Here is a 72,089-nt window from a genome sequence, read left to right on the forward strand (position 1 = left end):
TGCTTTAAAGAACTAGCCATAAACTTAAACTTCTGTGCTTATTTAAAAATTCTGTGTTTTTAAATACATTTAAACTCGATGATAAATGATCAACTGTACTGTGAATCTATGTATTTTTTTTTTCTAAAATTTTTAATTACTGTTAAGAACTAGCAGTAAACTACTTGAACTTCTGTGCTAATTTATAAATTTTCTGTTTACATATACAAACAAACTAGATGAGAAATGATCAAATGTACTGCGTATCAATGTATTTTTTAATTTTTTTTAAATTGCTCTAAAGAACTAGCCATAAACTTGAACTTCTGTACTTATTTATAATTTCTGTGTTTATAAATGAAAGTAAACTCGATGAGAAATAATCTAAGGTGCAAACGTACAAGAGAGAACAACTTCTTGTATCTGTCTCTCCTCTCTTTTCGGCCCCACGTAACTTTTACTGTTACTCACATTCATATAAACAAAAAACCTCTTCATTGGTATTTGAAGTTATCAATAAACAGCCGCACAAGTCATGAGTGGAAAAATAGCGTCTCATTGCCATAAAAATAATATTGAATTCGGTGGGAAGTTCATTTTCCACGGCGTTATGAAGTATTAAACATAATGTTCCATAATCACTGCCCGTAATGCATATTTTCAGACCTTCTTTATGCATATTTTTAGATTATTTACTTTCGGAAATCAGCTAGTCCGTCTGTTTAATTAAGTAGAATTTCAAGTACTCTGATGTTTAGAATCGTACAGTCATGACAATATGTAATAAACACTTTTTTTGCTGAAGTTAGAGTCGATTTAATTTCTGTCTCTTACATGCTCGTATGGTATCGTGGGAATAGCGAATTCGTTATTAAAATGTTAAGTACAATATATGCTAACACTAAAAAATGAAAGAAAAGAAACAAGCTAGTTTTCTAAACGGCATTTTTGATGGATATAAAATTAAAATTGCAACTTTGTAAATATCAACTTATGTGCTATTATTAACTATGCGAGTCAATGAATTTCATTTGTGTTTTTTCGCAAAAACGAAACGAACTTTAGCAGTTATAAATTCCTTTAAGTTAAAACAGTAAACAATACCTTTTAAAGAAAAAATAAACTTTGCTGTTTTTCCATATCAGAAAATGTTTTAATCTAAAACAATGGTTTTCATTAATTTGAAGCCACGTAGCGTTGGAAAGAGGTGGTTTTTTATATACCAACACTTAAAAATGTGCAAACTGCTAAAAAAAAAACACGATTTAAATCGGTACTTTTTTTGTTCTCGAGTTATTAGCGAACACACAACCAGACTGACTATCGCTTTTATATATATATATATATATATATATATATATATATATATATATATACAGTAAAACCTGTCTATAACGATACAGTAGGGACCTAAATAAAATATTGTTATAGGCAGGTTATCGTTATAGACAGGTTTGAAATTTAAAAGTATACGTTTAAAACTAATGATAAATTAAATTTCTTTTATAGGCTCCAAATGAAAATTTTACTTAGAATTATGAAACAGCACACAAGAAAATTTACTTACAATTTTATGAATCAAAACAGAAATTATTTAGAAAAATAATCGGTTAGTTTTGTTTGCTTATTTTTGGAAGCAATTGCCATTTCCATGCACATAGATTTCAGTCCATCTAATGAATTCAAATGAACATCAGTTACATTTGGTAATGTTGCAACAAAATCTTGCAATGTGTTAATTAGCAATATGGCATTCTCGGGTGAAATTCGGGTGTCACCCGTTTTTCTGACGAAGCTCTCTCCCTCCTACAATACCCCTTCATCCATTTCTACTGCTCTAATTTCCCCTAAAAGTGGCTTTTTTTCCTCAGAAACAACGAAAGAATATTACATACAAAGGAGATGAAAAAAAAAAAAAAAACATTTTGTTATCTCACATTTAGGCTCGATGGGGAGTCGTTTTCCAAATCAGAATAGAACTATCAACTATCAAAAGAGGAAAAATTATCGTTGTAGACATGTTTAACTGAAAAGTGGTTATCGCTATAAACAGGTTAAAAATACATTGAGTAAATAGGAATTTCACCGGGACCTCAAGGAAATATCGCTATAGACAGGTTTATCGTTATAGACAGTATCGTTATTGTAGTGTGCGGACATCTTCGCCAGAGGGCGCTTCGCACACTCACCTCCGAAAAAAGTAATTAATCAGAAAGAGAGAGAAGCATTCTCGGGACTGACTTGCGAAGTCAGACAAGAACATGTCACTAATTTACCTTTTCTTTTTATATTATATTTACATATGTTAATAATAAACAGTGTTGTCTATATAAGTGATAGTTATTTATGAGAACCAACCACATAATATTCGTGAAGGAATATTACATTGGCGCAGTAGGCGCCAGGATACGAACTGAATCACGTGAGTAACTTTTCTTCATATTTTTATGGAAAATGGCTTTCCTAGCGAAAGGTAGGAAAGAGGATTTGCAGTTTATTGCTGCTGAATTGGGTGTTGAGAACACCCAAGATTTAAAACTTTATGAGTTAAAAACAGCGATTGTTCAGAACACTAATTACGAAGAACAGTTTGTTAGAGAAATGTTATCTTCAATAATGGATAGACGAAAAGAAGAAAATGAAGAAATGAAACGAAAAGAAAATATGGAGTTAGAATTGCGAAAAGCAACTTTAGAATCAGAAAAGGCGAAGCTCGATTTGGAATCCCAGTTAGAACGCGAGAAAATAATTTTAGAGAAAACAAAACTTGAGAAAGAATCACTTTTGGAATTAGAGCGTATTAATTTAGAGAAAGTTAAATTAGAGAGTACGCTTAAGAACCCAAATAGCGTAATGATCTCCGAAAATATAAATATAAATTCAGTCGAGAATTTCATACATAGCGTTCGCACTTTAACTCTGCCGATTCCTAAGAGAACAGAAGGGTGGAATTTATTTTTTTCATCCCTAGAGAGAGCTTTTAATACAAAAAAGGTACCCGAAGAATTAAAGGGAGAAATTTTGTTAAATTTAATGGGGGAGAAAGCTGCCAATATTTTGATTTACATTAAGGATGAGGATATAAAAGATTATCAAAAAATAAAAGACACTATTCTTAGAGAATTTGAACCAACGCCGGGAGCATGTTTGCTAAATTTTCAGAGAGCAAAACGTTTACCGAATGAAACCCATGTCCAATTTGCGTCACGTTTGGCTACCGGTTTTGAGCAGTATTGTAAATTGCGAAACGTTTCTGATTTCGAAACATTAAAAGAACTAATAGTTAGTGACAAATTATATCAAACACTCGATCAGGAAACCGCGACGCACATAAACATAAAACAGGAAAGAAATTGGTTTAAGCCTTTGATTTTGGGTAAGGAGTGCGATTTATATTTTACATCAAAAAATAAATCTTTTTACGAAGTGCATTCACCTAACGCTAGATTTATCACAAACGAATATAATTCGCGAGACGAAAGGAAATATATTCCTCCTCAAAAGCGGAGAGAGGAATTGAAATTAAAAGAAAATAAAATAAACAAAAAACTAGAATGCTACATATGCGGAGATAACCATTTAGCAAAACATTGTGGGAATAAATTTTCAAAAGTGAAAGTAAAAGAAAATGCTGTCATTGCAAAAATCTCCTCCGAACATTTTTATCCATCTGTTGACCTTCACCCTTTGAAGTATGTATCAGTGTATGTGGGAGGGGGGAAGAAATTGAAATGTGTAATAGATTCTGGAACTCAAATTTTTGTTTGTAATTCGAATTTGATTCCTGGCGCCGCTGATGAGGAATATGGAAAGATTATTTTGAGTTCGGCGTTCGGTGAGCATGTTGAGGCTAAGTTAATAAAAACAATGGTCTCATTGAATAGAGATTCGGCATTAAATTATCCCGTAGAATGCATAATTGCACTGACAGATAAATTAAATGTAGATGCGTTGATACCACCGTTTTTGTATGAGAAACTGATTTCGTCAGACTTGGAGAGTTCTTGCGAGGGGGAAAGCAGTGAAAATCGGTGCGTATTGCAAAAAGAATCAGCACACGTGTTATTACAACAAATTAATGAAAAGGATATTTTGTCAGAGGGGGAAGAGAGCGGTTGCTCATTGAGTGGGAGTGAGACGAATATTTTAAATGAAGATTCTAAATTTTTTTCGGATTATTATAAATTAAAAGCAGAGCAAACTAATTGTATTTCATTAGAGAAAGTTCGCGCGGAATTAAAACAAAACAAAGGCAATTTTATTTTAATGGATGGATTAATTTACCATAAGGATAAAATTCTTAATGAATCAGTTATACAGTTAGTTTTACCAAAATGTAGGCACAATAAAGTTTTAAAATTGGCACACGAATCCGTTTTTGGGGGTCATATGGGGGTTAGGAAAACAAAAGAGCGAATAAAATATAGTTTTTACTGGCCGAATATGAGGAAAGATATAACGGAATTTGTCCAAACTTGTGAAGGGTGCCAACTTAGAAAAACTGAGAAAATTGGCGATAGAGCGCCCATAACTCCTGTGGTTCGTCCCGAACTTCCTTTCGAAATTGTGAATGTGGATGTCATTGGTCCTATAGACCCACCATCTAGCAGAGGACACAAATATGTACTTTGTCTTGTTGATCAAAATACTCGCTGGCCTGAAGCTGTGCCGTTGAAATCGCTATCTGCTAAAACAACTTGCGATGCTTTACTTACAATTTTTACAAGAACTGGTATACCCAACGTTATAGCTAGTGATCAGGGGACTAATTTTAAGTCTGCCCTAACTCAAGAATTTCAAAAGCGTATTGGTTCGAGTCCCAGATTCTCCTGTCCAGGTTATGCTGCTGCGAATGGACTAGTGGAAAGGTGGAACCGAGTACTTAAAGATATGTTGCATCACGTAATACGTGAGGATCCAAGAGGTTGGGACCTGCAACTCCCGTTTCTGCTATTCTCGTACCGAGAGGTTCCAAACACCACTACTGGAGTATCTCCTTTCAAGCTACTCTATGGTAGAGAGGCCCGAGGTCCATTGTCTATCCTTAAATCATCTTGGTCTGGTGAAATTAGAATCCCTACCACTTTGTCTCAGTCAGCTGTTGACTATCTTCAAGAACTGAAAGTCAGACTGGAAAAGGCTGCTGAAAGTGCTTCATTGATGGCTGCTGACAAACAGAAAGCATACAGTGACTATTTTAATAAAAGATCTTCAGTACGAAATTTTAGTGTCGGTGAACATGTAGTACTTTTAATCCCTGATTCTGCCGATAAAATATATGCCCGATGGACTGGTCCAGGTGAAATTGTCAAGCACTGTTCCCCACATTCTTACATGGTAAAATTACCAGATGGGAGAGTGAAACAAGTGCATGTAAACAAGATAAGGAGATTTCATGCTAGAGTTAATTCAATTGGTGTGATATTTGAAAATGAGGACGAATTTGGTGAAATTATTACAGTACCTGAAACGAACATTGGAAAAGTTATGTTTGATTCACGATTGGACTTAGAACATTTGAGTGATAATCAGAAAGGAAAATTAATTTCTTTGCTGAGTAAACATCAAGAACTTATGACTGGAAAATTAAAGAAAGCAAATGTTGAAGAGCATAAGATTCGACTCATACCTAACAGTGAGAGGAAGAGGCCTTATATCTACCGTATTCCGGATGCTTTGAAAGGAAAAGTAGATGAACAGATAGAAGAGCTTTTAGATGCTGGTTTAATAGAAGAGAGTTCAGCTGAAATTGCTTATCCAGTGGTGTGCGTTAGTAAAAAAGATGGAGGGATGCGGATGTGCATCGACTATCGAGCGTTGAATGCTGTGACTATAACGGACGATTTTCCTATGGAAGATACTACTGAGTTAATACATACTATAGGGAAAGCTAATGTAATCTCAAACCTAGATCTGCTAAAAGGTTACTATGCTATTCCCATGGAGGAAGCAAGTTACGATTTAACTTCCTTTAAAACTCACAATTCTCAGTACAGATTTCGAGTTATGCCGTTTGGACTCCGGAATGCTGCAGCAACGTTTCAGAGAGTGATGAACAAGGCCCTAGCACCATTTAAAAGGTTTTCACGAGCATATATAGACGATATTGGTATATTTTCTAATAGTTTTGAGGAACATCTGGTACATTTGGAGTTGATTCTGAAAAGATTAGAAGAACTCAATTTCACTGTTAACCTGAAGAAATGTTCTTTTGCTAAACCAAGTATCAAGTTTTTGGGACATATCATCGGTTCGGGTGAACTCCAGCCCGATCCAGAAAAAGTTCGAGTCATTCAACAACTTCCAAGACCAAATACTAAGAAAGAATTGAAAAGTGTACTTGGATTATGTGGTTTTTACCGAGAATATATTCCGAAATATGCTGAATTAGTGTATCCTCTAACAGAATTGACAAAAAAGCGAGTGCCGGAAGAAATTCCCTGGAGTGAGGTGCATGACTCTGTGTTCTCACGTCTCAAACGAGCCCTTGTGGAAGCCCCATCACTTTACACACCAGTGCCCGGTAATCCTTACATTATTTACTCAGATGCATCACAGATTGGAATAGGAGCCTGTCTTTCTCAGCGAATAGGGGATAAAACTTTCCCAGTGTCTTACGCTAGTCAAAAATTGACCAAAACACAACAAGCCTGGTCAACTATAGAACGAGAAGCTTACGCTATTGTGTGGTCATTAAAGAAATTTGAGTCGTTGATATTTGGCTCTAAAATAGAATTTTACACTGACCACAACCCTTTACCGTATTTAACGAAGTGTGCTCCTCAGTCATCTCGGTTACAGCGATGGGTGTTCGCTCTTCAAAAGTATAATATAATTTTGAAACATTGCCCTGGTTCCAAAATGCCACATGCGGATGCATTATCTCGTCTGTTTCCAAATACTCTGACTTAAATATTGACTGTTTACATTTTGATAATTTAAATTTTTTTTTTTGATTTATATATTATTTTGATTTTATAAGCAAGTTATAAATTTTAATAGTTTAATGCTACGTTATGTTAAATAATTGAGTGCATTACCTGATTATTGAAAATGTTTTATTATTTGAATTTAACTACATTATTTGCATTATTTGAAATATTCATTAATATTAGTGATGAATGTTAATTGTCATTTTAGTTTATATATTTACGATATTGTTGTTTACTATCAATTTATATGTTTTGTCAGATTAAGTATCAAGGGAGATACTTCAATCTTGCGTGGGGGGTGTAGTGTGCGGACATCTTCGCCAGAGGGCGCTTCGCACACTCACCTCCGAAAAAAGTAATTAATCAGAAAGAGAGAGAAGCATTCTCGGGACTGACTTGCGAAGTCAGACAAGATCATGTCACTAATTTACCTTTTCTTTTTATATTATATTTACATATGTTAATAATAAACAGTGTTGTCTATATAAGTGATAGTTATTTATGAGAACCAACCACATAATATTCGTGAAGGAATATTACAGTTATACACAGGTTTCACTATATATATATATATATATATATATATATATATATATATATATATATATATATATATATATATATATATATATATATATATATATATATATATGTGGGACTCCAACCTCAGCTGCAGCAGCGCCACCCCTCATTAGACTTTTCTGTCCAGACGGAGCGGTTGTTTCCTATCTCCTGTTATTTTTTTTATTAAATTTGTTTATTACTAAAGCGTAGTCATTGGCTCTGGTCATGAACTTGGTTTTGTGAAATATAATTAACACAGACGGTGTTAATTAACCAAAAGATAATTTAGCACAGACGATATTTACCTAACTTACCAGACGGGTACTTGAACCGTATCAATTATTATACAATGACATCTCTTAACGATATTGAGTCAGTTGCAAATTTCCTAAGAACAGGTAATATAAAAACTGTGAAATTGCTGAATAGAATTGTATTTAACGATGTGTAACTCACAAAAGAATTTGCGATCCTTTTCTTTTTCCCCTGACGTAAACATTGAAGAAAGAAAAAAGTTAATAGCTGATACTTTTTCAGAAAACGAATTAATATGTGTGTTAAATTTGGACGTTGAAGGGAAAAAGCCTGGCTTAATTGATAGAATTTATCAATCGCTTATGAACTTTAAAGAACTAAAAGCTTTTAATACATAATTGAGCGAAGAAGATGATGAAGACGAAACTGAATGACCCTGAAGCCGCACCCAAATTCTTATCGGGTAGTAGCAAAACAAAGAATGAAGAATTTGATTCTTCGAATTACTTTCTTTTAAAAGAAATATCAACTTCAATGAGACATTTCAATGCTTCTGATTCATATGGCATACATTTGCTTTTTAACGATGTTGAGGACGCATTTAATTTTATTCCGCATTTGAGACATACGCAGAAATAATATTTTGTAAAACTTTACTTGATGGTCAAGCAAAAACTTTTATTTTTACACAACGTAATTTGAAATCGTGGTTATTGTTTAAAAATGTTTTATTAAATGAGTTTAGTCACCAATTAAATGCCACCGAAATTCATCGTCTATTAAGTAATCGTAAAAAAAATCCACGCGAATCTTTTATGGAATATTTTTTTGCCGTGCGGACTCGCGTGTAATTGTAAAACCCCAATAGACGATTTTTCTTTATTTGATTCTACAGTTGACGGTATTCCCGATTCCCCCGCTAATAAATCCTCTTTGTATGGCGCGAAATCTATTCCTGAATTACAGGATAAATTGCGTATTTATGAAAAAATAGTTAATGATAGAAACAAAAAATCTTTTTTCCGTACAAATCCTCGCTTCCCCCGTGAATTTCTCAAACGTGAGCGTAGTAATTTAGTACGTGACAATGTACGAGGATATGATTTTCAAAATGATATTAAGTTTGATAAACAGAAAAACTTGTTATAATTGTGGTGTGACTGGACCTATTTCTTCTAAGTGTAATAATAAACCTATTAAACAAACTGATAACTGACAAACTGTGTATATATATATATATATATATATATATATATATATATATATATATATATATATATATATATATATATATATATATATATATATATATATAATACAAAAATTAAATACTTTTGCATTAATAAAAGAATTAAAGCTCTTTCGTTTTCATAAAATGTCTTTGTTAAAGAATAAGCGTAGAGAGATTCTATTTTGGGAATTCAAGGCTGAAAACATACCATTGAAATATAAATAGATTTATATTTCAAAGGAAGAGTTATTTTTAGAATCGTTCCCTTTTTCACTTCCATATAAGGAAGCAGTAAATGATTTTCCTTAATGCGTAAGGTTACAAGGGATGTACGAAGTGTGCCTTTTTACCTCAAATCTGTGTTGGTATAAAACGTAAGAACGCATAGTTTTGCGTGTCCTTTTCATCATGATGTGATCCTGATAAGCTGAGCCGGAATTGTCCGGAGTCTTGTCCCCGCCCCCTCCTTTGCAGGAGTGGGGACGTGAACTGTTATTAATACCAGCCTACCTTTAAATAAACCTGTTTAGAACGTATGATGGCTTAAGACTGCAATTATTTTATGCCAAATACAACACTGATAACAGGGTTGTAGCCCTGTTATTACATATATATATATATATATATATATATATATATATATATATATATATATATATATATATATATATATATATATATATATATATATATATATAATGATTTGAAGTTTTGCTTTAACAGCTCATGTATTGAAATAAAAGTTCAAATTAAGATTACAAAATAGCAAATTATATCATTTCAAGAATTTTTTCTTTGTCAGAATTTCTTGCGATTTATTTAGTTTCATCCAAATTATTTATTTCAACAAGTATAAATTTATCACATTTTTATGAAGAATGAAGAGTTTTAGAATACATTTTAAATCACAATTTGAAAACAAAAACTCGAGTCGAATAAATAGAGTTTTTAACTTTTTGGACATTTTGGTTTTCCTCGGACCGGTTTAGTAGTTTTGTGTCCCTTTTTGTTGACGCACCAACAGAATCCAGTTGATCCATGGCACTGAACTTGTTTGTAATTACCTTTTTTATCACAAGCTGGAATGAAGTTGCCAACTATACCTGAAATGATAAAATTGCATTAATTAGTAAACTAAAATTGAGGGCAGAAACAATATTTTGTAGCATCGAATTTGGAAATAAGTTTGGAAGTTCTTAAAGTTTTAAGTTTTCATGATTCTTTTAAATTTGATTTCTCTGAATCACTTTATGTGTAAGCAATAGGATAGCTCGATCTACTTTTGTGATTTTAATTTTTATGTTAGAAAAATAAATACATTTTATTTCAACGCTTTCAATCTAAAGAGTCAACTGTTTGATTTTTTTATAAAACCACTCTAAAAAACTTTTTTCGAACTTTTGAAACATAGCGCAGCCCATCGTTTCAATTAATTAATAAAAATCAAATTTATTGAGGCCGAATAGTTGGAACAATAGAAAAAGAAGTAATAAATACATTTAAAATGCTTTTATTTTTCTGAGCTCAGTCTGTTTGTTTTAATATAAAGTAATTATTATAAATTATTAAATTTTGAGAAAAGGAAAAAAAGGGTATTGTTGGAACTATTTCATTTTTTTTAAATACATTACGAATGGCTGTTTTCTATTACTTCTGTAGTATTTCGATTTGTAACACAGAAAAAAATAGCTAAGAAAATTTATAGTAAAGGAAAATCATTGTTTTTTATTTCGCCATATAGGTTGTGTGGCCAAAATTTAAAGGGGTTCAAAATATATGTTTTCATCTGGTCAGAGCAGATGGGAAAGTTTGACTTTGACGCAGAAACCACGAAGCCATGATACCAACTTGGCAACAATGTAATGTATGTACTAATCTGGTGGTGGTTCCATATTGATTTGGCTGTTTTTTCATGGTATGGACTGAGCCGTATGGTCCAATAGCACTGATCATTGGACTGAAAATGATTCTATTCAGCTACTAGGAGACCACTTGCAGTCATTCGTGGACTTCATGTACTTCTTAAGCAACAATGGGATTTTTATGGATGACGATGCACCCCGACTTAGGATATTATTTTTTCATGACAGGTTTGAAGAACATTTCGGACAAATCCAGCGAATGATTTTCCAACCTACATCTAACAACATGAATCTCATCGAACTTTTGTGGGATATAATCGAGAGGTCAGTTCCTCGACTTTCGCAATCATGTACATCTATTTAGGCTGCATGGTTGAATATTCTTGCAAGAGACCTCTAACTACTTGTTAAATCATCGTTGAGCTAAAAGAGGTCAGCCATGATATTAAGAAATATCCTATGACTTTTGAAACGGCATACGATTTAGGCTGCACGTCAAACGATTTAGGCTGCATGGTTGAATATTCTTGCAAGAGACCTCTAACTACTTGTTAAATCATCGTTGAGCTAAAAGAGGTCAGCCATGATATTAAGAAATATCCTATGACTTCGTCAGTGTAGTTCTCGTGCTTATGGAAAGATTGTATTCTATCTTACGGCAGACATGAATATTCTTTCAAGAGACTTTTAACTACTTGTTGAGTCCATATCACGTCGAGTTGCATCACTTTGCAGAGATAGAGGAGGTCCGACACGATAATAAGAAATATCTCATGACTTTTGACACCTCAGTGTAGTTCCCATACTTATGGAAGGATTGTGCTCAAACTTGCGTCAGAATTCTACCGGCACTGTTCTCACCAGGTTAGGACCTTGTGGTTGTTGGTAACAATAGCTGAATCTATCTGTAAGGTGCAATCACCTGAAAGTTCGACGATTCTGCATTTGTTGGGAAATCGTTTCATGTACAACCTTTGCGTTGCTCTCCCATTTCCTTTCGCAGCTCCATACGCCTGTCTATATGCTCTTTAGCGTTGAATGCTGTAGAACAGCTTTGTATGACGCATTCCTTTATATTCGTACCCTCTTAGACAGAATTTTTTCTGATCAATTTTTATATTTGTAAGCCACTGAAACTAATCTTAGAATTTGAAAACAAATATACTAAAGCCCACATGTATCTTTGGCATGAGGGTTTTCAAGTACTTTATTTTAAAGTTATAAAATAAAATATTTTAGAAAACTGTTAAAATGGTAAGTATATGCATAGCATGGTAAATATAATAAAATATGTACGTACCCTTTTCACTCTTTTTCAATTCTTTTTTTCGATGTTTTTCGCATTTTGTCGAGCCAACTACAACAGCAATGAGGGATAACAACAAAACCAAAATAATGATGAACTTCATGTTTATTTTCCTCTGAAAAAATAAGAATAATTTTTTTGTTGAGAAATTACGTTTATAGGAACCATATTTTGATAGAAGAAGAAATCTTCAAAGTACGAAATGCAGGGGTTGGACAAAATAATGGAAACATTTCTATACTAGCACATTTTTTTCCATATTTCTCAAGAAATAATTAGAGGATTATATTAAAACATTAGAAGTGTTTAAGTCATGCGATTTATCATACATATCAATAAAGTTTAAAGGTTTTAGAGCTTTGAAGGACCAGCAATAAAATACGTAAGAAAAAGAATGTTTTTTGAACACCCTATGCCAAACAGTATAGCGACATCATCTTTATCTTCGTGCTCTTCTGCAAATACTGCCAGCTCTGGCCCACATCCCAGTGAAACTATTTTCAAGTAAAAAAAAAAAGGAATACAAAATATTTAAATCTATAATAACAGAACTTCCTTTGAAAGAAATGCGCAAAGCAGCAGAATTTTCATAAAAAAGAATAATTGAAGCAATGAAGAAAAAAGAAAACAATGGAAACAAATATACGGCCACCGAAGCTGGCGTCTTCAGGGGGTACCAGCTCTGGAAGCCATAAAAACAAAACCTTTTCTATTGAGGGAGCCAGACAAATGTCAAAAAATAGCTCTCTTATTACCCCAAAGGTTTTGCAATAGTCCTGAAAGAAATACATAAAATCAAATCAGAAGAAAAATTTTAAACAAAATCATGAGAATATAAAAACTCACAGTAAACTAGTCAAACATCAAATTTATGAAACTAACTCAATGTAAAAGAAACATTTGAAGTAAAAGAAAACAACGCCCCCTATTAAAATGAGCAGTAGGAAGAAAAAAGGATAGGAAAGGTAGAGATTGCGTAACAGATTAATATAATGCTTAACTGGGGCTGCTCTGACAAGACTTGAATTTTGCCCATTTAAAAGAAAGAAATAATAAACTAATATTTCTCAATCGTTTTACTAGGGAAAAATTTAACATTACAGTAATTAAAAGGAAAATCATTATTTCTCAAATTTCTCAAAAAATTATTAGTTGCCTCCTGAAAACGCTCAACGTTATTGCAAATTCTTTTAATTCGAAACAATTGAGAAAAAACTAAATTTTTGAAAATTTTACTGCACAAATTAGTATTAAAATTACAGAAAAAAATAATTTTAAATTTAAAAGCCTTTTGTTTATCGAAAATACCAATTTTAATATTTTATTTTTATCAACAATATCAATTTTAAAATCTAAACATTCAACTTTCAAGCAATTCTCATTAGTTTTTTCCAAAACAAAATCTTTAGGATAAATACTAAAATTAAAATCATAATTATCACAATTAAATAAAATTAAATCATTAAAATATCTAAAAGCTTTAAAATCATTAAACTCAAGAAATTTAGCTTCAAAAAAATGTAAAAAAAATATTAGCAAAAGCACTAGAAAAGGAATTACCTGGCGGAATTCCAATAATTTGTTTATAAGAATCCAGACCATTAAAAAGTACATTCTCAGAAAGATTAAACCAACAAATATCTAACCAATAAGATTTATCAATATTTTCATTAAATAAATATTTGTCAAAAATGACACTACTAATTTCAATAATCTGTGCCTGTGGAATACTAGTGTACAGATTTTCAAAATCAAAAGTATTAATTCCAGAAGTTACATTATATATGCTCTTCAATAAAGTTTCTAATGTTAAAAAGGTTTTTTGTACGATTAATTTTCATGATAAAAATTTTCAAATTGCTAAGTTGCCGCAAATTTTTCATTATTGAATTTAAATAAAAGTGATTTCTTGAAATTCACAAATAATCCATATAAATGATCATTTCCTTTAAATGTCAAAGAAGCTTATAGATAATTTACTATTTATTGGTAATTAAATTAGGCTTTTGCCGTTGCTATTAATTTTCAGGACTGGTCTAATAGCTCCTGAAAATATTAAGCAAATCGCGGACCAGTTTTATACGTAACGAAATTGATTTCTATTGTATTCCAGTCTTTACTCAACTGTATTCTAAGTCATGATTCTAACTTCTCTTCTATTCTGATCCTATTAATGTCTTTGATATGCTTAACCTTTTCGTGATCCATTTATTTTTCTTTTGAATTTCTTTCACAGCGTTTTGTGCATTACTAACAACTCAAACTAATATTTAAGGAGTTAAACAAATAACATATTTAAGGAAACATAGATCATTTTGCCGAATTTTGGGTTTTTGTACGAATTTTACTTTCACATTCCACCAATTATTTATGTTATAATATTAGGTAGTTACTGGCACAAAATGTAATATATATATGCACACAAAATAAGAAAATGTTATTACAATGAAAACAATGTTTTACTCACTTTTGCAATGGAAGAGTTGATCAATACAAATGTTACACCAAAGCAGGCGTCATGAAACAAATCTCAAGGAAGTTTGAAAACCTTCAAAACAAATGTGCTAATTCTGTTCAATCAATTGCACAATAGATGGCCAATCTTTCTAATTTTAGACCTTGTTAATTTTAAACCTACCAAAACTTTCAATATCAAAAACACTAAAATCGTTTATCAACTCGAAAACGAATCAAAAAAGTCTAAAATATAAGTTTCACTCTGATTAGCTGGAAGTACTTAGTTTTAAGAAGTAATTAATTCATTTGAATCTGTAGTGCATTCGCGGAAAAGATAGACCAAAAGTAAACAAATAGGTTTCCAGAATTTTGATCAGATTTGCCACTTTTGGATATTTTTTCCACACTTTTCCCTTTTACAGAATTATGCATTTAATATTTATATCCAACAACATGTAATCTCGTTCAAATTTCTTGTTTTGTTTAACATCTGCTCGAGTGTGAGTTTATAAGTCTTCTTTTAATAATGAAAAATAGTTTATATCTAAATAAATTAAAGCTGAAAAAGTTCGCGAAAAATCACATAATTCAACAATAACTTTCGAACGTTTTGAAATTGTTTTAAAAATAAAAATTTAAAATAAAGGGCTCTTTTAGTTTGTCAAATTTTAAATCCGAAGTTGCATACTTCAGCAAATTACAGATCGGTCGAACATAATCCCCTACGAGTTTTATAGTTTATTAATTTTTTTAACTATTATATAAATAATATATATGTTATTATATAAATAATAATTTTATTTTATTTCGCAGTACTTTTTGTACTGTTTTTAACACACCTTTGTAAATTCAAGTTTCTAAATTAATGAGTTTTTTCACAGCAAAGCAAAATATAATGTTAAGTTGAACTCCCAAAGCAGCGACTGCCGTTGCGATATTTTAATATAGATATGAACGTATCATTACGATAAGTACAGTAATAACTGTTTATCAATAGTGTAAAAATGCAGAACAAACGAACAATAAATAAAAACAGAACTTTTCTTGTCCTCCCCAACCCCAGTAGTGGTTGAGAGTTCGGATGCCACGGTACGAAGAATTCCCGTGTGGTGACTAAATGGTGACTGGTGCACGTTAAATCTGTCGGGGTCACAAAGTCCTCTAAGTTCCCATAATAAATTAATAACTCTGGAATTCTCTGGTTCAGTTTACGAAGTGTGGAAGAATGAATTGACTATGATTGGGTCATCCCTGTAAAACGGGCTATGACACGTTTGCGATTGACAAATGCGCCTTTAATATCCAGTGAGGTGGCTGCGACATGTTTAAAGTTGTTTTTGAGATGTTTTACATTATCTAGAAAATTTTGAAGTGCATAATTTATAGATTTGCCGAAGCGAAAAAAACAATTTTTTTGCCTGATAAAATGTTGTATTTTTCTATGTAATAGTTAATTCTCTTGATAATAAGTTTTTCTAGAAATTTGTCTAAACAAGGGAGTAGTGTAATTGGCCTGTATGATGATAATAGTTTTGGTTTTTTATTAGTTTTCAGAAATAGCAGAACTTGCCCTTCTTCAAAATGATCTGGAAAGCAATTGAGTGAGAGGTACTTGTTGAAATATTTTAGAATTAGATTACCAAAAAATAGAAAAAGTTTTTTGACTTATGTTATCAATACCGTCAATGACAGGGGCTTTATTATTATTTAGAGTTTTAATTAAATTAACTAATTCATTGTATGTAAAAGGTGGGTTAAGATTAGAATTTGGTTAATGGAAATTGTCTATTGGGATTATGTTATCGTCCGGGAAAAGATTCTCTAAGATATGTGAACCTTCTTTTATAGGTGAGTTAGTGTTATATATATCTATAAATATGGAGGGATGAGGATTTGTCTTAAAAGATGTTTTATAGTGCTTTTCAAATGTATTGTTGGTGTTTTCACATAAAAATTTCCAACTATTATATTCAGCTTTGAGAATTTCTTTTTTAAAATGGGCTCTTTTAAGTTTATAGATGATTTTGTATTTGTTAATTTCATCTTCTATTTTTGAACGTTGGTATCTTTTCCTAGTCGCTTTCAGTTCTTTTTGGAGTATCAACAATTTATTATTCCATCGTGTGGGATTTGATTGCTTGCTAAATGCTTTCATTTTATACGAAAGCTTACAAGAATTAAAAATTTTATAGATTAAGTCGTCTGTGAAATCGTTTAGTTGAAATGGGGTGACTATGTTATCCAAATTAATATTTAATTCATTATGAAATTTTGAAAATTTTTTCTTAAATTTGCTATGATTACCGTATTTTGTTTTAAATCTCATAAGGGATGAGAAAGAAAAAGAATTGTTTAGTTGGATTTTAATGTATTTATGATTAGAGTTTGTTTCTGTGACCAAAACTTCCCAATTCGAATAGTTGAGGAGCTCCTGACTATTTGTTAGCTTTAAATCTGAAAAGGAGGAAATATCGAGTACCGTCAAATGGGGTGACTTTGTGCAACGAGGGGTGACTGGTTTTAAATGCAGAACTATAACATATTTTTGTAAGACGAAACGCTTTCTTCACGTTCTCAACTGATTTTTTAAAACCTAATAAAATATTACTTAAACTTTTTTTAAAGTCTTCTAATGGAAAAATGATCAAACGTGCTTTCTTTATATTCTGAAATTGATTTTTTTAAACTTAATAAAATATTACTTAAATTTTTTTAGCGTAGCTCATCTTTCGGATAAATGATCAAACGTGCTTTCTTTATATTCTGAAACTGATTTTTTTAAACTTAATTAAATATTACTTAAATTTTTTTAGCGTAGCTCATCTTTCGGATAAATGATCAAACGTGCCTTCTTTATATTCTGAAACTGATTTTTTTCAAACTTAATAAAATATTACTTAAATTCTTTTAGCGTAGCTCATCTTTCGGATAAATGATCAAACGTGCTTTCATTATATTCTGAAACTGATTTATTTTAAACTTAATAAAATATTACTTAAATTTCTTTAGCGCAGCTCATCTTTCGGATAAATGATCAAACGTGCTTTCTTTATATTCTGAAACTGATTTTTTTAAACTTAATAAAATATTACTTAATTTTTTTTAGCGTAGATCAACTTTCAATTAAATGATCAAACGTGCTTTCTTTATATTCTGAAACTGATTTATTTTAAACTTAATAAAATATTACTTAAATTTTTTTAGCGTAGCTCATCTTTCGGATAAATGATCAAACGTGCTTTCTTTATATTCTGAAACTGATTTATTTTAAACTTAATAAAATATTACTTAAATTTCTTTAGCGTAGCTCATCTTTCGGATAAATGATCAAACGTGCTTTCTTTATATTCTGAAACTGATTTTTTTAAACTTAATAAAATATTACTTAATTTTTTTTAGCGTAGATCAACTTTCAATTAAATGATCAAACGTGCTTTCTTTATATTCTGAAACTGATTTATTTTAAACTTAATAAAATATTACTTAAATTTTTTTAGCGTAGCTCATCTTTCGGATAAATGATCAAACATGCTTTCTTTATATTCTGAAACTGATTTTTTTAAACTTAATAAAATATTACTTACATTTTTTTAGCGTAGCTCAACTTTCGGATAAATGATCAAACGTGCTTTCTTTATATTCTGAAACTGATTTATTTTAAACTTAATAAAATATTACTCAAATTTTTTTAGCGTAGCTCATCTTTCGGATAAATGATCAAACGTGCTTTTTTTTATATTCTGAAACTGATTTTTTTAAAACTTAATAAAATATTACTTAAATATTTTTAGCGCAGCTCATCTTTCGGATAAATGATGAAACGTGCTTTCTTTATATTCTGAAACTGATTTTCCTAAACTTATTACGGTATTACTTAAATTTCATTTTAGCGTAGCTCTTCTGTTGAGTAAGCGTTCTGAGCAGCGTCATTTAATTTCGTTATTAGTTTTATAAAAAAATATTGTTTGGATACTTTTAAAGTAGTTATTCATTCACCATTCTTTTAAATTTTTGATATATTCTTTATTGAAATTAAACTGTTTATTTTAACGATTTCTAACAGTTTGGTTTTCCTCGGGCAGATTTGGTGAGTTGGTTTCCATCTTTGTCAGCGCACCAGCAGTATCCAGTTGATCCGTGGCACTGTACTTGGCTGTAGCTACCATCTGCATCACATTTCGGAATGAAGTTGCCAACAACGTCTGAAATTTTTTTAAAATTAATGTTTATATAAAATTAAAATTTCTTGGTACAAAAACTTTTTAAACATGAAATTTAGATAATTCCTAGTATTGAAATATTATTATTGTGGATTTCAAAATATTAATATTGTATATTTTAAATTAAAAATATTTATCATAAGCAATATTGATTCATTTCTGAGAAATTCACAGGGATTATCTATGGTAATTTTTTTTACTGAACAATCATAATGTTTTTATTTTATTTAAAAAATATTTCCCAAGTAAGTAAGGTTAATGTAGCATGTGAAAAATGAAAAGTTACAACCCATGAAGTTTTTGTCTGCATTTAAAATCAATACGGGTTATAAATGGCCGGGTGACGTAAATTTTATAAATGCGAATTTTTTTTTTATTGACCAATTGGAATTTTCTGCTGTTTGTAATAAACATAAAGCCAATATGGCTAATTCAATGTGAAAAAAACATTATCTTGATCGTTATACTAAAAAAAAAAGATGCATACGAAAAATCTAAATTCTTATTATTCTTACGATACTTTTGTAATTTATATATGCCATTCAATTATATAATATTTCGTATTGTAATTATAATTGAATCGAATAATCCTAAGGAAATTCAATCCTAATATGCTATTCTATTAAATGAGCTTTCGTGTTGTAATTATAATTGAATCAATCTTAAGAAAACTCAATCCTAATATGCCATTCCATTATATGAGCGTATATATTTTATTTATAATTGAATTGTATAATCTTAAGAAACTCAATCAGAAAATGTATTTGAAAAAAGAAAAACTTCATTAAATTCGGACAAAAGTATAAGACAATAAAATTGGTCTTATTGTGTAAATACATAAGAACAGCACGCCTGTCCCTATTCTTAAATTTTTGCCTGTTCTTTAGGATATTTTCATCTTTAAGATATTTTCTTCTTGATATGAAGCGTCGCATTCAAGTGCTCAAAACATGCCAATATTTCTTTTTTTTCAATCATGAATCAAATAAAAAAATTTTTTAATTTTCAAATTTGTAATTAAAATTTCTGCATTAGTTAAAATAAATTCATGCTTTATTTAATTTTCTTAAAAAAAGTGATTTTATACGAGTCATTTTGGATGTAGTTTAAGGTATGATAATATAACGGAAATGTCGAAATTCCAACTTTTAGTATTTGGCTTTAAGTCTCTATTCAAATTTTTTTTTCATTTTATTGCCAATAGTTTAGGTTAAAATAAATAGTTTCAATTTGGAATCAAATATAAACTTATTTAGTACTTTAGCAACGCCTCGTTTGTTTTATAATATTTAAAAAAATGTTTGCGTATTCATCTAAAAAAAATTTGGTTTTAACTGACTGGTATTATATTCCAATTTAAATAAATAACTTAATTACGTAGGCTGTCTAAATTCAAGTAAATATGGTGGTCTCTTTATTAAGAGTATGCCATATTATATTGGGGGAGAATAATTGATTTTGGTTTACTTCAAATTAAATTAAATAATTGAATGCTGTAGAAAATCTAAATTCATGTAAATATTATAGAACCGTAATAAGAAGTTAGACCCATGATACATTTTTTATTTCATTTGTAATAATGGAATGGGCTCTGGTTTACGAACAGCCACCCCCGATGAATGTAGGTAATACGTGCAGATTTTAAAATCATGAAAGGATGTATGAATGAAGGATAAAGTATATGAACGGCTTTCTATCCATATGTGCAGGCTCTGACTTTTAAATAAGTCACTCTATGAAAGATGGGATGCCAATTGAATGGTTTATTCCTTATTTAAGTTTGTTATATAAACTACAACGACTGCCAATTTTGAATGTCTTTTTTTAAAATAAATTTTAAAAAAATTATTTCTTTATTTAACATTTTTGATTACATTTTTCTTCTTATTATGGGTTTCGTTAAATAGTTTTTTCCAAATAATTTTTATAACTAGATTTTTCTCATAGATGGCAGCACTGAGATGTTATTTGCTAAATTTTTTTTCCGACCAAATATATTTTTAATATTATTATGTACGATTCGAGCTATTAGCACAACTTTTATTTTTTTTCTTCTTCGCGAAATTTGATAGTTAACTTAGTATTTCTACTTTTAAACCATTTCTTACTTTGCTACACGCGTGTAAAATTGGTTTCTGCTTTCTTTTATTTAATATTCTTTTTCAACTGAATTTTTATTTTTAGCGATATAGTGACATTATAAAGAATAATTTTTATCGTAGAATATTTATTCTTTTTTCAGAAATATCGCATTTATTTATAGTAAAGGATATGCCCTGATGAAGACCTTTACTTTTTCCCATGAAAAAGTTTTCTGTTTCTTACTATTTTATTCTTCTTCTCTGTGTTTATATATATATTTACGGGGGAAAATCCTTTTCATACTTCAATTTTAATAAAATTAAGCAATAGCGTATGCAATCTAAATCCATGCACAAAAAAAAAAAAAAAGAAAAAAAGATGGAAACTTTATTAATAGTATGTTATATGTATACTATACATAGGAAAATACAATGTACAAAGAAATAAGTGTTGGAAGTGCTGTTAATAACTTTAAAGCATATAAACGTTTACGATAATCTCATTCTCATAAGAAATTAAATATGAAATGGAAAGAAAGCTTGAAATAAACTTAGAACTTTTGTAAAAAGACGACTACAGTAATTGAAATCGGAAATCGTAACAAATTGTCAGTTACTAGAAATTCAAATTACGGAGCATTTGTGATTAAAATATTATAAAATTCATAGAAATTTTCGGTACAATCGTAGATTTTTATATTTTGATGAAGTTGAAGTTTTACTGTTCAACATTTTATATTTAATTTTGACTCAAAATTTAATACAATATTTTGATTACTAGTAATACTCATAAAATTAAGGTCTCGAAGGGACTCTTACAAAATGGATAAATTGTCATTTCGGAAAGGAAAAACACGAAAGAAAATATTCAGGAAAAAAGTTACTCAAAATTCCTGTAACGTTTGAACAAATTAATATTAAAAACAAAAATCGTGTTAACAATGAAAAAAAAAGCCTTTCAGCAAGACAAATTTTAATTCAGCAGCTGCATTTCTATAAGATGTACAGTGGTTCGCATGGTAATTTTTACAAGTTTAACAGATTCTCGAACAAAATATCTAATGTTAAATTTTATTTATTATATCGTACGTCCTGTACATTTCTTACATACTCGTGTAAATTTATTCTCGCAAATTATTTATTTTAAATTATTCAATATTCATTTTATTCTCGTAAATTTATCTATGCACATTTAATTTTTCATATTTATTCGTATTTTTAAATTAGAAGATATTGAATCTGTTGATAATTCATGCAAAGTGAATTAAATTATGTATAAAGCTTTAATGTTGATATTAAAAAACCATCTCTTTAAGAATATTTTTTTAAAAAAATTTCAAATTAAATGAAATTAAATTTTTGTTGCTATTTTCTGGTTTTGGATTACTCGGTGAAGCTTTTAAAAAGTTAAGACAGTCGAACAAATCTCTTCAAAGAAATGTGTCAAAAATTTATTTGTTTTTGATTCCTGGAAAGAATTAAGACATCAACAATTCCCTTTTTTTCGCCAAATTTAAATGTAATATTTATAGTATATATAAATCTTACTTTTAGCCTGTTCTTGTTGTCTTTGCAATTGGCATGCAGTTTGAGCTCCAATTACCATAGCAACGAGACAGGAGAATAAAGCCAAGACAGCGAAAACCTTCATGATTTATTTTTCTGGAAAAAAACATGTTCTGTATTTTGTTGTTATAAAGAAAATATTTTGAAATACTGAAGTAAAATCTATATTTTAAACAAACTTTACTTCGTAAATGCTTATAAGAAAATTTTTTAATCAATCATATTAAAACTAGAGAAGGACATATTCACTGTTCAATCATATTCTATGATCAATATACAAGGGATTCCGTTTACTGAAAAAGTATAGTGAAAGCTACAAAATTTCGTCATTAACGTGTTTCTTGCTCTATGGGAACACCAAAAAACCATAGAGTTATAAATAAGAAGGAGTGGGCATTCCTCTCCTTCCCTGTTGGCGCGAGTGAAGTAACTGTCAAGTAGCGGCGGCTATGTTGGTATAACCAGAAACTTCGCGGAGCAGCTCAGGTTTCACGAGGAAGAGTTAGGTTTTTTTTTGACATTTTCTCTTATGATTGGAAAATTTCGAAAACGAGATTGAAATAGTTTTGTTGTTAATACATAACACCTTTTTTCATTCAATTTTTCAACATTAGTTTCTTTTCTTCTTCCCAAAAAATAACGTTTTAAGATAGCTCTATTTTACAACTGAATTAAAAAAAGAGCTTTACAGCAGTTTTCTGGAACTTAGGTTCCTTTATATTTTATGTAGGCATTAAAAGTAATATATTATTGTTATTTAAGGGGGCAGCTTTCCAATTAAAAATTTATTCAAAGAATATCACATTAAAACCACACTATTTTGAATATAAACAAAATAATATGAAACGCACTTTTCTTTAAAGTTAGAATATTTAATGGGAAAAATGTTGGTTTGTGCTAAAACAATAGCAATAATCAACATTAAGCTATTGATCGTATCAATTGATACCTTTGAGCATGGTATAAGGCCTATTTTTCGGTTAAATTTGCTTTACAGTTTTGCATTTTTCACTGAATGTGTGGTGATAAAAAATATAATTTCTAAAACCAAAGTTTTCGGTAAACCATTACCATACGAACAGAAAAAACTATCAAATAAATAGTTTAAATCCCATCTATTTTGGTTTTAATACCAGAATTATGTTTTTTCTTTTGACCAGAAATATCATTACTATGCAGTACGTTTATACCAGAATATTTTTCTGCGTATAATGATTGCCCTTATATTTTCAGAATCCTTTTTAATAATAAAGTATACTCATTAGGGGCTGCAAATTAATGCTTGATCCAGGAAAATAAGAAAAAGAATAGAAGTATCGAAATCTACCAAATCACTAAGTAGGAAGACGTAACTGAAAATTTTTAAAACTTGTTTGATTTGCCGGAGAAACTGAGAGGAGTTGAAGGGTGGTTATTAGAAACATCTCCATGTTTTGTTAGTCAATGACACGGGTTTTGATGTTCATCAGACTTTGAAATTAGTCACCATTCATAGATAAACTATTTGTACGAATTTTATTGCAAGAAAAATAATTTGCAGGGTGTTCCGCAATGACCACCATTAATATATAATCTTAAAATCCTTCTAAAAACTTGAGTAAAAAAATTACATATATGAAAAAACTATAGCATTTCAGAGAGAAAAAAATGAAAATGCTTTTGAAATGTGTTGGATCACTAGCGAGAAAGGTGGGACGAATGCATCATTCGAATGCATCAAATCGAACTAGTTATACAGCATATTCCATTATTTTTTTCTTCTCAGCTCAAATATTATTTACTAATTAGAATAGAACTTTTTTGCTAAACATTTCAAAAATATATACTAAGAGCAGCTATTTATAAAACACACCCTAAGTGTCAACAATTACCGTTTTACCTATGTCATATGTTCTTTTTCAGATGATTTGTTTTCTTGAAGGTTAAAAGAGAGAAAAAAGAAGGAAAAAAAACAGAAAATCTATTCAAAATTTATTTATAGATAAGCTTGAAAACAAACATAGTCATTCATTTCCTTAAAGTATTATAATTCATACAATTAAAAATAGTTCATACAAATTACAAAAGTAATATAATTCATAATAATAAAAACACTTATATATAAGATTTAACTAAATTTTAGTTCAGAAACAAAATCAAAAACGTATACGGTAAGTTACAATTTGATAAAACATCTAGATTTTTGACATATTAGAAAAATTGGAGCCATGAATGCTAAGGTTGACAGTATTAGGGACAGTAAATAACATAAAGAAAACAATAACAGATAATATGCACAAAAATGATTATAATTTTTTTAACATGCAGTGTGATTATAAAGTAACTTTGTCAACGAATGACCCAATGAAGATCATACCATTTAAGTAAACGGAATAAAATTTTGTGCATGAGTATTATGATCTATGTGCTCGATATTGATGTTTGAAACGATTGCGAAACGACGATTGCAGTTACAGTGACAAAATTTTGAAATTGCCAAACGACAACACCCACTTTTTCTTAATCGAAATGTAATCCATATAGTAAGAAACCTAACGATATTTTTAACAAAAGTAACTGCAACTATAGGCTTTTGCCAGGCGCTACCATTTTCGCATATTTTGGGTTAATTACCAGAAATGTCTTTACAAAACAAGAGTGGTAATTTTACCAAAATTCATTTCTGTGTGTAGAGAGGCTATTTTTTTATATCTCTGTGTGCGTGCAATGTATTCTAATTTAAATTTTAACAAAATAGCTATTTAAGTTTGTTCATTATCAATGATTTGTATACTTAAATTTTGATAAAAATTTATCAAATATTTTAATATGGGGTAAAGTTTCAATATAGTATAACGACTTACCAAAATGAGCGATAAAACGTTATAAAAGATTTTTTATGCACTGCTTGAAATGTGATGTGAATTGAAACTTTTCTGAGACTTTATATATTCACTGAAATATTTATAATTCGTCATTTTAAATGCTAATAAAAATATTATTATTACACTGAATAGTCATTATTATTTTACTAGCATAATTTTTATCATATTGCCTTTATTAGCGTCTGTAAGACTTAGGAATGTGCTTTTTCTTGTTTATTCATCTGATTGACTCATAAGAAATATCAATCATTTTGATTTATTAACGTTTGTAAAGAAACTTTATGAAGCAGATAAATTTTTTTACGACAAAAAAGAATGATTTTCCCAAAATCGAGTTTTATTTTTCGTGTAAAGACTATTTACGATTTCATTTATTTCAATTAAAAGTTACTAATAGAGAAATTAATAATTGATATTGAAAATTTCTTTAAAATTTTAAGATTTTAAAACTAAATGAAGGGTTAGTCAGACCGCTTTTGTCTAGAAAAATAACATAATTCAATGCAAGTAAATGCGAAATATCTACAAACATTTATATTTTTTCCAGGAACATACGTTTCCTTCATATTTTATAAGTCTTCTTGTATTTTCAGATATCATTGAATACTATTGATATATCAATTAACCCTTTATAGAACGACTCTTTTTAAAGCAATGCTTGGTTAAAATAATTTTTGGTTTGATATTTATTTGTAAAAAGTGATTAGTTTAATTTTTTACTTAAAATTAATTTCATTTTTTGGTGGGAAGGTGGTTGAAGAATTTTTAAAATTTTACCAACTGCGAAAGAACTGGTCGCAAACTTGAATTTCTGGGATTTTTTATACATTCTTTCCTTATAAATACAAATTAACGCGAAGAGAACTGATCAAATGTACTATGTATCCTTGTATTTTTTAAAATTTTACTTACTGTAAAGAACTGGCTATAAACTTGAACTTCTGCTCTTATTTATAAATTCTGCTTTTATAAATACATCTAAATTCGATGAGAAACGATCGAAAGTACTGTGTATAAATTTTTTTTTGTCGTATGCCTGTTTAGGCAGTGGGGATGCGATTGTTCCTTTTTTTCAGTGGTGCCATCTATGACCAGGAATTCGACTTCTGCCACGTCGTTCACACAACCACAATCCGTTTATAGGGCGGATCACATTCACACACAAAGGAGAAGGACATAGAACACACATAGAGAGAAAGAAACATTCATGCCTTGCCCGGGATTCGAACCCAGGACCTTTCTAATGCAAGGACAGTTTCCTGCCCCCTGTACAGGCCGGTCGGCACTGTGTATCAATGCATTTTTCTACAAGTTTTACTTACTGTTAAGAACTAGACATAAACTTGAACTTCTATGCTCATTTATAATTTCAGTGCTTATAAATACAAATAAATTCGATGAGAAATAATCTAAGGTGCAAACGTACAAAAGAGAACAGCTTCTTGTCTCCGTCTCTCCTCTCTTCTTGGTCCCACGTAACTTCATAAAAGCAAAATATTTATCTAAACAAAACATTTATACTCACATTCATATAAGCAAAAGACCTATTCATTGATATTTGAAGTCATTAATAGATAGCTGCATAAGTCATGAGTGGGAAAATAGCGTCTCATTAACATTAAAAAATTCGTGAATTCGGAGCGAAATCTATTTCTCACCCCCTTTCGAAGTTTCGAAGTTCGCCCTTAATGTCTATTTTTAGACCTCCTTCATGCCTATTTTCAGATTATTTACTTTCGGAAATCAGCTGGTCCATCTTTTTAAATAAGTAGGATTTCAAGTATTCTGAGATTTAAAATCGTACTATCTAAAAGAAAGACAATATGTAAGTACAATAAACTCTTATCGTTTAAGTGAGAGTGGATTTAATTTTTGTCTCTTACGTGCTCGTATAGTATCGGGAGAATGGTGAATTCGTTATTAAAATGTTTAGTACAATATATGCTAACACTAAAAAATGAAAGAAAAAAAATAAGCTGGTTATCTAATGTATCTAATAACTTTTGATGGATAATGAATAAAATTAGCAACTTAGTAAAAATCAAACTGGGTACTTATTTGCTATTATTAACTATGCAGGCCAATGAACTTTATTTTCGATTTTTGGCACAAACGAAACGAACTGAAACAGTTGTAAATTTCTTTAAGTTAAAACACAGTAAACAATACATTTTAAAGAAAGAAAATAAACTTGGCTGTTTTTCCATGTAAGAAAATGTTTTAATCTAAAACAATAATTTTCAATAATGAAATTTCGTATTTCGAAACTATGTTCGAGCCACATAGCGCCAGAAAGAGGTGGTCGTTTATATACCACCACTTAAAAATGTGCAAACTGCTTAAAACATGATATATATATATAAAAGATTACAAAATAGCAAGATTTGTCTCTTTGTCAGAATCTCTTGCGATTTATTTAGTTTCGTTCAAATTATTTATTTCAACAAGTATAAATTTATCACATTTTTATGAAGAAGGAAGAGTTTTAGAATACATTTTAAGCTACAATTTGAAAGCAAAAATTCGAGTCGATATAAATTCTCTTTAAAAACCATAGAGTTTTTAACTTTTTGTACAGTTTGGTTGTCCTTGGAGGACAGATTCAGCAGTTTTGTGACCTTTTTTGTCGACGCACCAACAGAATCCAGTTGCTTCATTGCATTGAACTTGTTTGTAATGACCTTTTTCATCACAATCTGGAATGAAGTTGCCAATTAATCCTGAAATGATCAAATTGCATTAATTAGTAAACTAAAATTGAGGGCAGAAACAGTATTTTGTAGCATCTAATTTGAAAATGAATATGTAAGTTCTTAAAGTTTTAAGTTTTCATGATTCTTTTAAATTTGATTTCTCTAAATCACTTCATGTGTAAGCAATAGGATAGCTCGATCTACTTTTGTGATTTTAATTTTTATGTTAAAAAAATAAATAAATTTTGTTTCAAAGAGCTAAAGAGCTAACTGTTTTATTTTTTTATTTTTATAAAACCACTCTAAAAAACTGTTTTCGAACTTTTGAAACATCGCTCAGACCGTCGCTTCAATTAATTGACAAAAATCAAATTTACTTAAGTCGAATAGTTGGAACAATAAAAAAGGAAGATATAAATATGTTTAAAATGTCTTTATTTTTCTACGCTCTGTTTGTTTGTCTTAATATAAATTAATTATTATAAATTATTAAATTTTGAGAAAGGAGGAAGAACAGTATTGTTGGAACTATTTCATTTGTTTAAATACAATAAGAAAGACTGTTTACTTTTACTATTTGATTTGTAACTAAAAAAAAATAACTAAGAAAGTTTATAGTAAAGGAAAATCATTGTCTTTTATTTCACCAAATAGGTTGATCCAAAAATGTGTGGTCAAAAATTTAAAGGGGTTACAGGGGACGAATATAGAAGGACTCAGAATAAATGATTTCAGGTGGTCAGAGTTGATGGCGAAGTTTGAATGTGACACAGAAAACAAGAAGCCATGGTACCAACTTGGCAACAATATAATGTATGTATTATTATGGTGGTGGTTCCATATTGGTTGGGCTATTTTTTCATGGTATGGACTGAACCGTATGGTCCAATAGCACTGATCATTGGACTGAAAATGATTCTATTCAGGTACTTGGAGACCACTTGTAGCCATTCGTGGACTTGATGTACTTGAACAACGATAGGATTTTAATGGATGACGATGCGCCACGACACAGGACATTATTTTTTCACGACAGGTTTGAAGACCATTCAGAACATATCCAGCGAATGATTTAACAACATTGATCTAACAACGCGAATCTCATCGAACTTTTATGGGATATAATCGAAAGGTCAGTTCTAGGACTTTCGAGATCTTGGAGATCTAGTTAGACCGAATGGTTAAATATTCTTACAAGAGACTTCTAACTACTTGTTGAGTCCATACTACGTCGCGTTGCAGCACTTCGTAAAGCAAAAGGAGGTCCACCATGATATAATGAAATATCCCATGACTTTTGTCACCTTAGTGTAGTTCTCGTGATTGTGGAAGGATTGTGTTCAATCTTACGTCAGAGATGAATATTCTTGCAAGAGACTTCTAACTACTTGTTGAGTCCATACCACGTCGAGTTACAGCACTTCGTAGAGCATAATAAGGTCCGCCATGATATTAAGAAATATCCTATGACTTTTGTCGCATCAGTATAGTTCTCATGCTATTGGAAGGATTGTGTTCAACCTTACGCAAGACATTTTCTTCTGGCACCGTTCTCACCGAGTTAGGATCTCATATCTGTTGTTAATGATTGCTGATTCTATCTGTGAGGCGCAATCACTTGAAATTTTGACAATTTCGTATTTCATTGTTGGGAAATCGTTCCATGTACAACCTTTGCGTTGCTCTCCCATTTCCATTCGCAGCTCCATACATCAGCATATAAGCTCTTTAGCGTTAAATGCTGTATAAAATTACTAGAACAGCTTCCGGCTTACTTTGACAGCCCTACACAGCGCCCTTTCACACAGCGTTACCGGACACGCATTGTATGACGCATTCTTTTATCTTCGTCTCCTCTTAGACAGAATTTTTTTCTGATTAATCTGTATATTTGTAAACTACTGAAACTAATCTTAGAATTTGAAAACAAATATACTAAAGCCCACATGTATCTTTGGCATGAGGGTTTTCAAGTACTTTATTTTATAATTGTAAAATAAAATATTTTTTAAAACTGTTAAAATGGTAAATATATGCTTAACATGGTAAATAAAATAAACTATGTACGTACCCTTTTCCCTCTTTTTCATTTCTTTTTTTCTTTTTTTGTGGCATTTTTTGTGGCTAAATACAACAGCAATGAAGCATAAGAACAAAAACAAAATAGTGATGAACTTCATGTTTATTTTCCTCTGAAAAAAATAAGAATAATTTTATTGATGAGAAATTACGATTATGGGAACCATATTTTGATAGAAGAAGAAACCTTCAAAGCACGACATTCAGGGGCAGGACAAAATAATGGAAGCATATCTATACTCACTAATTTTTTTCATTTCTCACAAGAAATACTTATAGGGTTATTTTAAAAACATTAGAAGTGTCATTACTCATACATATCAATAAAGTTTTAAAATTTTAAAGGTTTGAACGACCGGCAATAAATTATGAACGAAAAAGAATGTTTTATGAACACCCTATACCAATCAGTATAGTAATAAGCTTCTAATTATAGTCAATTACGTGGGTTATTATATACACCAACTCCACCAAAGTTTCGTAAGCGTGGTTTAAATATTCATGAAGATATAGAATTTTTTTTTACTTAAAACCAATTTTTCTGACATGCGCTTTCTTACTATAGCTGTTAATTTATTGCCAATCTCTTAAGACTCTCAACTTTAACTTTATTGATATATTAGAGAAATAGCGTGATCTGAACACTTCTAAAGTTTTCTTTGTATTTCTTTAGAAAGATCGGAATCAAGCGTATTAATACAATTCGAAATGGCGGTATTGTTATACAACTGATTAGTGAAAACGATATCGAAAAACTGAAGACAGAAATAGAAGAAAGTAAAATAGTTAACTACATCTGCAGCAAACCAAAAACCATTAGTCCCAGGGTCATCCTGTCCGACGTTCCAGAGGATATATTACCTGTGAGAACCTGATGGAGAAAATGAGGGAGCAGAATAAGAATCTTCAGGATTCAGACATGACTATAAAATTCCCATCAAGAGCGACATCGCGAACTAATGGACTCTTGAGGCGGAACCCGTAACTTTCCATAAGCTCATGCTTCTTGGTAAACTTGACATAGGGTGGAGTCGTTTACGACTGAAGGAATTCAGAGTAACGCAATGCTTTAAGAGTTACCGTTTTGGTCATATATCGAAATTTTGTAAGAAGGAGGAGGTTTGTGTCAATTGCTGCCAAAAAGGTCATAAGATTGACGACTGTAAGTCAAAAAGAAGGTGCATTAATTGCAAAAACAACAACAAAAAATAATCTCTAAGTATTAACCATAGTATTCCTTATAAATTCTGCGAGTCTTATCAATGAGAACGAATTAATTATGTATAAGAAGCAAGAACAAATTTTTATCTCTTATGCTAATTTAAATCACACGATATATGTTAATTCATTGCATGCAGCAGACCTTACTAGATATAATCCTTGGATCGATTAATGAACCGTATTACAATACAGACAATTATATCACGGGATTCAAAACAGATATTCAAATAATCGCAAGTAAAGACAGACCGAGAAGCGCAGTAATTTTTAAAAAAGGGCCATTGAAACCATTAAAAGACTCACACTCCAGTCTTCAAGCCCTTAGCAACACAAACACGAAGGATTACCTAGTCAAAATGATAAAAAAATACTTACAACAATATTACTAAATTCCACTAGATTAAAGTTCACAAAGGATCTGAGGGCAATGAGGAAGCTGACAGACAGGCCAAATTTGCATGTCAAAAATCAACAATAGATCTATGTGACCCACCATCTAAACCGTCAACAAGAACAGAACTTATGAAGAATAACCTTTCAACATGGCAGCGAAGATGGGATAGTGATGATACAAAAGACCGACACACCTACAAATTTATCCCAAGAGTCAGCAATCGAAAAATCTACTCCAACTTCTATATCAATCAATTTCTAACTAACTATGGAGCTCAGAATAGTTATCAGTCAAAAATGTTCGGAAAAGACCCGAACTGTGAAGTTTGCAAGAGTTATGAAGATATTGAGCACATAATTCCTATCGGCCCAGTTTATGATTATTTAAGAATTATGTTTGCACCGAAAAACTCCAACTTTGATACCATTAAAAGAAACTGGAACCAAAAGAAAATAAACAATGGAATTGAAGAGATATTTGAAAGACTTTTTGGGAAAGAGAATTGAGGATTTGGCCTAAACTGATCCTTCAATAGTATTCCCTGGATTTCCCCAATGGGGGGCGGGACAGGATTAAAGCCGAGCTATTTCTTTAGAAGTATGAAAAATGAGTTAATATAAAATGTTTCCATTATTTTTTCCAACCCCTGTAGTTCATTAGTTTTTAGTTGGTCCTAAATGCAAATCAATAGTGTCAAACATTAAATAAAAGTGATTTTTTTAAATTTCGCAAACAATCCATATAAATGATCACTTCCTTTAAATGTCAAAAGAGCTTATACATAATTAACGCTTCATTGGTAATTAAATTAGACTTTTGCCGGATACGCCATCTACAGGCCAAGATGAGTGGCCACAAAGTGTGGCTATTAATTTTCAGGACTGGTCAAATAGCTCTTGAAAAAATGCGAATCACGGACCCGGTTAATACGTAACGAAGTTAATTTCTATTGTACTCAACTATCTTTTAAATCATCATTTTAAATTCTCTTGAATTCTGATCTTATTAATGTCTTTGACATGCTTAATCTTGTCATAGTCCATTTATTTTTCTTTCAAATTTCTTCCACAGTCTTTCATGTATTATTAGCAACTCAAACTTACATTTAAGAAGCTAAACAAATCAAACATTTATCATTTTGCCGAATTATATGTTTTTGTACGAATTTTACGTTTATAGCACTCTCACATTCCACCTACTATTTATGTTACAATATTCGATAGTTACTGGCACAAAATGTAATATATATATATATGTACACAAAATAAGAAAGTGTTATTACAATAAAAACAATGTTTTACTCACTTTTGCAGTAGAAGCGTTGATCAATACAAATGTTACATCAAAGCAGGCGTCATGGAACAAATCTCACGGAAGTTTGAAAACTTTCAAAACAAATGTGCTAATTCTGTTCAATCAATGGCACAATAGATGGCAGCACAACCTGAAGCGGGAATTATTGTTCCAATCGTTATAATAGCAAGATCTGTAAATTACAACGGGTTTCGCGCTTCCCACAGGTGTATTTTCTAAAATCCTGTAGTTGGGAAGTATTCTACCCAAGCCCAATCTTTCTAATTTTAAACCTTGTTAATTTGTTTTAACAGAGGAGTTAGTCTGTTAATTATAAATTATGCTTTTTTTAGAAGACTAAACGTTGAACTTTTTTCGTTCTCTCAGAACGAATACGTTGTTTTCGTTGTTGGAATCAGAATGAACAAATCACAATAAAAATGTAACAAATATTTACCATCTGCCTAGCGTCGAAGCCAAACGCGTGATAAACACTATCAAATGACGTATATTTTTTTAATTATATATATAGCACAATAAATAAATACAAAAAGAGAAAAACGAAGAAAATACGTTTTATGGTTTTTCCTTTATTTTTTATTTTCTGTTTTAATGGGATATTTATTACTTAATGTGTTCCATTTAGTTTAAAAAAAATTTTTTTTTTTTTGAGTGCTCCTGAAACTATTGTATTGATGTATTTTGCTTTGGATATATTGATACAACATTTTCCAGAATTTTATTAATATTTATTTTCGGATTTTTATTAATTATTTTATTTTTTATTTTTAATTATTTTTTTCTTCTCTTTTTTCATTATTCTGTAATTTTTTCCATGTTTTCTCCACATTCTGAACTTAGATATTAGTACAATGTCGTATACCTACTTGTATTATATTTGAATAATTTTTTTGCCGTTTAAAATGATTTAAATTTGTGCTGCTATCAGGAATGAATCATTCTAGCTAGTCGGAAAGTGTTCCAAATTTTAACAACAAGATTTTATTGTTAGAGACACAAAATCTAGCAATTAAAAACGTTATAAAAATGCTCTGTAGCATTTGGGTACCTGGAGTGTACTATTTAAGGACTGGTTGAATGCGATAAAAATGCCCTAAATGCGACAGTACTTTTTATCGTGATCCATTTTATTGGGTGCTTTTTTTTGCGACAGTGCATAATCTTTGCTTAGGTTACAGATAATAATTCAATTTCAATTTGTTTAGAAGTGAAGGCTCAACATTTTGGCTATTTTCGGTGAACATGTCCAATAAAATGTCAAATTTGACTTAATTCTGAGAAACTCATCTGAAGTCGTTTCGCATTTAGTAACACTGCCCTGATATGTATTTTCGCATCAGTAGATTTATTCGATTTTTTAACAAATTGATTGAAAATATTCTTAATGAACACATTTTAAATATGTCATTATTATAAACTAAATATTCGTAACTTTATGTTCGAAGTAAGCTAACTACAGTTTTATTTTAAGGACAAAGTCTATATTTTAATCGAATAATAAGTCATAACACCTGAGTTTAATTTTAAAAAAGTTTGTAATTTCACTTATAATTATATCCCTTTTATTAATTAGGATCTAAATTTAGGTTTGTGACATGTCAGTTACAAAAGGTATAAGGTATTTGTAATCATTAATCAGTTTATAACTCATACTGAAAAAAATTGTGCTTGATCTCTAGCGATTAGTGCATTGCAATGTACTAACCATTCTAAATCAGTTATATCATTTTTTACTCGGTAAAGTGATTAATTTCGCTATTTCCGATAAAAGTTGATCAGAAAACTTTTTATATACTTGGTAAATAAAACCCAAACGATATTGACAATAAGACATAAAATTTTTTTTGTTTAAAATATATATCATTATTCAGCTTTGTCTGATTCTGTAAAATAACTAAAAGAAGGTGAAAATTGGAAAAGTAAGTAATTAAAGTTAAATTTATAATTTAACTTTAATTACTTACTTTTCCAATTATACGATGATGAATTTTACCAAAATTATACGATGATGAAAGCAAAATGCGAATTATCAAATTTATAAAATTCTATAGAAGATATGGTAAAAACTACTAGAATATGGTAAAATTTACTGAGTTAGTGTCACCAAAAAGTTAGGTGATTTTTATTGGAGTGCTTTGGTAATTGCGTTTGGTAAAATTAGCAATTACTTAAGTTTTTTTTATGACCATGCTGTTTCGTGTAAATGGGGTAAAATTTGTTAATTAAAAGATAACGATAGATACTCCACTGGCATAAGATTAATAGTGACCGACCGGGGCTCCAAGAGAAGTTTTCGGAAAAGGGTTTCACCAGTTGCCACGTGGGAACCAAACACTACAAAATTGCAGTAAAGCAAAATTTAAGCTAATAAAGATTGATACACATTAGAAAATATCAGAATATCGATTATGTGTAAATTTAAAACTATAAATCAAGTATTTTAAACCATGTAGGAAAGTAAAAAATAACAAGTAGATAAATGAACGCAAAATGTGCCCGTGCAAGAACAGATAGTTCAGAATAGCCAATGAGATTTATAAAATGTATAATCAATCATAATAATTCCAAAAGGGACTTATAGTTAAAGCCAACATAAAATTTCGGAGTGAGGCATCAAAGTGTATGGCTATCACAAAAGAGATCACCAATGACCAAAAGTTCTCCATGGAAGGGAAAGGCCCTGGAACAGCAACCAATCTAAGTGCCTTGCTTAAAATAAAAGATCAAAGGGATATTAAAGAGAACCAGAATTCTTAAAAACAAGTCAAAAGCGCTTAAAACATCTGAAAAAGTAAAATTAACGAAAAATAAAAGTGACAAAAATACAGTTAAAAAACGTTTTTTGAGTGAAGTCTGATAAAACATCAAATAGTGAAAACAGGAAAAATCCCATCAAAAACATATAAGATCTAAAATAAAATTAACTAAATAATTGAAATAGTAGACTAATAGTTCAAAAGTTTTAGTATCCACTTTTCAAGACAAACTGCCTCTAGGATTAAAAATATTCTGATGTATACCAAAGTTTCTCTTAAAAGGATAAAAATTCAAAAATGACACTAGGTAAGACTGAGGGTGGTGAAGTTCAATAAGATCCAGAATATCCATTCGAATGTCCTATGTATGATGAGGATTTTCAGTCCAAGAGGAGGACAAAGTCACCAGAGTACGGTTAAAACAAGGTAAAGTACTAAAAAGCAAATATTAAAACCAGGAAATCTAAAGGCCAAAAGTTTAAAACTAGATTAAATTAGTCAGGTGTACTCTCAAGGACAAGCAGATCTTCTAAGCTATACTTAGGAATTTCAATGATTTTTCTCCTATATTATTTTTCTTCCTTTTTCCCTAAAGCATGGCATTAAACCAATTATTCAGTTTCAAAAAAATTTCAGTTTTGTTTTTTATATAATTTTAAGAACTATCATTTTGAAAATCAAAATTTCTGGTAAGCCGTTACCATACGAACAGATAAACTACCAAATGAATTTTTAATTATTGTATATTTTGGTTTTATTATAGAATTTGTTTTTTTTTATCACACTAGAAGGCTGAACCTGAGATTTTTCGACTCGCCAACTATCGCAATTATTTTTTAAACTTTTTCTCTTTAAACGTAAATATTTTTCATAAAAAGGAAAAATATTTTGTTTTCAAATTATACAAATATTGAAACTTCATTTGTCAGGTGTTGTGTTCATTTGTGAAGTTCATTGTGTTAGTGGTGACGAAATAAGCGATTACCTGGATGACTTGGGAAAGAAAGCTTAACCTAAAGAATTCACATTCCGTGACTGAATACGTAGAAATAAACAAGTTATTTTGCACGTTGACGTCATTCGAATAGCTATAATAGCAATTCCAATAAAAACGGTTTTTATCGCTCCCTATTAAGGATTTTTTTTTATTTTGAAAACTTTATACACTATAAATGTTAAGATTTATATCCAACAACATGTAATCTCTCTCAAACTTCTACTTTTGTTTAACATGTGCTCGAGTGTGAGTTTATAAGTCTTCTTTAACAATGGAAAACTAGTTTATATCTAAATAAATTAAAGCTGAGAAGTTCACGAAAAATCACATAAATTAGCAATAACTTTCGAACATTTGAAATTTTTTGTAAGTAAAAATTCAAAATAAAGGGCTTTTTTAGCTTGTCGAATTTTAAATCCGAAGTTGTATACTTCAACAAATTGCAGATCGGTCGAACATGGTATTTTTCCCCTACAAGTTTCACAGTTAATTATTTTTTCTTAACTATTATATAAATAATATATATATTATTATATAAATAATATTTTTTTATATTTCGCAGTATTTTCTGTACTGTTTTTAACACACCTTTGTAATTTCAAGTTTTTTCACAGCAAAGCAAAATATAATGTTAAGTTCAACTTCCAAAACAGCTGCTGCCGTTGCGATTTTTTATTATAGAATAGATAGACGCATCATTACCATAGGGTAATAGCTGTTCATCAGTAGTGTAAAAATGTAGAACAAACGAACAGGTAGGGAGGAGAGGGAGTGCAAACCCTTTTCAAGAACTTCTGCTACTATGCTCCTAAATGTTGTTTTTTCCTTTATGCACAGGGACCGCGCCAAACCTTTGGAGATTGGCTTACATTATGTCTCAGGAAGCTAGCCTTCTTCCCCTATTTATATTCTTCAGTAGAACGTTTGGCTCGTGCTTATGAAAATATGAGTTCGAATGCCATCGTACGAAGAATCCCCGTGTATTAAATGGTGACTGGTACACCTTAAATCTGTCGAGGTCACAAAATCCTCTAAGTTCCCTGAAAATCAATAGCTCTGGAATTCTCTGGTTCAGTTTACGATGTGTGGATGAATGAATTAACTTTGATTGGGTCATCCGTGTAAAAAGGGCTAAGACATGCGTGCAACTGATGTCGTATTCTTGAAAATAGATAGCTCCACTGAACCAGAAATACACTTTGCCTTAAAATTAACTTGATTTCAAGAAGGTTTCCTGGTATTGTCAAGTGGCATGAATTACAAAAAGAACGACAAATTTACCAGAATTTCTTTTCCAGTATGGGAATGCAGTAGTGATTTTTATACTTTGATTCATTACATTTAATTTATTTTTGGTAACTTATTCGCCACTTAAAATTTAAATTTTTAAAAATGGAGACGTAAACTTTAGAACTTATATTATCAATACAAGAATAGAAATTTTGGGGAGTGTTGAACCATAATATCATGCAAATTCGTTGCAATCTCAATATGAACTTTAGTTCGACAGTATAAACTCACAGATTAAACTTGATTATATTTTACTGTGCTTCATATTGAGCAAAATCATGGTTGACTTAAGATCCTGTAAAAGTTGCAACAAATTTTCAATGTAAAGTAGCTTCAAAGTACCTATATCGAAGTTTAGCATTGAATAAGATTTTCTCAGTCTTATATCTATATTATTATTAAAAAAAGAAAAAAAACCAGTTAAATCTTCAGTTAATCAGATCAAAATCCAATGTTTTCAGTTTGGATAATTCACGATGGGTTTACAATTTTTTATTATATTCCTGTTGGTTTACCATTATTATCATTTTACGGTTGGTTTACTGTTATTATTATATTTGCGGTTACTTAACCATTATTCTTTAATTTTGAAAAACATTGCACTTAACAATCAATTATAAAAGCCAAAAATATTTTTAAATAATTTAGTTAAAGTATATTTTAAATAGTAAGTTCAAATAATAAAAAAAAAGGAATTCGAATTTTCACTCACAGAAATCCACCAAGCCTTGAGAATGTTTTTAATGTTTTATTCAATTGTTCAGTTCATTCAAAAACTATTTTTTCGAAGTTTATATAACAAATGAACTAATACATGATTACGCTTAAAATGATACTAAAATCTTTATTTCATTAATAAATTTAGAAAGTGCTCTTCTTTGTTGGTTCATATGCTGTTATAGTAATTATGCTTTTAAGAAAAGACATAATGATAATGACTTAATTATGAGGAGTTGTTTGATATTTGAGCTTTCATTTGACAATTATGTTACAATTTAATTAAACTGTTGTTTTATTGTTTATATAGGAAACAGTAAAATTTTGTATTGTTCTCTAATTTTTTCAGTAATTGCCTGAAGTTTACAATTATAAAAAGAAAGATACAATATGAAAAGAAAGCACAATTAATTGTTAAGTAAAATTTATTATATCGATCACTGAAACAAAATATCCAATTTTTATTACTTCTAACAGTTTGGTTTACCTCCGCTACATGTGTGAGTTGGTTTGGTTTGCTATATTAATACTGAGAAACCACTTTAATCTATTTTAAATCATTGCCAAAAGTTTATTTAATTTATACGCTAAATGTACAGCACACAATACACGCGAAAATTACGACTCACCGCACGACCCGTAGCGAGTCAAAATATAATTAGCATCTTAAATTTAGAAAACAACCGGTCACTTTTTTCATGTTTTTTCTTTCTTTCTGAAAATTGTTTAATGATAAAAGTTTATCAATACAGTAAATAAAAAAAAACAAAACAGTAGTTTAAGTGACTTACACTTGAAACAATGCGATGATTCTAAACTTGATTGTTAATCTTGCCGTGAAGAACTATCCGAGCATTAGAACAGACAAATAACTAAAATATTTTAAATTTTATTAAACTTTTTTTAAAAAATTGCCAATTCGGAGACATTTTTCCAACTAGATGAAATTTATCAAAATCGCCGCCTTATTTTACGGTTTTTGCACATTTTTATGAGCCCAGGCTCTGCAACATTGTAGTAAGTTTTTAAATATTAAAAAATTAGACAACAAGCGTTTCTTTTATTTTGACAGAACTGAGTTTTTTCACCATATTGACGTTTTGCTCCATTTTCAAAATAATCGTAGAGGGCGCTCTCTTTAAATAGGCCAAACTTGACCCAACAGTCATGAGTAACGATTGCAAACTCACAGCAATTATAAAAATAGCATATTATTCGCATAAGAAGCATCATTTCAATTACAACGGAGCCTTCCAAAAACAGCCTTAAATGCGTATTGCTTCCCCAAATAGTTTTTTTAAAAGCAGTTCTTTAAAATCAGTGTGTTTAACAAAATTTTTATCATAATTATGTAATTTTTATCGTTGAATTAACTTACTTTTTATAGCCGTAGAATATTTCTAACATGATTGTTTTTTAAAAAATATAATTTTATGCGAGCAAAAAAAAAAAAAAAAAAAAAAAAAAAAAAAAAAAAAAAATCGTTTGCATAGAATAGCTATTAAATGAAAGTGACAATGGTCACCGACTCATTATGTCTGAGGATAAAATGGCTACTACGATGTAGGATATTAGAATCTGCCGGCTACTGGCTACTGACTGAAAATTGATTTTTAACTACTACTAACATATTTTTGACTGCTAACTAATAATTAATTATTTTGTAACTAAAATCTACTATGCAACACTACTTATCTGTTAATATATCACTGAATTTCAAAACAATTGATAAATTTATGTGAGTATTTTTGCATCTTATAAATTAGAATAAAAGTTCATGAGAATGTTATTAATAATTTTATATAATATTAGATATTATGAGAAGTATTATTATCATCTAATCTAGAATATTATTAATAATATTAATCTTTGAACATTTGAATAAAAGTAATGATTTAAAAAGAAGCTAGCAAATAGGTAATCGTGCTGAAAGTTTATTGTATTTATTGGTAAAATATGTTCTTTTTTTTTGGAATTTCCATCTGTATAGTTTTTATCAATATACTAACTAAATACCCGTTCTTCACACGGGGTGAATAAAAAATAAGCAAAGTGTCAATAAATCACAGTAGAGAAACACTACAAAATCATGCTCATAACTGAAAAGCTTATAATGACACATTTAAAGAGCTTAGTGGAAGAACCAGGTAAGTGACATTTTTAAGGAAATTAATGAATCACTGGTTTTGCTTTTCTCTAAATCTTAACATAACTAATCACATGCATTTTTAGTATGCTAGTATGATTTTTTATTTCAAATTAGGCAATAAGGTTTTATTTTTTAGGTAGTTAGGTTTTATTTAAAATTAGGAACAATAAAGCGAAGAATTATTACTCCCGTTTTCTATTAAATTGGTAATAAAATAGGTCGGATACAACTTTTTTTTTTCATTCTGAAAATGTCCCATACCTGCTTCTTCCACTAAGTTTTTCAATTAATATAGCTAAAATAATTTCCTTTTTCTTATTTTATATTATTTGCTGCAATTTACGGTGGCTTTACGTTATTGAAGTAAGTAAAACTTGTTTCTTGCTGTTCATCTCATTAGAATAAAGAGAAAATGTATTTAGCGTCACTTGGTATGATGCTATTACTCGCGGCTAAACCATAATAGTCAAAATTTACCATTATCAAATAATTTTCTCCGGTACATATCCTTTTCGAGGGGTCTTTCCAAAGTATCGGTATTTAAACTGCTTAGTATTGGTTCTGTTTCAATCATAACGAAATACATCATTAAAATATTTCATATCTATATTAGCATATTTGATACTTTATTACATAACTCTTCGACATTTAAGTTTTGTGAAAAATAAATTTGTCAGTGACAGCCAACTAAAGCCGAAATTTTTTTTAGAATTTTTTTAAAATTCTTATTAGAACTTGATGAAGATTTTGGAGAATGGCCATTTCTCTATCTAACCTTTAATTTACTAGTAAAATATTTAGTAGTGGAAGAACAAAGTTCTTTTGTTCTCATTCATTAAAATATTAATAAACTATCTTTGCTACCACAGGAAAAATATTCCCTGAAACCACGGAAAACCCGTTGTAAAATTCTTATCAAAATTGCACGAATTAGTATAATACCAGTAGTACAAATTGTCGTCAGTGACATATGAATTAAGCATCATCTGTGAATGGTGCTTTTCTACGGTTTTCATGAACAGATTTTTTATTAACCTTTTCTACTTTAACTTTTGCTTTTTAGCGCATAGCTTACATTATTTTATTTCAATTAATACACATTATCAATGTTAATAAAGCATTAGTGTCAATAATAATATGTCAATTCAAAATGAATAAGTATCTTTTCTCCAATATTTTTTCAATAATTTTGATCAGTTTCTTATGTCAATTTACAAACATTAATTAAGCATCATTGTCGTCATTGAGAATATGACGATTTCTTATGGTTCTTCTAGACAAATAAATAGATTAACTCCATTTCTTTCTAGTACAAAGCTTATTTCCTTCATTTCAATATGCATATATTATTTAAATTAATTAAGCATCATTGGCATCAATAATAATGTGGCGATTTTTTTTACGTTTAACCTAAGCAAATAAATACAACAATCCCATTAATTTTGCTTTTAAATACATAAATATTTTAAATAAATAGTTGTTTAGAAAAAGGTTTTAAGAGAAATTTATATAAAAAAAATACGTGGTATCAGAAAACTTTAAAAGTATAAATTTGATGAAGTAGCTCTCGCGTGTTACCACATCATGTTACTCATTGAATTTATCTGACATAGCGAAAATTGAAAAAAATAGCGCGTGGAGTCCCTCCGAGCGGAAGAAGTTAAACTTCGTAACCTGCGACGTTAATTGTAGAAGAATCAGCAGTCGGAGAAGGATCACTAGTTTTATTCAACGACTCTATTTCCTGCCCCTCTCGCTTCCGTGCTCTGTAATAACGGTAATATTGTACATTTTTCCCTCGTGGACCTCTTGAACCAGTGGAAGTGCTTGTGGTTGCCTCATCGTCTCGCCATGGAAAATGTATTTGTATTAATAATGTATGTGAATATGCGTCATATCGTAATTTCATAAGAGAAAACCTAACAATCAATTGATATTCACAAGAGACGTACCTTGACATAACCTTAAATCCGTCGCATTGTCCGTAGGATTGCTATCACTCATTTTTTACAATTGTTATCCACTAAATTTGAAAATAAAAAATACTATCCTATTAAATTATATGTGTATCAAATCAAACTAAAAAAATATTTATAGAAAAACAATTCGCGATCGCAACGCTCGAGTACGCCGTCTAGCGGGAGCCTGTAAATATCGGACATTAATTTATCACGTTTTCATTTAGTTCCATCAAAGTCATTGACTGAATCAGACGCCATTTTTTAGCAGCAAATAAGAAACAAAATTTCCCTAAGGAAAAGGCCGAAGAACTTGAAAAAAATCTCCAGAATATTAGTAAATCTTTCAGGAACAGAACACGCCAAACATTTGAAGAAAAATTCCTCAATAATTTTTAATTTCTGTTATCAACAAACTTGCAACTGATGAGTTCCGATTTCGGATACTGTTACAGATGTGTGTATTAAGGTAAAATGCATTTCTTCTGTCTTCAATTCATTACGAATTAAAGTGAAGTCAACATTGCTTTCGTCATTCCAGTGAATAAATATGAATTCAGAACATACAGAATTGTAATAGTTATAGCATATTCTTCTTCGTTATAGAATATTATATATTTCTGTATCCATATAATTCGGAAAACAACAATAAAAAATTATCCAAGTTACTTGAAATAGTGCCATTTGTGCTGATTCTTAATTAATTTAAATCGTTTTCTTGGTAAGTTTTTTTTTATTTTGAAAGAATAAGTTCAACTAGAATTCAGCTATTCTGTTTTTAGCTACATATTCAAATTCATATCAATTATAAAATTTTGCTGTGTAGTATGTTATCTAAAAGTAATGAAGGTATAAACTATGTATCTATTATTTGAGAATAAAGTTTTCAAACAAGGAACTTTTCATTTTGGAATTCTCCGGGAATCATAAATCAGGTAAGTGCAATGATTTTTACAATGAAAAATTTGCTTGTAAATATTTTTTTTTTCATTTGATGATGGTTCTCTACAGAATGGTTTTTTACGTCTGATTAAGAACTATAAGAATAATAAAAAAAAGAAACAATATGAAAGTTTTTATTTCAATGTTAAGAATTCTTAAAATCGTTTTTTTTATCCTAAGAATTCTTTATTTTCCGTTTTTTAGTTTATAATTTTTTGATAAAAATTGTTCTCAAAATACTTTTTTTGAAAAATTAAATGGTATAACACCATGTGTTTATGTATACTTCTTGTATATTCCAATGTTTGAAGTAATATGATTCAGAAAAGTATGGAATAAAAATTCGGTACTTACTTATTAACGCCACCGCCGCTACAGATTTGGCGGTTTTTAAGTGCCGCTAATCTACACTTAAAATTCTTGCGACAATTCATAAAATAAAACACTTTATTTAAAATCAAAATAGTTAATCGGATTTCGGTGGAAAATGAGCCGATATAGAGTTTAGCATAGATTCAAAACAATCATATCGCCATATGAACTCTAATGAATAAGATTCCAAATGAAATAACATTTCCAAAACGTACGTTTACCAAGATAAAGTTTTATGTTGTGGGAATTGGTACATTTTCGTTTTTTCGGTAAAATATTTCCCTCCTGAAAAAATAAAATTGCATCTTGTTTTGTTTTTGGCAAATCCCAAAGACGAATATTCGTAGCACTAAAAATGGCGACAAAAAAGAATTGTTTTTTTTTTTTGTTTTTGTTTCGTCAGCATTCTTTATTTTACGTTTCTTAGTTTCTAAATAATGATTTTTATTGAAACTTGAAATTTTTTGATAAAAATTGTTGTCAAAAAACGTTGTTTACAAAATTAAATTTCATAAAATTATGAGGCTTATGTATACTTTTTGTTCATTTTAATTTTTGAACTAATATGATTCTTAAAACTATATAGAATGTAAAGTTTAAATGGGCCTTTCATGTTATATCATTACATTTAGTAATACTATTTCTCGGGCATTAGGCTTTAACTCTTATAAGAATATACATATTTTTTTCTGTTAATGTACAAATATTTTTCCGATGTGTTTTGGATATTCCTTCTCTAATAAAAAGAGATACCATTTTGTTTTCGGTTGTACAAGAAAGAAGATCAAGCATTTTTCTTTTTTAAATTTAATAAGCCACATTAAAGAAGGAACGTTGCAATGCTACACGCTACATTAACGACGTCTCCAGAGTAACTGAATGACGGTTCATATGGAAATCGCAGGTAAGCGTCTCATACAACAACGCCCCCTATAGTTCGTTGCGATCGCGAATACTTTTATGACGTTTATTATTTTTATGCTAGTGAGAACCAAAACAATATGGAAATGAATGAGGGAAAACTGGATCCTACCACGTGATTTCCCGGCCAGTAAAAATGTAGCGTTAAACGTTTAACGCAACCTTGTTGGAAGTCGCATAAGAAGTATAACTTCAATAATTCGATATTTAAATACGTGCAATAAATTATTTTTTTTTATCAAATAGAGTTATAAGCTAGACATTATCACTTATGTTGTTCTTAAAATAAGTGAAAAACTGAATTGTCTATAGTTAAATTTAAGACAATGATTAACGTTTAACCAATCAGAAAATTCCATTTCGTTTTTCGCATATCCCTTTCAAACGGTTTGTCGTAGAATGATCTAATATCGACAGTGACCTTCCTCGTGCTTCACACTATCTGTATGTTAAGTTTCATCGATTTCGTTTGGTTGATTTAGGAGTCTATAAAGGACACACACACAGAGAGACATTTATTTGTATGCACATAGATTATATTATTTCAGTTAATGCATATTATCAATATTTATTGAGCATTAGTGTCAATAATAATATGCAGATTTTTACGGTTACCCTGAACGCGAATAAGTATCTTTTCTACTTATTTTTGCTTTTTAGTTAAGAAGTTCATTTTTTTATTTCAATTAATACATGTTAACAACATTAATTAAGCATCATTGTCGTCAATAATAGTATGATGATTTCTAACGGCTCCTCGAGACAAATAAAAACCTTTATTCCATCTCTTTTTCCTTCCAGTACATAGCTTATTTCTTTTATTTCAATATGCATATATTACCTTAATTAATTTAACATCATTGGCGTAATTAAGTCTCATTGGCGTCGAGTTTTTATGTTTCTCCTAAGCGAATTAGTACCACTTTCCCATTAATTTTTACTTTTGAGTTCATAAATATTTCTTTTTTCTTACCGTAAATTTCAAATAAGTATTTTGAAGTTATACTTCTTATGCGACTTCCAACAAGGTTGCGTTAAACGTTTAACGCTACATTTTTATTGGCCAGGAAATCACGTGGTGGGATCCAGTTTTCCCTCATTCATTTCCATATTGCTTTGGTTCTCACTAGCATGAAAATAATAAAAGTATTGTTTTTCTATAAATAATTTTTTAGTTTGATTTGATATACATACAATTTAATAGGATAGTATATTTTATTTTCAAATTCAATGGATAGCAATTGTAAAAAATGAGTGAAAACTGTCTCACAGACAATGCGACGGATTTAAGGTTATGTCAAGGTACGTCTCTTGTGAATATCAATTGATTGTTAGGTTTTCTCTTCTGAAATTACATTATGACGCATTCACATACATTATTAATACAAATACATTTTCCATGGCGAGACGATGAGGAAACCACAAGCACTTCCACGGGTTCAAGAGGGGAAAATGCACAATATTACCGTTATTACAGAGCACGGAGGCGAGCGGAGCAGGAAAAAGAGTCGTTGAATAGAACTAGTGATCCTTCTACGACTGCTGTTTCTTCTACAATTAGCGTCGCAGGTTACGAAGTTTAACTTCTTCCGCGCCGAGAGACTCCACGCACTTTTTCTTTTTTAGAAACACGTTTAAAAGAATTAATATAAATAAAATCAAATCGCGTAGCATCAGACAAAGTATAAATTTGATGATGTAAATCACGTGTGCTACCGCGTAATGTTCATCTGACATAGCGAATATAAAATAATTAAATATTTAAATACGTGCAATAGACTATTTTTGGTTCAAACAGAGCTATATGCAAGTAATTATCACTGATGTTATCTTTAAAATATGTGGAAATTTAATAGCTAACTTTAAAACAATGGCAAACACTAAACCAATCAGAAAATTCCATTTCGTTTTTCGCGCATGCTGCAAGAACGATTTGTCGCAGAATGCTCTAATGTTGACAGTGACCTTCCTCGTGCTTGAAACTATCTGTATGGCAAATTTCTTCGCTTTCTGTAGGATGGTTTAGGAGTCTATAGACGACATACACACACAGACTTCATTTATATATATATACAGATTAAATCTACTTCATATAAGGAAAAATTGGTACATTTTTTAAATCATGCTATAACTTTTATATTTTTTCCAGCTTTAAATACGAGGCTATTTTTTATTAACAGTCGAATTGAAGTATGTGATGAATTTAAGTGTAAGGAAAGATTGAAACAGAGAAATTTAATGTTTAATTTTGTCTAATTCGCAATTAAAAGAATTGCTTTTTAAAATAAATTTTTCTAAAAGGAAGCAATTCTGGTTTTAAATAACTTATTCTGCCCTTTAATTGGTTAATAGGTTACGACAACAGCAACAACCGACTTTTCATCTGCTTTCTTTAAAAAAGTTAAAAGAAATTCTCGCAACACATTTTAGTATTAATTTTAGGTAAAATAAAGATAATGCCTGGAAAATTAACCGAGACTACATAAAATCGATATTTAAAAGTTATGAGCAATATTTTATGTATTACATTTTTGCACTCATCCATAAAAATGTTGTTCTTTTTTAAATTTTTTAAAATTATTTTAGTTCATTATCTTTGTCACACGTTCATTAAGTCTTGGGAAAAAAATTGCACCTTAATTTTATTTCCAGAAACACGTCATAAACGCACATCTGACAAAAAAGAAGCACGTGATTTCAAATAACTTCAGGAATGCTAGTTTGGTGCCATAGCATCGATTCACATTCCAATCGCGTTGATGACCGAACTTGTAAAAAATTATTAAACTTTAAAGAGCATATGATGAAATCTTAAACAGAATCATTTACAATTATATTGCAACGGTTAACCTTAAACTAATGCAAACAGTTGAGCACGAATTAACTATCCAAAATGATCTTAAATAGTTTAAAAAATAAACAGGAATCGATGAGACTGTTTTTGCTAGTTTATATAGTAAATGATAAGATAATAGACACTCATTTCAAATTATAATAAAAATTATGTACCAGTTTTAAAACTTAGAACATGTTCTTTCTTATTGGTTCACCTGTGTTATAATCGTCATGATTTAAGCAAAAAACATGATAATTTTTTTAGTATTTGACATTATCCGCTACTTGAGTGTTTATGAAAGATTTTTAAGAGTTAGTTCATTATTAGTTAGTTAGTTAATTTCATTATTAGTTTTTTTAAAAATAATGTTTGAATATTTTTAAAGTAATTGTTGATTCACCATTTTGAATCTTTTATTAATTCTTTAATGAAATGAAACTGCTTATTTTAACACATTCTAACAGGTTGGACGTCCTCTGACTGATTCGGTGATTTGGTTTCCATCCTTATCAGCGCACCAGCAGTATCCAGTTGATCCGTGGCACTGTACTTGGCTGTAGCTACCATCTGCATCACATTTCGGAATGAAGTTGCCAATAGCGTCTGAAAATTTTTTTTAAATTAATATTTATATAAAATCAAAATTTCTTGGCCAAAAAAAACTTTTCAAACATGGAATTTAGATAATTCTTAATTTTAAAGCATTATTATTGTGGATTTTAAAATATTAATATTGTATATTGTAAATTAAAAATATTATTTACAAACAATATTGATTTATTTCTGAGATATTCATGCGGATTATCTACGGTAAATTTTTTACTGAACACTCATATTGTTTTTATTTTATTTAAAAAAATATTTCTCAAGAAAGTAAGGTTAATGCAGTATGTGTAAAATTAAAAGTAGCAACACATGAAGTTTTTGTCTGCTTTCAAGTCAATACGCGTTATAAATTTGCAGGGGTGACGTAAATTTAATAAATGCGAACTATCCTTTTATTTGCCAATTGGAATTTGTTGCATTTTGTTGTAAGCATAACACTAATAAGGTTTATTCAATATGATAAAAACATTATCTTGATAGTTATGTTAAAAAGAAAGCGCTTCCGAATAATCTAAATTGCTTATCTTTCTAAAGACACCTTTGTTATTTATTTATGCCATTCAATTATGTAATATGTCATATTGTGTTTATAATTGAATCAAATTAAAGAAACCTCAATCCTGATATGTCATTCCTTCATATGAGCTTTCATATTTTAATTATAATTGAATCGAATAATCTTAAGAAAACTCAATCCTAATATTCTATTGGACTATATAATATTTCGTATTATAATTTTAACTGAATCGAATAATCGTAAGAAAATTCAATTCTAATATGATATTCTATTATATAAGCTTTCGTGTTGTAATTATATTTGAATAAAATTATCGTAAGAAAACTCAATCCTATTTTGCCATTTCGTTATATAAGCTTCCGTGTTGTAATTATAATTGAATCGTATGATCTTAAAGTAGGGTAAACCAACCAGTGAAGGAACATTTCATATATATTGATTAAAAATAAGAATTTGAAAGTTTTTCTTTAGATTGATTGGTAATAATAGCTTACTGCCAAACAATAGGAAGTCATCTAGCAATGTTTTGGATTATCTGGTCACATAGACTTCTCTGGAAAATTTTTTAAATTTGTTATTATCTCTGCAACACCTTGTTTCTTTGAAAAAATTATAAGGTGAGTGTTTGCATTTATATGTTTGAAGTGGAATTAATTGCATGTAAAAGTTTTATTTTTCTCACTGTGAAAATAAGAATTCAAAATATAGTTATTGAAGTTACGTTTTATTTATTTTTAAGCATCATAGCATATTCAAGTACTGAGATAAGGGGGTGTTTATTCACTGGATCACCAAACGATAAAAACCAGTGAAAGAACAAGTGTTCTGTTACTGTTTTTTTTCTAAGTTAATGAAAATGAAAGAAAAGCTTTAACTTTCCTGTATCTTTAGTGATGTTTTGCACTAAAAACAACTTCTAACCAGTGAAGGAACAGGCATGTTCCTTTACTGGGCATAGATTTCCCAGTGAATGAATAGTATGTGTTAATATGTTGACACTTTACTTTTCAATTCATGATTACAAAAAAAAAGTTAGCATTTTCCAAGAATTTGTATGTTATAATTTCAAGAATAGGCTAGTTTTTAGATATTTGTAGGGTATATAAATTCATAAAGAGCATTAAAAAATAACCAAAATGAAGTGTCCCTTTACTGGGAAATTTTGTGTTCCTTCACTGGTAAGAGCTGTTCCTTTACTTGGTCTTCTTACTACTTGTTATTTGATCCTCCAAAACTTCAAAACAACATTTTGTAAGTTCTCTACAATTTTTTTTTACATGATTTGCAATTAGAAGGAAATATTGTAACACTGTTGTGTAACAAAAATTACGAATTTTGAAATTAATATGATTTTTTAAAAAGCAAGCGAAGCTTAAGTGTTCCTTCAATGGTTAGTTTACCCTAGGAACTCTATCAGAAAATGTACTTGAAAATAAATAACTTCATTAAAATCGAGCAAAAGTATAAAACAACGAAATACATCTTATTATGCAAATAAGACGTGTTTTATTGATTATAAGAACAGTATGCCTATCCATATTCTAAAATCTTTGTTCTTTTTTCATCTTTAAGATGTTTTCACTGATGAAAAACTAAATAACAAAAGTAAAGAAAGCTTGAAATAAGCTTAGAACTATTGCAAAAAGGATGAATAGGGTAAATGAAATCATAAATCGTAACAAATTTTCAGTTACTGAAAATTGAAATTACGGAACATTTGTGATTAAAATTTCTATAAAATTCAAAGAATTTTTCGGTTAAATTGTATATTTGTATTTTTTGAAAAAGTCCAAGTTTTGCTGTTCAACATTTTATATTAAATTTTGCCATAAAATTTAATACAATATTTTGAATGCTAGTAATATTCATAAAATTAAGGTCTCGAGGGAACTCTTACAAAATGGATAAATAATCATTTGTAAAAAGAAAAACACTACAGAAAATATTCGGGAAAAAAATTACTCTAAATTACTATAACGTTTGAACAAATTAATATTAAAAACAAAAATCATGTTAACAATGAAAAAAAAGCCTCTCAGCAAGACAAATTTTAATTCATCAGCTGCATTTCTACAGGATATACAGTGGCTCGCATGGTATTTTTTACAAGTTTAACAGCTTCTCGAATAAAATATCTAACGTTAAATTTTATTTATTATATCGTACGTCCTGTACATTTCTTACATACTGAAATAAATTTATTCTCGTAAATTATTTATTTTAAATTATTCCTTCTTCATTTTATTCTCGTAAATTTAGCCATGCACATTTAATTTCTCATATTTATTCGTAATTTTAAATTATAAGATATTGAATCAGTTGATAATTCTTGCAAAGTGACTTAAGTTATTTCGGATTATGTGTGAAGTTTTAATGTTGATATTAAAAATCTATCGTTAAGAATATTTCTAAAAACATTTCTCAAAATAAAATAAAATAAACTAAGTTTTTTGCTATTTTCTGATTTTGGATTACTCTGAGAAGATTTTAAGAAATTAAGACTGACGAACAATTCTCTTCAAAGAAAAGTATCAAAAATGTATTTGTTTTCATATCCTGGAAAGAATTAAGATATCAACAATTCATTTTTTTCGCCAAATTTAAATATAAATTTATATCTTACTTTTAGCCTGTTCTTGTTGTCTTTGCATTTGGCATGCAGTTTGGGCTCCAATTACCATAGCAACGAGACAGGAGAATAAAGCCAAGACAGCGAAAATCTTCATGATTTATTTTTCTGGAAAAAACATGTTCTGTATTTTGTTGTTATAATAAAACAATTTTGAAATACTGCAGTAAAGTCTATATTTTAAACAAACTTTACTTCATAAATACTTATAAGAAAATTTTTTAATCAATCATACAAAAACTAGAGAGGGACATATTCACTCTTCAATCATATTCTTTGATCAATATACAAGGAATTCCGTTCACTGAAAAAAATATAGTAAAAGCTATAAAATTTCGTTAATAATTAACGTGTTTCTTGCTCTATGGGAACAACAAAACCTTGGTAATTTTTACCGAAATGGTTATGAGTTTTTTAAAATAAACAGAGAAATATACTTTTAAAATACGTAATAAAATTTGGTAAATTTAGTAAGTTTATCATGATACCTTAGAACATGGCCTATTTTTCGGTTAAATTTGTTTTACAGTTTTGTATTTTTTACTGAATGTGTGTTAATAAAAACTATAATTTCGAAAACCAAAGTTTTCGGTAAACCATTGCCATGCGAACGGAGAACATTATTAAATAAATAGTTTAAATACCATCTATTTTGGGTTTTAATACCAGAATTATGATTTTTCTTTTCAACAGAAATGTCCTTACCATGCAGTACGTTAATAGCAAAATATTTTTCTACGTGTAATGATTGCCCTTATGTTTTTAGAATCCATTTTAAGAATAAAGTATGCACATTAGTTTTTGCAAATTAATACTTGATCCAGGAAAATAAAAAAAAAAAGAATAGAAGAATCAAAACCTACCAAATCTCTAGGTAGGAAGACGTAACTGAAATTTTTTAAAACTTGTTTGATTGCCAGAGAAACTGAAAGGAGTTGAAGGGTGGCTATTAGAAACATCTCCAGGATTTATTAGTCAATGATACAGGTTTCGATGTTCATCGGACTAAGAAATTAGTTACCATTCATAGATAAGCTATTTGTGCGAATTTTTTGCAGGAAAAAATATGCAGGGCGTTTCACAATGATCACCATTAATACATAATTTTAAAATCCTTCTAGGAAATTGAGTAAAAAAATTACATATATGAAAAAATAGCATTTCAGAGGAAACAATGAAAATGCTTTTAAAATGTGTTGGATCACTAGCGAGAAAGGTGGGACGAAAACATCAATCTCCTATCGAATGCCTCCAAAAGTCGAGCGGGTTTGAATGTCTTCACTTCAAACTTTCTCTCTAGTAATACAGCACATTCGTATATATTTTTCCTCTTAGCTCAAACATTACTCACTAATTGGAATGTATTTCTTTTTTTGCTATACATTTCAAGAATATGTACTAATCGCAGCGATTTTAAAGCACTCTGTAAGTGTCAATAACTAACGTTTCACGCATGCTGTATGTTCTTTTTCAGGTAATTTGTTTTCATTATGTTAAAAAAACGAAAAAAGAAAAAAAAATTACATTCGAAATCGATTTAAAAATAAGCGTGAAAACAAACATAGTCATTTCTTTCGTTAAAGTATTATAATTCATACAAAAGCTACCGTAAAAAACACTTACATATAAGATTTTACTAAATTTTATTTCCGAACCAAATTGAAAAACTTATATAGGATGTTAAAATTTGATAAAACATCTATATTTTGACATAGAAAAAATGGAGTCACGAATGCTAAGGTTGACAGTTTCAGGGACAGTAAATAGCACAAAAGAAAACGATAGCAGATAATATGAACAAAAACGATTATAACTCTTTTAACATGCAGTGTGATTATCAAATAACTTTGCCAACAAATGACCCAATGTAGATCATACTATTTAAGTGAACGGAATAAAATTTTGTGCATGAGTATTATGATCTATGTGCTCAAGAAAAATATTTAAAGTGATTGCGAAACGACGATTGCAGTTACAGTGACAAAATTTTGATATTTCCAAAATACAGCTCCCACTTTTTTTTAATCGAAGTGTAATCCATATAATAAGAAACCTAACGATATTTTTAAAAAAACGGAATAATATTTTTAACAAAAGAAATGGCAACTATAGGCTTTTGCCACTCGTCGCCATTTTCTCATATTTGGTTTAATTAACAAAAATGTCTTTACAAAACAAGTGTGGTAATTTCACTAAAATTCATTTCTCTGTGTAGAGAGGCTATTTTTTTATAACTCTGTGGGCATACAATGCATTCTAATTTGAATTTTAACGAAATAGCAATTTAAGTTGGTTCATTACCAATAATTGGTAAACTTAAATTTTCATAAAAAATAGTTAAGATTTATCAAATATTTTAATATGGGGTAAATATTCACTATGATATAAGGGCTTACCAAGATGAACGATAAAACGCGAGATTTATTGAGTAGATGTTCAGTGTTTTTAATTTTTAAGAAAGTTAAAAGTTCAAAACAATACAGCATAAAGAGCAAAATCAGCTTTGTACCAAGCATTGTTTTCTATTTTTTAGATTTATTAACTTTCATACTGACCATGTTATGAATATATGTCAGTACTGCATAGATGTTTAGGAAAAATATATGTGAAACATACATTTATTTCACTTCTTCATAATACAATAAATCATCATCACATCTTCACAATGTATATATATATATATATATATATATATATATATATATATATATATATATATATATATATATATATATATATATATTCAATTTAACAGCTCATGTATCGAAATAAACGTTCAAATTAAGATTACAGAATAGCAAATTATATAATTTTAAGAATTTTTTCTTCGTCAGAATCTCTTGCGATTTAGTTTCATTCAAATTATTTATTTCAACAAGCATAAATTTACCACATTTTTAAAAAAAAATGAAGAGTTTTAGAATACATTTTAAATCACAATTTGAAAACAGAAACGCGAGTCGAATAAACTCTCTTTAAAAAACATACATCACCAAGACACCCGTGCAAGAACATATAGTTCAGTATCCCCAATCAGATTTATGAAATTTTTAAATCAATCATAATAATTCCAAAAGGGATTTATAGTTAAAGCCAACATAAAATTTCGGAGAGAGACTTCAAAGTGTATGGCTATCACAAAAGAGGTCACCGATGACCAAAAGTTCTCCATGGAAGGGAAAGGGCACGGAACAGCAATCCTGCTTGAGCAATCCTTTCCAGTTTCCTGCTTGAAATAAAAGATCAAAGGGATCTTGAAGAGAACCAGAATTCTTAAAAACAAGTAAAAGGAGCTTAAACATCTAAAAGAGGAAAATTAACCAAAAATAAAAGTGTCGAAAATACACTTAAAAAACGTATAAAGAGTAAAGTTAGGTAAAACATCAGATGGTAAAAATAAGAAAAATCCCATCAAAAACATGTGAGACCTGAAATAAGGTTAATGACATAATTAAAATAGTTGACTGAAAGTTCAAAAATTCTAGTATCCCCTTTTCAAGGCAATGTGCCTCTATGATTAAAAATGTTTTGATGTATACCAAGGTTTCTCTAAAAGGATAAAAATTCAAAAATGAGGATGCTGAAGTTCACTCAGATCCAAAACTTCTGTTCAAATGTCCAGTGTATGAGGAGGATTTCAGTCCAAGAGGAGGACAAAGTGACCAGAGTACGGTAAAAACAAGGCAAAGTACTAAAAAGCAAATATTAAAACCAGGAAATCTAAAAGCCAAAAGTTTAAAACTAGATTAAATTAGTCAGGTGTACTCTCAAAGGTAAGCAGATCTTCCAAGGTATATTTAAGAATTTCAATAATTTTTCTCCTGTATGATTTTTCTCTTTTTTTCCCTAAAGCATGGCATAAAACCATTTATTCGGTTAGAATTATTTTTAAGTTTTTTTTTTTTAAGTTTTAAGTTTTTGAAACTCACAATTTCTGGTAAACCGCTACCATACGAACGGAAAAACTACCAAATGAATTCTTAATTACTATTGTATATTTGGGTATTTTTAATAGAATTAAGTTTTTTTTTTGTTTGTCTCAGCTCCTGATTTTTCGGCTAGCCAAATATCGTAGTTATTGCATTCATCATTTTTTTCTCCTTAAACGTCAATATTTTTAAAAAGCAAACAAAAATATTTTGTTTTTAAATTATACAAATATTGCAACTTCATTTGTCAATGTGTTAATGGTAACGAAATAGGCGATTACCTGGAATAATCATATGAATTTCATATGAAAAAAGCTTTACCTGAAAAGTACACATTGTGTGACTGAATTCATAGAATAAATTATTTTGCCCGTTGACGTCATTCGAATCACTATAATAGCAATTCCAATAGAAAACGGTTTTTATCTCTCCTTATTAAGGTTTTTTTTTTATTTTGAAAACTTTTTACTCTATAAATGTTAAGATTTATATCCGGCATCATGTAATCTGTCTCAAACTTCTACTTTTGTTTAACATCTGCTCGAGTGTGAGTATATAAGATTTGTTTAACAATGGAAAAACAGTTAATATCTAAATAAATTAAAGCTGAAAAAGTTCACGGAAAATCACATAAATTGGCAATAACTTTCGAACATTTTGAAATTTTGTTTTAAAATAAAAATTTAAAATAAAGGGCTCTTTTAGCTTGCCAAATTTTAAATACGAAGTTGTATACTTCAACAAATTACAGATCGGTCGAACATGGTACGAGGGTTGCTATTTATATTTCTGGCCTAATAATAAAAAAACAAGTATGTAGGATCGAAATTGGTTTTATTGCTTTTCAAAATATTCTCCATGATGATCAATACACTTTTGCATGCGTTTGAACCAATTTTTAAAGCACTTTTTCCAGTCCGATTGAGGTAACTCCAAAACATGCGTTTTGAATGCATCAACCGCTTCTTCGGGGGTCTAAAATCGTTGTCCACGTAATTTATTTTTGATGTGTGGGAATAAGAAGAAGTCATTGGGTGCCAAATCAGGGCTGTACGGCAGATGACCCATCAGTTCGATCTTTCGCTCCGTCAGAAATGCCTTTGTTTGAGTCGATGTGTGAGAGCTCGCATTGTCATAATGAAGAATGATTCGCCTGTTCTTCTGCTTTTTTCGAATTTCTCCGATGACTTCTGGCAAACAAATGGTCGTGTACCATTCAGAATTGACCGTCCTGCGTTGCTCTAACGCCACTGTTGCCACATGACCGTTAATGCCGAAGAAACAGGCAATCATTTGTTTCGATGTGCTTCTTCCTCGAACAACTTTTGTTGGTTTTGCCTCGTCTTGGAAGACCCATACAGTTGATTGCTGTTTTGTTTCCGGCTCATATGCATAAATCCATGATTCGTCACCTGTGTAGATGTTATACACAGCCTTTGATGTACCTTGAACGTATTTTTCCAACATTTCCTTGCACCAACCGACACGAGCCTTTTTTTTGAGCGTTTGTCAGATTATGCGGGATCCAACGCGAACAAATTTTTTTTGCGCTCAAATGTTCACGCAATATTTTATTGATGCTAGTCATACTAATGTCCAAAGATGCCTCTATCTCACGGTATGTCACATGACGATCTTGCTTTATCAGTTCACTCACAGCATCGATCTTTTCTGGCACAACAACGGATTTTGGACGACCTGCACGGGATTCGTCCTGGATCGAACATCGACCACGATTAAATTCGCTATACTAATTTTTTACAGTGCTGTAGGATGGCGCTTTATCGCTGAATAAAGAATTAAGGTCATCGAAGCACTCTTGTCTTGACAATCCACGTCGAAAGTTATGAAAAATAATGGCACGAAAATTTTCACCATTCAATTCCATTTTTTGAAGGAGAAGAACTTTTCAATTTACTGTCAACAACACAAATGAAGCTATAATGGTAAATCGTCTGCTGAATTAATGTTTAAAAATATCAAACTTTCGATTAAAATCGTCTGCTGTCGTCTAGAAACCCTTACTGTTGCCAAGGCCAGAAATATAAATAGCAACCCTCGCATTTCCCCCCCCCCCTACAAGTTTCACAGGTAATTATTGTTTTAATTATCATATGAATAATATGTTTATTATTACATAAATAATAATTTTATTTTTCAGTACTCTCTGTACTGTTTTTTACTCACCTTCGTAATGTTAAGTTTCTAAGTTATATTTTCACAGCAAAGCAAAATATATTGTTAAGTTGAACTCCCAAAGCAGCTGCTGCCGTTGCGATTTTTTAATATCGAATAGATAAACGCATCTTTAAGATAAGTACGGTAATAACTATTTATCAATAGCCTAAAAATGCAGAACGAACGAACAATAAATAAAAAAGACACCTTTTCTTTTCCTCACCAGCCCCAGTAGAGGATGGGGGGCGAGGAGGGTACAGAGGAGGGGATGTGAGTTCGGATGCTACCTTTCGAAGAATCCCCGTGTATTAAATGATGGCTGGTGCGCGTTAAATCTGTCGGGGTCACAAAGTCCTCTAAGTTCCCATAAGGAATCAGTACCTCTGGGATTCTCCGGTTCAGTTTACGATCCATGGATGAATAAATTGACTATGTTTGGGTCATCCCACGCCCGGTGGCTAAACGGTAGCGCTTCGCGCTATCGTGCCACAGGTCCCTGTTTCGATCCTCGGGCAAGGTTGACTCAGCCTTTCATCCCTTCAGTGGATCGATAAATGAGTACCAAGTATGCTTGGGAACTAAACACAGGGGGTTCAGCGTTCGGCTGACCACCTGACTGGAACATCTGCTCTTGCACACCAGAGCCCAAGATCAAGAAAACTGAGATGGGCACAGTAGGCCTTGGCCCTCTTTGGGCTGTCACGCCGCTGAGTTTGAGTTTGGGTCATCCCTATAAAAAGGGCCATGACGTGTGTGCGACTGACGTCATAATCTTTGAAGTAGATTGCGCCACTGAGCAAGAAATACACTCTCTGCCTTAAAAATTAGCTTGATTTCAAGCAGGCTTGCTGGTATTGTCAAGTCGCATAAATAACAACGACAAATTTACCACAATTTCTTTTCCAGTATGAGAATACCGTCGTGATTTTTATACTTTGATTTATTACATTGAATTTATTTTTGTTAACTTATTTGCGTTTTAAAATTTAAATTTTTTAAAACTGAGACGTAAACTTTAGAACTGATACTATCAATATATGAATAGAAATTTTGGGGAGTGTTAAACCATAATATCGTGCAAATTCGTTGTAATCTTAATCTAGCCTTTTGTTCGACAGTATTACCATGCAGCTGCTTAAACTTGATTATATTTTACTATGGTTCATATTGAGCAAAAACATGGTTGAATTTAAGATCCTGTAAAAGTTGCAACAAATTTTCAATGTAAGTAGCTTCAAAGTACCTACATCGAGGTTTAGTATTGAATAAGATTTTCTCAGTCTAATAACTATATTATTATTAAAAATCTTCAGTTAATCAGATGAAAATCCATTGTTTTCAGTTTGAATAATTTACGATTGGTTTACAATTTCTTATTATTTTACGGTTGGTTTACCATTATTATCATTTTACGGTTGGTTTACTGTTATTATTATATTACGGTTACTTAACCATTATTCATTAATTTTGAGATACATCCTTAACTGAAGATAAAAGCAATCAACGCATCACACTTAACAATCAATTATAAAAGTCAAAAGTATTTCTAACTAATTTAGATAAAGCATACTTTAAATAGTAAGTTCAAATAATAAAGAAAAATGAATTCGAAATTTGACTCACAGAAATCCACCAAGTCACGAGAAGCTTTTTTTAATGGTTTATTCAATGGTTTATTCAATAAAAAAAAATTTTCGAAGTTTATATAGCAAATGAACTGATAAAATGATTGCGCTTAAAATGATACTAAAATCTTTATTTCATTAATAAACTTATAAAGTGCTCTTCCTTGTTGGTTCACTTGCTGTTATAGTAATTGTGTTTTAAAAAAGAGACATAATGATAATGATATAATTATGAGGAGTTGTTTGATGTCTGAGAGTTATTTTGACAATTATAGGACAATTCAATTAAACTGTTGTTGTTTTATTGTTTATATAAGAAACAATAAAATTTTGTATTGTTCCCTAATTTTTTTAGTTATTGCCTGAAATTTATTTTATTTATTTTTACAAGATATATCATGTATTTAAGTACGTAATTATAGGACAATTCGTCCTACTTTTGTAACGTCATTTTCAAAATGACTTTTTAATGGATAGTTTTGTATCAAATAAATTAGAACAATTTTAAGTTGAACAAGATTAAAAAAGCGCAATTAATTGTTAAGTAAAATTAATTATATAGATCACTGAAGCAAAATATCCAATTTTTATTAATTCTAACAGTTTGGTATTCTTCAGTTGTATGTGTGATTTGGTTTGGTTCGCTATATTAATACTAAGAAACCACTTTAATCTATTTTAAATCATTGCCAAAGGATTATTTCATTTATACGCTAAATATACAACACACAATAGACCTGAAAATTACGTCTCGCCACGTAGCGAGTCAAAATATAATTAGCATCTTAGATTTAATAAACAACCGGTCACTTTTTTCCATGTTTTTTTTCTTTCTGAAAATTGTTTATTGATAAAAGTTTATCCATACCGTAAATAAAAAAAAACCGTAGTTTAAGTGACTTACACTTGAAACAATGCGATGATTCTAAACTATATATAATCTTGCCGTGAAGAACTATCCGAGCATTAGAACAGACAAATAACTTAAATATTTTAAAAGTCATTAAACTTTTTTAAAAAAATTGCCAATTCGGAGACATTTTTCCATCTAGATGAAATTTATCAAAATCGCCGTCTAATTTTCAGTTTTTGTACATTTTCATGAGCCCAGACTCTGCAGCATTGTAGTAAGTTCTTAAATATTAAAAAATTAGACCACAAACGTTTTTTTTATTTTCACAAAACTGAGTCTTTTCTCCATATTGACGTTTTGCGCCATTTTCAAAATAATCGTAGAGGGCGCTCTCTTTAGATGGCTAAACTTGACCCAACAGTCGCGAGTAACAAATGCAAACTCACAGCAGTTATAAAAATAACATATTATTAGCATAAAAAGCATCATTTCAATTGCGACGGAGCCTTTGAAAAACAGCCTTAAATTCCTTTTGCTTCCCCAAATATATTTCTTAAAAATAGATTTTTAAATTAAGTATGTTTAACAACATTTTTCACATACTTATGTTATTTTTTTCGTTGCATTAACTTCTTATAGCCGTAGATTATTTCTGATATGAATCTTTTTTAAAAATATAATTTTATCTAAGCAAAAAAAAAGAAAAAAAGAAGGAAAGAAACGCTTGCCAATAGTGGCTATTAAATTAAAATGATATTGGTCACCGACTCATTATGCTGGCTACTGACTGAAAATAGATTTTTAACTATTTACTGACTAATTTTTTACTACTAACTAATTATTTAGTAACTAAAATTTCCATGCAACACTACTTATCTGTTAATATATCACTGAATTTTAAAGCAATTGATAAATTTCCGTGAGTATTTTTGCATCGTATAAATTAGAATAAAAGTTCATAAGAATGCAATTAATAATTTTTATATCCTATTATATATATAGATATTATGAAAAGTATTAACATCTAATCTAGAATATTATTAATAATTATAATTTACAAAAATTTGAAAAAAAGTAATGATTTGAAAAGAAGCTTTCAGTTAAGTAATCGTTGCTGAAAAATTTATTATATTTATTGCTAAAATATGTTTATTTTTTTGGAATTTCTATCTGTTTAGTTTTTATCAATATATTTGGCGAATTAGTTTGTTTTCTTTTAATGCGAAATAAGCTGAGTATTGTTTTTTATTTTGTTATCTGTAACTAACGAAAGATTTATTTCAGAAATCAATTAAGTATGCATAACACATCATTAATGTCATCATTTAAGAATTAACGTGTCAATACGGCAAAAGAATTACTAGGCGCAAATTACTCATCGTATTGTTGAATTACAAGTTCTTCATAATAAATATTGTACAAAAAATATGCAGATCAAGAATTTTTTTTTTACAAAATAGAGAATAAATATTAAACTTAGCTACGTCGTATTTGTATATTTATATAAAAATTGCTGCCAAGAAAGAGAACAGTAGTTATGTATAAGTTAACCATAAAAAGAATATAAAATTGCTATAAAAAGAATATAAAAAACTATGAATAACTATAAAAAGAATATAAAAAAAGAATATAAAAAAAAGAATATAAAAAAAAGAATATAAAGTAATTTAATGTTAAACTATTAAAAATACACTCTGGTGAAAATAAAAAGAAAAATCTCAGTCTGTATAAAAATCAATTCCAAGAATTTCAAAAATTATCTTCTTTATTTTTCATTATATCAGTTCTTGATGCTTTTTTATTAATGCCTATGTAATCATGATTTTTTCATAACTCTTAGAATTCTTTACTTAAGATAACAGTGTTGAAGTTAATCTAATCGATTAAGTTGGTCTAGTCGAAAAGTATGAATATATCAAAACCTAGAATAATAACATTACCACTGACCAATCCTAAAAAATTCCTTTCATATGAAGTTGGAAAAATAAACTGCATCGTTAAATTAACTTGAAACGAGCAGATATTAATAAATTTCCCTCTCTGACAGAAAATTGAGAAGGCCACTAATGCCTCTTTCGGGGTTTTCAACTTAACGTTACATTTTGTCAAACACTATAAGATTTAGAAACTTCAAATTACGAAAATAAGTAGGAAATTGTACGGAGATTATAATGGAATAAATAAAAAATTCCATAGTTAATTCAAGAATTTTTTACTCTTAAACTTGATGGAAAAATAGCATGTGGGCAGCTCTATAGCCACAAGAATGCAGCTACCGAAGTTAAATTTGGTATGCTGAAGGAGCCAAATTTGTTTATAAACATAACATAATCTTTTTTTCCCTTTTGAAATTCTTATTTGTTTCAAAGTTATTACAATTTAAAAGGTTCTTTTTACTTTTTTCTTTAAATAATAAATATTTATCGATCGTTGTAGAAAAATTGATCATTTACTCGATTTTCGTAATATCCCTCTTGACTTAATATCAAAAATAACAAAAGGAAAGAAAAAAAATATTATATAGAAAAAGATTAAGTGTTGCCAAATATAAAGCTTCGACATCTCAAATCGACATTTGAAAATACATTTAGAATAAAGTTCTCTTTATTCTAAATGTATTTTCAAATGTCGATAAGAATTGTTATGATCTGTTAACAAGAAAAATTACTTCTAATTTATTAATTCTTCTTATTGTGTCGTACATTCTGTTATAGTATTATTATTAATCGATAATGAATCGATTAAGTAAGATGATTATAAATTATTTATTATATGTTGGATGGCAACAGTCTGGATGAAAAATAGAACAGCTATGAATAAATATTTGCTAACCTTCTGAATAAGTCTATCTTGTATTAAAGCGATAAAACAACACTTCACTGTCTTCCTAAATGCAATTTTTTTTAAGTACAGTTATTTATTATTAAAATCCAGGTATCCTTTTTATTTTGATTCTATTAGCATATTAATATAATTTGATTAAACAAAAGTATAATAATTATATATTTTATAAGCAAAATGGTTTTTAATCGACTATTAGGGGAAAAAAAACTTTTAGGAGAAATGTGGAAGAACGGTTTATGCTCTATGCCACTAGTTCTGAGAAAAAAAATGAATTTGGGATCTGGCATAAACTGCTTTTTCCACAGAACATCTTCAATGCGTAATAACTCTCGGTGAGAACCATTTTTCCCTTTTTTTCATTTGTCAAAACTTAGTTATCCTTAAAATGCAACTGCTGGCAAATCAATCGAAATTTTTATTTTAAACAAAATGGACGAAAACGGTTCCTGATCTTCAATGATGAATGAGAAGCAACTACAAGGGTTGTTGAGCGTAGCGAATAGGTGACGGAACCTCCATGTAGAAAACTAGAATACTTAAAAATAAATTGTGTCGAACAACTATTACTTTAAGCGTATGATGCATATTTAGAATCGTCTCTAAAAAGGGACTGTAGAAGCTGATAAATTGATAACAATTAATCTGCTGTAGTCAAGGTTTAAATTATCGTCACCATCTAAAAAACATTTTATTTATTTAAGTATTTGTATGTTTGCGAACTATGGCATGTTTTTGAAATTTTTTTAATTAACTTAAGACTTTAACTGAATTTTACTAAAATAATTTTAAAAGAACTGCACTCATTAAAAAAGGTATGAAAATGATTCATTGGATTCGTTTTGTACTATGAAAATTGCCGTGTTATCGGGGGCACGAAATACTATTTCATTTTTCACCCATTCATGGTTAAAATAGCTCCACTGAGTTCTAATTACAAAATCATTCTATTTCGTCTAAAAAGTTATGCCTTTTCAAAATGATTGATATGCAAATTGACCGTGAATTTAAAACTTAACCAACAGTTTAATTGGACAAACAGATAAAATGTCGGTACTCTTAACGTTATTTTTATATTTCAGTCATATTTCTGCTATTAATTCCTGAGATTTAAAACAAGGCAGAATTTTAAAAGTTGTTAACCTGTATATCATTATGCATGTATAGGAAACTTTTTCGCAAATGACCTTTGAAAATGATTAAATGTGTGTTTATTATTTTGTATTGTCACTGCAAGTTATGTTTCTTCCATTTTTCAATAGCTACTAGGGAATGAGCAATTTTTCACATAATGTATTTTTATCTGAATGCCCGTTCTTCTCACTGGGTGAGCTGAAAATAAGTAGAGTATCAATAAATCACAGTAGATAAACACTACGAAATCATGATCATAACTGAAAAGCACATAGCGACATAATGAAAGAAGTTAATGGAAGAACTAGGTAAGTGACATTTTTAGCGGAATTAATGAATCTATAGTTTTGCCTTTCTTTAAATCTTAACACAACTAATCACATAAATTTTTCGTATGCTAGTATAATTTTTTATTTCAAATTAGGCAATAAGGTTTTATTTTTTAGGTAGTTAAATTTTATTTAAAATTAGGAACAATAAAGTGAAGAATTATCAGTCCCGTCTTTTATTAAGTTGGCAATAAAATATTTCGGATACAACTTTTTTTCATTCTGAAAATGTCCCATACCTGCTTCTTCCACTAAGTTTTTCAATTAATATAGCTAAAATAATTTCCTTTTTCTTATTTAGTATTATTTGTTGCCATTTACGGAGGCTTTACGTTATTGAAGTAAGTAACACTTGTTTCTTGTTGTTCATCCCATTAGAATAAAGAGAAAATGTATTTAGCTTCACTTGGTATGATGCTATTACTCGCGGCTAAACCATAATAGTCAAAATTTACCATTATCAAATAATTTTCTCCGGAGCATATCCTTTTCGAGGGGCCTTTTCAAAGTATCGGTATTTAAACTGCTTAGTATTGGTTCTGTTTCAATCATAACGAAATATATCATTATAACATTTTATATCTATATCAGCACATTTGGTACTTATTACATAACCCTTCAATATTTCAGTTTTGTGAAAAATATATTTGTCAGTGACAGCCAACTAAATCAACAAAGTTCTTTTGTTCTCATTCATTAAAATATTAATAAACTATCTTTGCTACCACAGGAAAAAAAAATTCTGAAATCATGGAAAACCCGTTGTAGAATTCTTATCAAAATTGCACCAATTAGTATAATACCAGTAGTACATATTACCGTCAGCGATACATATGAATTAAGCGTCATCTGTGAATGGCGATATTTTAATGTTTTCTAAAGTGAAATTCCCATTAATTTTTCTTCCATGGACTTGGCTTTTTAGCACATAGCTTATTTTATATTTTTTCAATTAATACACATTATCAATATTAATTGAGCATTAGTGTTAATAATAATTTTTCAGATTTTTTACGGTTACTCAAAGCGCTTTTCTCCTTATTTTTGCTTTTTAGTACAGAAGTTACTTTTTTCTTACATACATATTTTACACGCAGAAGTTGCAAATTACCAACATTAATTAAACATCATTGTTGTCAATGATAGTAAGAAGACTTCTTACGGTTCTTCTAGGCAAATAAATACATTTACTCCATTTCTTTTTCTTTCTAGTACATAGTTGTTTGTATACTACTACTTAAAAATGCGTAAACTGCAGAAAAAGAAACACGATTTAAATAGGTATTTTTTTTCTGGAGTTACTAACGAACATACATCGTATATACATATATATATATATATATATATATATATATATATATATATATATATATATATATATATATATATATATATATATATATATATATATATATATATATATATATATATATATATATATATATATATATATATATATATATATATATATATTTCGTAAGAATGGAATAAGCTGTGGTTTATGAACAGCCACCCTCGATGAATGCAGGTAATGCGCGTAGACTTTAAGATTATGTAGTGATGTATGAATGAAGGATAAAGTCTATTAACGGCTTTCTATCCACATGTGCAGGCTCTGACTTTTAAAAAAGTCACCCTATGAAAGATGGGACTGTGTAGTCTTTAAATTATGTAAGGATGTTTGAATGAAGTATGAAGTCTATAAACGGCTTTCTATTCATATGTGCAGACTCTGACTTTTAAATAAGTCACTCTATGGAGCATGGGATGCCAATGAATGATTTACTCCTTATTTTAGTCTGTTATTTAAATTACAGCGTTTACCTATTTTTTTATTATTGGAATGAAATTAATAACATTTTTTCTTCTCATTATGGGTTTATTAAATTATTTTTCTGAATAAAAATTTTTTTAATAGTTTTTCTCACAGATGGCATCACTGGTATGTTACTTGCTTCAATTTTTTCGACCAAATATATACAACGCTTACCTATTTTGAATGTTTCTTTTAAAACTAAATTTAAATTTTTCTACTTCTTTATTTTATATTTTTGATTAAATTTTTCTTTTTATTATGGGTTTTGTTAATAATTTTTCCAAACAATTTTTATAACTAGATTTTTCTCACAGATGGCAGCACTAAAATGTTATTTGCTTTATTTTTTTCCACCAAATATATTTTTAATATTATTTTGTACGATTCGAGCAATAAGCACAACTTATAAATTTTTTTCTTCTTCGCGAAATTTGTTAACTGTTAAATTTGTATTCCTACTTTTAAGCAATTTTTTACTTTGCTGCACGCCGGTAAGTTTGGTTTCTGCTTTCATTTATTTCAGATTCTTTTTCAACTGAATGTTTATTTTTAGCGATATAGACTCACTATGAAGAATAATTTTTATTTTAGGATAATTATTCTTTACTCAGAAATATCGCATTTATTTATAGTAAAGGATGTGTCCTGATGAAGGATGTATCCTTTTTACCAGAAATGTCCTTACCATGCAGTACGTTTATACCAGAACATTTCACTACGTGTAATGATTGCTCTTATGTTTTTGGAATCCATTTCAAGAATAAAGTATACACATTAGGGGTTTCAAATAATTGCTTCATCCAGGAAAATAGAATAAGAATAGAAGAATTGAAATCTACCAAATCACTAAGTAGGAAGACGTAACTGAAAATTTTTAAAGCTTGTTTAATTGACGGAGAAACTGAGAGGAGTTGAAGGGTATAGTTATTAGAAACATCTCCAGGTTTTATTAGTCAGTGAATGACACAGGTTTTGATGTTCATCAGACGTAGGAATTAGTCATCATTCATAGATAAACTATCTGTATGAATTTTTTTTTGGAAGAAAAAAAATTGCAGGGTGTTCCGCAATGACCACCATTAATATATAATCTTGAAAACCTTCTAAGTGCTTGAGTAATAAAATTACATATATGAAAAAAATTAAGATTTTAGAGAGAAAAAAAATTTAAAGTGGTCTTTAAATGTGTCGAATCACTAGCGAGAAAGGTGGGCCGAAAAGATCAATCTCCTGCCTAATTCCTCCGAAAATCAAACAGGTTTGGATGTCTTTCTCCCGACCTTTCCGACTAGTAATACAGCACATTCATATATCTTTTTTTTCTCCTTAGCTGAAATATTATTTATTAATTGGAAAATATATTTTTTGTTGAAGATTTTAAATATACAGGGTTTTTCATAAATCCCTCTGGGTATTCGAAGCGTTATAGTAAAAAACAAATGGCTTCAGTGGTACATGTTACTGCCATCTACCGGCAACAGCTTAAATTAAAACTTGAATACTTTAGGAATAATTTCATATGCTCTTTGTTTGCCATATTCGTCTTCGTTTTTTTACTATAACGCTTCGAAACCCCGGAGGGAATTATGAATAACTCTGTATATATACTAAGCGCAGCTATTATAAAATCCACGGGAAGTGTCAATAACTACCGTTTTACTTATGCCATATGTTCTTTTTTAGCTGATTTGTTTTTCTAAAGTTAAAAAAAAAATAGAAATTCCGTTCAAAATTTATTTATGGATAAACTGAAAAACGAACATAGGTATTCCTTTCTTTAAAGTATTATAATTCATACGATTCAAAATAATTCACGCAATTCATACAAATTACAAAAGTAATATAATTCATAAGGTAAAAAACACTTATATATAAGCTTTTATTAAATTTTACTTCAGAACAAAAATCAGAAACTTATACGGGATGTTACCACTTGATAAAACATCTAGATTTTGAAACCATTACTCAGTAATTTTGAAAAACATCCTTAAATGAAATTTAAAGCAATCTATGTATTGCACTTAGAAATCAATTATAAAAGTCGAAAATATTTTTAACTAATTTGGTAGAAGTTTTCTTTAAATAGTAAGTTCAAATAATAAAATAATTGAATTCGAAATTTCACTCACAGAAATCCACCAAGACGTGAGAAGTTTTTTTTTAATGTTTTATTCAAAGGTTCAGTTCATTCAAAAAATTATTTTTTCGATGTTTATATAGCAAATAAAATGATAAAATAATTGCGCTTAAAATGATACTAAAATCTTTATTTCATTAATAAACTTAGAAAGTGCTCTTCCTGATTGGTTTAATTGATGTTATAGTAATAATGGATTTAAAAAAAGACATAATGGTAATGACCTAATTATGATGAGTAGTTTGATGTCTGAGTGTTCATTTGAGAATTATAGGACAATTGAACTAAACTGCTGTCATTTTATTGTTTATATTGGAAATAATAAAATTTTGTATTGTTCTCTAATTTTTTCAGTAATTGCCTGAAGTCTATTTTATTGATTTTTTCAAGATATATCATGTATTTAAGTACGTAATTATAGGTCAATTCATCATACTTTTGCGATGTCAATTTCAAAATGACTTCTTAATAGATATTTTTGCATCAAATAAACTAGAATAATTTTAAGTTATACAATATAAAAAGAAATCATAATTAATTGTTCAGTAAATATTATTATATCGATCACTAATACAAAATAGTCAGTTTTCATTACTTCTAACAGTTTGGTTTTCCTTAGTTATATTTGTAAGTTGGTTTGGTCTGCTATATTAACATAAAGAAACCACTTTGATAAATTTTAAATCATGGCCAAAGGATTATTTCATTTATAGAATAAACATACAACTCACGATAGGCCTGAAAATTACGACTCACCCCTCGCCACGCGCAGAGTCAAAATATAATTAGCGACTTAGATTTAATAAACAACCAGTCACTTTTTTCCATGTTTTTTTTCTTCTAAATATTGTTTAATGATAAAAGTTTATCATTACCGTAAATAAAAAAAGCCGTAGTTTAAGTGGACACTTGAAACAATGTAATGATTCTGAACTATATATAATCTTGCCGTGAAAAACTATCCGATCATTAGAACAGACAAATAACTTATATTTTAAAAGTTATTAAACTTTTTTTTAAAAATTGCCAATTCGGAGACATTTTTTCAACTAGATTAAATTTATCAAAATTACCGCTTAATTTTCAGTTTTTGCGCATTTTCATGAGCCCAGGCTCTGCAGCATTGTAGCAAGTTTTTAAATATTAAAATATTAGACCACAAACGCTTTTCATTCTCACAAAACAGTCTTTTTTCCATATTGACGTTTTGCGCCATTTTCAAAATAATCGTAGAGGAAGCTTTCTTTAGACAGGCTAAACTTGACCCAACAGTCGTGAGTAACAATTGCAAAATCACAGCAGTTATAAAAATGGCATATTATTGACATAAAAAGCATAATTTCAATTGCGACCGAGCCTTCGAAAAAAAGCCTTAAATGCATTTTGCTTCCCCAAATATTTTTTTAAAAACAGTTCTTTAAATTCAGTATGTTTAACAAACTTTTTCATATAATTATGTTATTTTTATCGTTGAATGAACTTTTTATTAGATTGGTATAATTTAGATTATTTATAATATAGTTTTATCCAAACAAAAAAAACAAAAAACAAAAAACGCTTGCAAAAAGTGACTATTAAATAAAAATGATATTGTTCACCGACTCATTATGTCCGAGGAAAAAATGGCTACTACGATATAAGATATTAGGATCTGCCGGCTACTGGCTACTAACTGCAAATTGACTTTTTTAACTACTAGCTAATTTTTGACTACTACTAACTAATTATTTAGTAACTAAAATCTACCATTCAACACTACTTATCTGTTAATATATCACTGAATTTTAAAACAATTGATACATTTTTGTGACTATTTCTGCATCGTATAAATTAGAGTAAAAGTTCATAAAAATGTTATTAATAAATTTTTATATACTATTACATATTATAAAATAATAGTGGGCTGCGCCCCCTGATCGCTAACGCTCGCCAACCCCCGAAAATTGCTACGCAGTCTTATATGGTTTGCTTCGCAAACCGAGGTCGCTTCGCTCGCTACTAAATTGCAAATGCACAAAATTCTAAGAATTCGAAACAATCATTCAAATCCATATAACAACCTTTTTTTTTTAAAATTACATCTTTTTAGTAAATGCTAAGTCATTAAAATAAACTTGAATTCAAATAAATGACAAGTAATTCGTTAAACCTATTAGAAATGCGCTATAGTATAAAATCTCAAAGCGTAACAGCACGACTGAGAACCATGTTTCAATGAATAACTAATAACAATAATCAAACAAATAAATTCGTGATGTAAATTAAAAATCGTCAAATAAATTTGTAATGTATAAATTCGTAAAAAAAAGCACTTTTGACAAAGTACTAAAATAGAGATCTATCGACACAACTCACTTCTGCCTAGCTTAATAGTATGAGATTGCTGCAGCTGATAGGGTGAATTTCGGAAGAGATCACATTTAGTGAGAATGCTCTCTCTGGTTATTTCAGTTTCCATTTTTCCGTTTATATGTTGAGCCACCTTAGCTAGATTTAGCATGTGACATTTTTAGCGGCAATCATTGGTCGATTTTCCAGCGTTGCCATTCGGGGAGTTGTAATGAGGTTTTTTTGTCGCCGTGTAAGAGAAATATATATATAGATTATTAATATCTCATCTAAAATATTATTAATAATAATAATTTATGAAAATTTGAATAAAAGTAATGACTTAAAAGAAAGCTACCAGTTAGGTAATCGTGCTGTAAAATTTATTATATTTATTGCTAAAACATGCTTATTTTTTGTAATTTCTAACTATTTAGCTTTTGTCAATATATTTGACGAATTAGTTTGATTTCTTTTGATGCGAAATAAGCTAAATATTAGTTTTTATTTTATTTTCAGCAATTAGCAAAAGATTTATTTCGCACAAATCAATTAAATATGCATAACACATCACAAACTATATGTTTAATCATCATGCTTCTGCAATTTGAATGGAGTTTTTAACTGGAAAAAATATTTTTCAGTCATGAAAGAGTTTGAAGAAAAAGATATTTAAGATAACTAGCTAAAAATATATTTAAATGTTGATCTTTATCAGCAATTCTTAATTTTTTTAAGTAAATAAGTCGAACTAGATTCAAATTAATTTATTATAAATTTTTACATTGAAATTTATTTAGAATTTCTCTATCTTTTGAATTCCGCAGTGAACTGATCGTACGGACACGGTTTCCAGCAGAACACCGAAGTCAAGCATCAATGGTTACTGTCAGTATGCGGGTGTATGACCGCTTTGATCAGCCTACGTAGGAACCGAGGGTGTGCGGTATCGATCCTCGTTAAACTGTTCCTCAGCAAAGTGTTAGACTTCGCGCGCAGGTTGTCAGGCTGCCAAAGCAGGGGTGCCATCCCCTATGCAGAGGATCAAAATTACGATGGCATGTCTTCGAATCTTCCTCAGGGATGTTTCCCAGACCGTCGTCAATAGCCCATTGTGCAACTCTATTGCGACGTAAATAAAGTACTTACCTAAACCTGTAAATAAAGTACTTTTTAAACTTAAGTTATCTTTAAAATTATCGTAATATCAA

At 29.6% G+C, this 72,089-nt stretch overlaps 5 protein-coding genes across 7 annotated transcripts in view; all 5 read right to left on the reverse strand.

Moving 5' to 3' along the window:
• Positions 1-9,760: 9,760 nt before the first annotated feature.
• Positions 9,761-14,816, reverse strand: LOC147804257 (U20-hexatoxin-Hi1a-like). Of its 2 annotated transcripts, XM_087152180.1 has the most exons (3): positions 14,597-14,816; positions 12,124-12,244; positions 9,761-10,064 (listed from the first exon to the last, which is right to left on the reverse strand). In XM_087152180.1, exons 2-3 carry the CDS (start codon positions 12,230-12,232, stop codon positions 9,910-9,912), a joined length of 264 nt encoding a protein of 87 aa, XP_087008306.1. In that variant the 5' UTR covers positions 12,233-12,244; positions 14,597-14,816; the 3' UTR covers positions 9,761-9,909. The 2 variants fall into 2 exon arrangements, with proteins under 2 accessions (XP_087008306.1, XP_087008305.1); XM_087152179.1 differs by lacking the exon at positions 14,597-14,816 and having other exon boundaries at positions 12,124-12,373.
• A 3,768-nt stretch (positions 14,817-18,584) lies between these two features.
• Positions 18,585-25,430, reverse strand: LOC107453267 (U20-hexatoxin-Hi1a). Its single transcript, XM_071186283.2, has 3 exons — positions 25,297-25,430; positions 22,436-22,549; positions 18,585-18,788 (listed from the first exon to the last, which is right to left on the reverse strand). Exons 2-3 carry the CDS (start codon positions 22,536-22,538, stop codon positions 18,643-18,645), a joined length of 249 nt encoding a protein of 82 aa, XP_071042384.1. The 5' UTR covers positions 22,539-22,549; positions 25,297-25,430; the 3' UTR covers positions 18,585-18,642.
• A 2,270-nt stretch (positions 25,431-27,700) lies between these two features.
• LOC147804258 (equistatin-like) lies at positions 27,701-33,496 on the reverse strand. The gene is made up of 3 exons (XM_087152182.1): positions 33,010-33,496; positions 30,082-30,202; positions 27,701-28,037 (listed from the first exon to the last, which is right to left on the reverse strand). Exons 2-3 carry the CDS (start codon positions 30,188-30,190, stop codon positions 27,880-27,882), a joined length of 267 nt encoding a protein of 88 aa, XP_087008308.1. The 5' UTR covers positions 30,191-30,202; positions 33,010-33,496; the 3' UTR covers positions 27,701-27,879.
• A 14,855-nt stretch (positions 33,497-48,351) lies between these two features.
• On the reverse strand, positions 48,352-59,569 carry LOC110283098 (U20-hexatoxin-Hi1a-like). Its single transcript, XM_021147661.4, has 3 exons — positions 59,439-59,569; positions 51,703-51,816; positions 48,352-48,559 (listed from the first exon to the last, which is right to left on the reverse strand). Exons 2-3 carry the CDS (start codon positions 51,803-51,805, stop codon positions 48,414-48,416), a joined length of 249 nt encoding a protein of 82 aa, XP_021003320.1. The 5' UTR covers positions 51,806-51,816; positions 59,439-59,569; the 3' UTR covers positions 48,352-48,413.
• Positions 59,570-71,701: 12,132 nt separating this feature from the next.
• Positions 71,702-72,089, reverse strand: part of LOC107450238 (U20-hexatoxin-Hi1a-like) — a 13,847-nt gene continuing 13,459 nt past the window's right edge. Inside the window, exon 3 of one of the 2 annotated variants that reach the window (XM_071186529.2) lies at positions 71,702-72,089. This exon is cut by the window's right edge and continues 216 nt beyond it. The gene's annotated coding sequence lies outside the window, so the exon portion shown is untranslated. The other variant, XM_071186527.2, reaches the window with a different exon arrangement.

This window comes from Parasteatoda tepidariorum, chromosome 9, assembly GCF_982258835.1.
Source record: "Parasteatoda tepidariorum strain Cologne lab strain chromosome 9, Ptep-v5.0, whole genome shotgun sequence".
Taxonomy (NCBI): Eukaryota; Metazoa; Arthropoda; class Arachnida; order Araneae; family Theridiidae; genus Parasteatoda; species Parasteatoda tepidariorum.

Bases quoted from the DNA above. Each gene is read 5' to 3' on its own strand.
- LOC110283098 (XM_021147661.4), bottom strand. From the start codon at position 51,805: ATGAAGATTTTCGCTGTCTTGGCTTTATTCTCCTGTCTCGTTGCTATG. The intron at 48,560-51,702 runs GTAAGATATAAA...AAAAATTTTCAG, and splicing joins ACAACAAGAACAGGCTAAAA to ACGCTATTGGCAACTTCATT.
- LOC147804258 (XM_087152182.1), bottom strand. From the start codon at position 30,190: ATGAAGTTCATCACTATTTTGTTTTTGTTCTTATGCTTCATTGCTGTT. The intron at 28,038-30,081 runs GTACGTACATAG...TGATCATTTCAG, and splicing joins AATGAAAAAGAGGGAAAAGG to GATTAATTGGCAACTTCATT.
- LOC147804257 (XM_087152180.1), bottom strand. From the start codon at position 12,232: ATGAAGTTCATCATTATTTTGGTTTTGTTGTTATCCCTCATTGCTGTT. The intron at 10,065-12,123 runs GTACGTACATAT...TTATCATTTCAG, and splicing joins ATTGAAAAAGAGTGAAAAGG to GTATAGTTGGCAACTTCATT.
- LOC107453267 (XM_071186283.2), bottom strand. From the start codon at position 22,538: ATGAAGGTTTTCGCTGTCTTGGCTTTATTCTCCTGTCTCGTTGCTATG. The intron at 18,789-22,435 runs GTAAGATTTATA...AAAAAATTTCAG, and splicing joins ACAACAAGAACAGGCTAAAA to ACGTTGTTGGCAACTTCATT.